Genomic DNA, 72089 nt, shown 5'->3' with positions numbered 1-72089 from the left:
TTAATTCATGAACATTTCAGATTTTGGGGGGGAACATTTTAAACATCTTTTGAAATAATGAAAAACTTTGTTTAGGGGATATTCGCTCGCGACCCATAAAAATGGACCCGCCACCCACAAATGGGTCCCGACAGTGTTTTATACCATTTGCCTTTTAAGCATTAAATAGCCTACTTCATATCATATGAATATATCACAGCCTATCATATTCCATATTAATATGGCAGTGCAATGTGTATGTTTGTAATTCTGTTGTTAAGAAACAACAACAAAACAACTCAGGACGCAGTTATTGACATATCGTTATCTGCCTATATAGTTGTGCCTTACACGTTGCTTGCTGATTGATTGATTGATTGATTGATTGATTGATTGATTGATTGATTGATTGATTGATTGATTGATTGATTGATTGATTGATTGATTGAATACTTTATTAACAGTTTGCCATAATAAAAAAAGCACAGAAAGTACAGTTCTATACAAGGTCTGCTAAAGGATGAGGTTTCATCCTTTTGGCAGTGCTTTCAAAGCACCATGGCTGGTTTCCATTTGGGGTCCATCCATGTGTATTCAATTCATCGAAACATTTAATGACAAACAGTGCTACATTATTGTGTTTTTTTTGTGTGTCTATTAGGAAGCTCAAGTCCCACTCCAGCGTGTCCTCTGAGGAAACACAAGAACAACAGAAAACCTCGCACCCCCTTCACTACCTCGCAGCTGCTGGCGCTGGAGCGCAAGTTCCGCCAGAAGCAGTACCTCTCCATCGCCGAGCGGGCCGAGTTCTCCAACTCCCTGAGCCTGACCGAGACCCAGGTGAAGATCTGGTTCCAGAACAGGCGGGCCAAGGCCAAGAGGCTGCAGGAGGCCGAGCTGGAGAAGTACAAAATGGCCTCGAAGCCCACGGTGCTCACCCCGTTCGGGCTGCCGTTCCCCCTCGGAGCGCACCTGGGGGGCTCCCACGCGTCCCTCTACGGACATCACTCCAGCGCCTTCCCCAGGCCCGGCCTGCCTGTACCCGGACTGTTCAGTGGACCTGTCACTTATGGAATGTACTATCTGTCTTAGGAAAAAATGCCTCCTCTCTTTGCCAGTGGTTGGAAAAAAGTACTCGCATTTTTTTTTACTTAGAGGAGTAGTTCACCCTAAACATTCTATCAATTATACACACCACATGCAAGCCTTGAATTAAATTCCTGGAGATTTTTTAGTTTTTGTCGCATTCCTAAGGCAATAATTTGATGACTGGCGTAGTCTCCAGTCTCCTATTGACCGACGACCCGGTCATAAAATTATTGGCTCATGAATGAGACAAAAACAAAAAATCTCTATGAATTCAAGGCTTCATGGGTGTAATTGATATAGAATATAAGACATTTTTTGGGTGAAATACTCCTTTAAGTAAAAGTATCAATACTGCAATGCAGAAATACTTACAAGTAGAAGTCCGGAATTCAAAATGTACTTGAGTAAAAGTACAAAAGTATTGGCATCAAAATGTACTTAAAGTAGGCTACCAAAAGTAAAAGTGCTCATTATGCAGAATGTCCCATTTCGCAAGTTTTCAAAAATATCCTTAGAAAATAACAGATCTACAAGCTCACAATGCATAGCCTCGTGATGCATTGTGAGCTTGTAGATCGGCTGTTTTCAAATGGCCGAAATATGGCTGAAGTATGTTTTGTAATAATGATCAAACTCTACAAAGTAGCCTAACTAGTAACTAAAGTTTTCAAATAATTGTAGTGGAGTAAAAAGAACAATATTTGCCTCTGAGATGTATAGTGGAGTAGAAGTGAAAGTATTTAAAATTGGAAATACTCAAGTAAAGTAAAAAATACCTCAAAACTGTACTTAAGGTACAGTACTTGAGTAAATGTACTTTACACCACTGCTCTTTGCCTTTAAAAAAACATGTTGAAGTCTATTTGTTCATGGTTGAAACAGGCAATACAGTACACTTAACCACTTAAACACTCTATTCTTATAGTAAAAGGCTACTCGGACCACTTTTCCCTTCTACACCAAATGTCTGCCAAAATTGTAAAAGCTCACAAAGTGATGTGCTGTGAGCTTGTAGATCTGCGATTTTAAGGTTCCCCCATGGAATTTGGATGCTGGGGTTCAAGTGGTTAACTCCTTGCATAAATGTAACCAAATGGACCCGTAGCCTAAAGAACAAAAAAACATTTGCTTACATTTTGTACAACACAGAGTTACAAATTGATTAATTTTACTGTGTGGTTGAAACAGGCCCACAGGTTTAGGATACAAATGAGGACGATGTTTTATTATCTAAGAAAAGAAGAAAAACAAAAACATTTCTATTTGGGATTGTTATGCCAGACATAATATTAGGATTATTAGGATGGGAGATATATCAAAATATATAACATTGAGTCAACATCAAGCTCTATCGAATTATGTGCTGTAATTTGAGACATATAGACTCAAGTTCAACCATAAATGTCATGTTTTCAAGCGATGTGCCTATATATCTAATAATTCCACCTAAAGTACCACATTGTGTGGGCCCAATGACCTAAATGTTCCTGCTCGTTTGGGGGAAAAGGGCATTTGAAATGGTCAAAGACATGAATGCAATAACCTAGTGCAGTGGTTCCCAAACAGTGGGTCGGGACCCATTTTTGGGTCGCGGGTCCATTTTTATGGATCGCGAGTAAATATCCCGTAAAAAAAAAATCTTTTCCTAGATTTAGTTTTTAAATAGCCTATTTAAGAATAAATTCAATTTCCCCGCCCCCAAAAAATCTAAAATTGTCATGAATTAAAAACAATTTCATTTTTTTCTCTAAATAATGTCATGAATAAATGCCAAAAATCTAAGAAATTCCATTAATGTTTAATAAGTAGTGGAAAATAACCAATCTACAAGATCACTGTGACATGCTGTGAGCTTGTAGATCTGCTATTTTGACTAGTTTGGGTCAGGGGGAGACATTAAATTGATCTTTTGGGTCTCGAGCTAAAACACGTTGAGAACCACTGACCTATATAGTGCATAGAAAGTTAGTTAAAAAGCAACATACAAGTACTTAAACGGCGCCAGTGCCTTAAGACCAATGTGTTCTCTAATCACTTGAATTGTTTCTTCACATTGAACGTTGACAGTTTATTTATCATTCCATTGTCCTTGGGTAAAATTGCAGTTTCCCAGAGCATTGCTGTTTGAATGTCTATTATTTCTTTGCAAAATGTATTTTTCTCATATTTCTATTCTGTAAAAAACATGTGGAGAGAAATTCTATTTTTTAGGAAACGCATGTCTTTAGATATTCTCTTTACTCACGCCGTGGCCTTTTTGAGTGTTATGATAAAGAAATAGATTATTTTCCAAGAAATGTTGCTGTAACAATAATGTAAATAAAATGTGTATTGTTTATAATATGCCCTGCAACACTGTTTGAAGAAAACGCAGGAAAATGGTATTTATTAAGTATTCTTGTTGTATCTGTACTGTGTACATACCTACACCTATCTAAAATATCAGTTATTGTAAAAAAGACTGAGTTCAGCAAATAAACAACATCAATTACAAGGGTCTCCTCATTGAAAAGCAGTTTAGTTCTTTTTAGGAAACGAATTGTTCATACGTTTTTTCACCAGTTAATTGATGATAATAATAAGCAGAATTCTGCCATATCTTTAATCTATATCAGTGTGTTCTACCGTTATACGCTGTATACGCCACAGTCCAGATTATTTTGGGGAAAAGCGTATACTAACCATTTCGTCCAAATGTTCTCTATATAAAGGCTCAACAAAGCCGTCATTACATAAAATGTACATGTAAATGTACTACATGTACATCAAATAGGCTATTGTAGAAATTCTACTGGTTCCCAAACTTTTTAGCTCGAGACCGAAAAGAGAAATTTGATGTCTCCCGTGACCCAAACTAGCGAAAATAGCAGATCTATAAGCTCACAACACGTCGCGATGCCACGTGTTGTGACTCGTGAGCTTGTAGATCTGATATTTTTACTTCCCTCTAATTAATGGATTTAAAAAAAATGGAATTCCTTTGAAAAACGTTTGAATTTGTTACAAAACTTACGGAAAATATTGGGGATTTTTTTGAAAATCTTTTGAAATAATAATAATTAAAAACTAAATGTAGGAAACAAAAAATAAAGGGCCATTTACTCACGACCCATAAAAACGTGGTCCGCGACCCACATATGGGTTCCGACCCACTGTTTGGGAACAGTGTTCTAAAACGTGTGATGCGCAATGCAGATCTTTACACTTCAAGACCAATCAGATTATTTTAGGCCTAAACTGAGGCACACGTTTTCATAGCCTATTAAATGATCAAATCAGTTAAACCTTACCTAATGTATCAGTGCTGCCTCCATTACAACAGCTTTTAGCTAGTGTACATGTGTGTACCACGGTAATTATGAGCGACCTAGTCATATAGTCAAATATATGAATGATGTACATTTAATTCAAGTTCAATTGTTGGCTACATTTCAACTGCAGCCTAATGGGCTGATAATAATTGTATAATTAACAATGGTGTATTTCGTTGAGTCAGTGGTTCCAGTCAAGGACCCCCGAATTGATACATATTAGGACCCCACGGACCCCTTTTAAAACAATTGTGTGCCAGGGACCACCTCAATAGACATTCTTTTGTTGTTAAATTAGATTTAGTATGATAACTAACAACTGTATTTGGGCAGATAACAGTGGAGAGACTCCAGAGAGTGAGTGAAAACCTATATTTGAATGGTCTTACCTCATTGGTGAAATAGAATAATGAAATTAAACTGGTGTGCCTCCACAAAGGACCCCTGGGTGTCCCCGGACCCCACTTTGAGAACCCCTGCGTTAAGAAGGTGGTTTGGCCTTATAAGACCTAACATCACTTCAGAATGATGCAGCCAAGAAAAACTAACGTTTATAATAACTTATCTTGAAGATTATAAACGTTAGTTTTTCTTGGCTGCTATTAGGAGCAGTGGTGTAAAGTAACTAAGTACATTTACTCAAGTACGTAGGCTAAGTAGCCTACAATCTTGAAGTAATTTTACTTTACTGGAGTATTTGCAATTTGCAATACATTTACTTACTCCACTACATCTCAGAGGCAAATATTGTACTTTTACTCAATTACAAATCTTTGAAAACCTTAGTCACTAGTTACTTTGCAAATATAGATGATTATATTATAAAACATACACATTAACCACTTTGGCCACAACCACAACACATCGCAATGCCACCCATTGTGAGCTTGTAGATCTGCTATTTTCAAACTTTTTAGTACTTTTACTTTTGGTACTTTAAGTATATTTTGATGCCAATACTTTGGTACTTTTACTCAAGTAACATTTTGAACAGAGGCCTTTTACTTGTAACAGAGTAGTTCTACATTGTGTTATTGCTACTTTTACTTAAGTAAACTATCTGAGTACTTCTTCCACCACTGAATATAGGAGCAATTGTAAGATTTCTGTTAAACCTTTAATAATCACACTTTTATGCTTTATTAGGCAGTAGTTCTCAACGTGAGGTCCAGGACTCCGGGGACCCCCAGGGGTCCTTACGGGGGTCTCTCCATGCAGAACAATTAGTTATTATAGCCACAATTTTAACAAGTTTAACCCTATACATGATATAGGCCTCATTGGCTATTTGTAAAAGTCGATCTACAAGCTCAACACATCTTAATGTGACTTGTTGTAAAGCTTGTAGATCTGCTTTTTTCAAAACATCCAGGGGAAAAATGGAGATACCTTGAATGTATTTGAAAGTATCAATACTGCTTTGTAGAAATACTCTTACAAGTAAAATTCCGGAATGAATTGTACTTGAGTAAAAGTACAAAAGTATTGGTATCAAAATGTACTTAAAGTACCCAAAGTAAAAGCACTCATTATTATGCAGAATGTCCCGTTTCACAAGGTATAAAATGTAGTACAATCTTTTGAAAATAGCAGTATAGATTAGCAACCAAAGTTTAAATAGGGCTGAAGAGGTTAATGTATATGTTTCGTTTCGTAATAATAATTCAAATCTACAAAGTAACTAGTGACTAAAGTTTTCAAATAATTGTAGTGGAATACGATATTTGTCTCTGAGATGTAGTGGAGTAAGTAAAAGTATTGAAAATTGGAAAGTAAAAATACTTCAAAATTGTACTGTACAGTACAGTACTTGAGTAAATGTAGCCTACTTGGTTACTTTACACCAATGCCAAATTGGGGGTCCTTGTTGTCCTTGACATGTAAACGTTTGAGAACCACTGAGTCATTAATACCCTCAGCAGTCAGCACTACCTAGCTAGCCAATAGCCATGGTTCACATGACGCTCGTCTGTCACAAGCGTCATGACGCTACTTGTTCTTGTTTTTTGAAAATGTTACATTTACAACCAGTACATCTACATAAACGTTCAAATTTCAAACATAAAGTTCTGACCTTACGGCCACAAATGTTAAAAGTTAAAGCGCCTGAGTCTAAGTACCCGTATCTTCCGTATTGTTCAATAAAAAGCATTTTAATCCGATCGGCGGCCATTTTCTTTCTTTCTTTCTTTCTTAAAAATAATAATAATAATGTATCAGAGTGCAATACACCTCCCAACCAATAGGGGCATGTAGTTGAAAGCATATGGAGAAAATAAGAAGAAAATGGCTGGTGATCAGATTAAAAATATTTGTATTTAACAATACGGAAGATACGGGTACTTAAATTTAAGCGCTTTAACTTGTAACATCCGTGGCCGTAGTGTCAGCACTTTATATTTGAAATGTAAACGTTCATGTAGATTTACTGGTTGTAAATGTAAAATGTTCTAAAAAACAGGAACAAGTAGCGCCATGACTGTCATGGTATGACACAGTCATGTTTCAGGGCTACACGTCTACCATACATACACCATACCACCAGAGGGCAGTAGCCGACTCGCTACGGGGTCTCTCAGCTCTGAAAAGCGGAGACGAAGCAGTCGAGCCCATCCTGTTCTGCGTGCGCATTCCCTGTCTGAAGGAGCAACTGAGAGGTGAGTGAGTCAAAAGAACAATTTGTTCACACTTATTTAACTTAATACACGCAGTTTAGAACATGACGGTGTATTGAGCAGACATTTACAACGTGTGCATCGCATGCAAAAGCAAACACGCTTTCCCTGCGGCCGTTTGATAGAGAGATACAAGCATGGCAATCTGACCTTGGTTGGAAACAACGTTAGCAAGAGGCCAACGTTAGCTAATCTGCTAGCCTGTCTTTAGCTGCGAGTTAAAAGAGAATGACCTGAGTCTAGTTGTAATGACATAAACACAGTGTTAAAGCTTCTATATCCGTGTTGTTCTTTTAATACAGGCCTTCATCTTGCCTGTTACATAATAAAGTAACTTTGACAGCTGACAGCAATCAATGTGACTCATGAATGTCACTCAGTTATGAATATACAGTGTTGATTAACTACACCCAGTGGTTCTCAAAGTTGGTTCTAGGGACTCTCTGGGTTTCTTTTTTAGGGGTTCTAAATGGATCCTTACAAGTCTAACTCTTGACAGCATACAAATGGAACCAAATGGACCCTTTGGTTCCATTTGTATGCTGTCAGAGTTAAGGGGAGACCTTGAAATGTAAAGGTTTGAGAACCACTGAACTACACCCTTTACTGTGTCATTATTTTGCTTGCAAACACGTTATGCACTATTTAGTCTTCCAGTGGTGGAAAAAGTACTACACTTTTTACTTAAGTAAAAATATCAATACTGCAATGTAGAAATACTCTGTTACAAGTAGAAGTCCAACATTCAAAATGTACTTGGGTAAAAGTATTGGTATCAAAATGTATTTAAAGTAGAAAGTACTCATTATGCATTATGTCCCATTTCACACGTTTTCAAATGTATAAAAATCTTGACATTTGCAGATCTATAAGCTCACATTGTGACCTTGTAGATCGGCTATTTTCAAATGGCCGAAATGTATATAGTGTTGAAGTGGTTACTGTATGTTTTGTAATAATAATCCAAATCTACTAAGTAACGACATTTTTCAATAATTATAGTGGTGTAAAAAGTACAATATTTGCCTCTGAGATGTACAAGTAAAAGTATTGAAGAAAGTAAAAATAACTCAAAATTGTTAACTTAATTACAGTACTTGAGTAAATGAAATTAGTTACTCTCGACCACTGATACACACCCTTTACTGTTAGTCAGGGGATATTAGCAGAAAGATTTCCAATCTTGGAATAAATTCCTTACCAAAAAAAATCTTCACCAATGTGTTTGTAAAGGTGTCTAGTAACACATCTCACAAAGACTGAAATTCAGTTTCCCTAGGAGAATTTTTGACAGCTGCTGAAAGTTGGGGTACCCACCATTTCCCTGCATTTCCATGCAGGGCAAAAACAATCCAATTTTAATTCTGTTTTAAGTTGCATGTGAGGGGTCAAACTAGGGTGTTTTTATGATTCTGAATCCATTGCAAGCATTTGGTTTTGCACCAAAACCACTCCTTGGGCTAAAAACGGCCATAGCCATCCTTGTCCAGGTATACTTTTTGTGTAAAAAGCCCATTGAGATTGGGCTGTTTTTAGCCCAATCTCAATGGGCTAAAACATACTGTCTTAATAGTCCTCACTTTAGTTTGAACTAAACAAAATAATTATTGTACAATGAATGAGTGTATATTTCCTGATCGTCTATCTATGTGTGACCATATTATGACCCATTTCTTCTTCCCCCGCTGCTTTTCTTTCAGATTACCATGGCAGCTCGCCGTTTTGCGATGAAGGCCGTTGACTGGGTGGCATTTGCAGAGAGGGTGCCACCCAACCAGAGGGGCATGTTCAATGCCTTGAAGACTCGCAGCGATGCCATCGGTGGAAAGTCAGTACTGCTCACATTAGACATAACAAAATAACTGACGAGTATACACACACCAACCTTATACTGCACAGTAGAATCAGAATCTTTTTTTTTTATTGTCACGTCATAGGTTAAGTGGGTGGAATTTGTTTTTGTGCGTGCTCCATCATTTACTTATTTGTATTAGCATTAATACAACCTTTTGAATCTGTATACTTCTACATACATTCATGTTCCTGTGCACTGTCCTGAAAATATTCTAAAGCAGAGTCTTGAGTAATCTGCCAGACCAAAGTACACCTATATTGTGTACTTGTATTCATAGTTAAGCTATCTTGTGGCAACGTATTGCCTTGTATATTAGTTTGTTTATTTAAAAGAATTTGAAAACCGTCACGATTTATTGCTTTGCATAAACTTATTCAGTTACCTCCTGTTTTACCCCAGTTTTATGAACAGGCATGACCACTTTCTCTCCTAAACACTTTCCTCATAGTGTAGAAGAGTCATACTATATAGGTCTCTCATTTACTAGATATGGTCATCTTACTGTAATTGTATTTTTCTGTACACAAGGCTAGCTCACCTTCCAGAGGCCCCTGTAGGGATTGACTGGACTCACTACCAAAAAGCTGTGGCCAGACCTGGGATGGTGGCTGAGTTTGAACAGAAGGTGAGATTTTGATCACATTTTTTACATTATTAACTGTGGCAAATGCCTTGTCAAAGCTATGGGAAAATAGTTCCTTGGGCCAATTAACCACATGAACCCAAGGGTCCCTATTCTGTGAATGTTGTAATAAAATGGCCGATCTGCAAGCTCACAGTGCCTCGCAAACACGTCAGTGTTGCAATGGTTAGTTTGTTTTTGTGGTGTGTCCTGGGCCATTGGCGTTAGTCAGCCAGTAGCCAGGATCCATTCCCCCGACTGAGCATGTTGAATCATTTAGGAGCGAGAGGTCACTGTTTGGCTGTTAATCTTGAGCAAATCAGACCTCGAAAAGAACTAAGCAGCGAGCTAACGACAGATGAATAGAGGGCACATGCAGCAATATTGATGTGAGAGAGTAATGTGGAAATGGGCCGTATTTTTATGGTGTGGTTCTGCAGGAAGCTAGCCATCGAGTGTGTGTGTGTGTGTGTGTCTGACTCTGGACCAAATGTCTAGTGCACTGCACACTGCCAGTAGGCCACAGAAGTACCTCCACTAAATGTGTCGTTTCTATTGACAGTTCTCCCAAAGTTATCTTGAGTGATATTTCTTTCTGTATATTGCCAAAGTGATTAATCCTAAAACCTGGAAACAAGTTTGCATTTTTGCATTTAACGATTCCCTTATCTGAAAGTCAATGGGTTGTTTGAATGCGTTTTTGGTTAGATGCCTGAAATCATGTCTGTAGTTTACACGGGTTTAGGAGATTTATCACAGCTGTATGGGATATCTAGCCTGGAAACCTGATGAATCTGCTATAGAGAATACTGCCCAGATAGTCTTGAAACTTGCTTACCTCAATACAATTATATAGTGTGCACATCAAAAAAGGAGATCAGAAAATGGATATGTCTTAAATATTTTTTTCCGAACTGATTATTTGATGATCATTATCACACAATCATTTGTTCACTCTCCTTGATTTCAGTGCATTCCATCAAACATCTGGGTCCAGTTTGCCTCCTAGTAGTGTCTATGGCAAATGCTATGGCATGGAACTCTGAGTGTCCTTTTACCATAGCCTCCTCTTCTTTGCTGCTCTGCTAATACTGTATATCCCATGATACAGACTACTGCCCCCCCCTCCTGGTATAGAGGGCACAGAAGTTGGCCATCAACTGGCTGTTAGCTCTAGTCTTTGGTGTGTTCGAGCTCAACATGTACTGGAGATGTAAAGGCGACACAAAGCGATCTGACTTGTCGCTCTTAGTTCTTGCAAGTTGACATGGGGTGTCGCAGCCTTTAGTTGGAGCTTAGAGGGTGGCTAGATTGTGACAACATGCTTTAGAAAGGAGGAAAAACCAACAACATCTATAGGTGGCACATTTGACATAATGTGTCGGTCTCAATGAAACCTTCATACAGGCCAAGACAATTTTCAGGCCTTGTGATAATCAACAAGATGTCAAATGCAGATTTAACCCATTAAGACCGGCTACGGGTACGCATCTGTGTCATTTTAAGATTTCTTTGGCTATTCAAAAATAGCAGATATACAAGCTCATAGCGCGGCACCGAGCTTGTAGATCAGCTATTTTAGAAAAATCGAATCTAAATTGAAAAATGTGTGCAAATCTTTGAATAATATATTTTTTAATGCGAACATTTGTAACTTACTTAAATCTTTGCTTTTGGGGGGGTCCCTGGAACAACATATTTTGAGATGGGGGTCCGCGGCCAAATATATCATTTTGGGTGGTCCTTGGCATGAGAAAAGTTTGAAGACCACTGATATTATAGCAACATAAGTTTTTTTTCAAAAAGCTGTTAGGATTTAGAAGACATTTGAACACAAATGTTCGCTTTAAAAATATATATATTCAAAGATTTGCACAAATATTCAAGATTTAAAAAATAAAAAGCAGATCTACAAGCTCATAGCGCGGCACTCTGTGCCACGCTGTGAGCTTGTAGATCTGCTGTTTTTGAATAGCCCAAAGAAATCTTAAAATGGCACAGAGGCGTTCCCGGTCTTAATGGGTTAAGATGGGATTTTGTTAGGATTTTGTTAAGCTTTTGTGACAATGACGGCTCACACAGATGTTCTTCCAACAGTTCTCAGCCATGACGATCCCAGAGCCTGTCGACACACAAACTGCATTGATCGACGCACAGGAGGCAGAGGCAGTAAGTGTCCCAACAAATAATATGCACATTTTTCAGTCCATCCTGCCTCAGGAATCTACAATGTTGTCTTGTTTATCATTTAAAATGTCATATCTCAGCTGTCGGGCAGAAACCAACTACTATGTCCAAAATATTAACTTCTCAGAAGAAAAAAAACCCACAAAAAATACATGTGTTTAAAACAACAACACTGCCTCATTTAAGTTGGTATGGTGACTTTATACATTGTCAGATACTTGAATGTGTCCTTATATTTTCATCACTTTACCCAGCTCCAGTGGAGTTCGGAGGTTTTTGACCATTATACTTATTTTTTCCCATCATTCATTAGAATGACGAAGACAGACGGGAAAGAACCCTGAGTTAGGTGGTTTGAACGACAGTTTGAGGATCCAATGGAGTTAGGAGGTTTAGTCAGAAGTGCTTCTTAACACTTCATTGTTTCAGTATTTGTGAAACCCACACATAGACATAAAGGGTGTTCAATAGCACAAATAGCACTTGATTTATTAAAGAAAATAAAAAAGATAGTTGGTTTCTGCCCAACAGCGACGATATGCTACTATATGTCCATGAATTAAGATTTCAGCACCGTAGTGCTGTTTGTGTGTTCTCTCATTTACATCAAGAGAGATAATGATTGTGTCCTTTCCAACAGAATAAAAGTGCTTTGACCTATGCCGAAGAGTCGAAGGCCCGTATTGTCGCGTATGAGGCAGAGGTGAGGCTGCGTAGTTCACTGATTGTCAATGGTTTGAAACTAAAGTCACAAAAGGGTGGTTACATAGTTACATACACAGTCAGATCCTGAGTATTAATGTTATTCTATGAGTGTACACACTCAGAGTTCCAGTTTCTTCTATTTTAATACTCAGGATTTTGCAGTGTAGATGACATGAAAATAAATGTAATATTCTTAGACACAGATGCGCTCACATGTTAAACAACATGTGAGGTAGATGAGCTATGATTTATATAAGTATAGATGTTTGTTGGTGTACACTCACCATTGTACTAACATTATACTTGATTACACTGAGCGTGACACAATGTAATCACTCAAGTACCAAATATGTAAATAAAGACTGATTAGAGGTATAGAATTGAAATAAACTGTACAATAATGACATATCCTTCTATTCATTATAAGTTTGCATCTTTTTTTTTATCATCTTGGCTAAAGTAATGCTTGAATTTCCTGCCTGAGATCACTCAAGTCTTATCTCTAGACTAATGTTTATCTGCCCTACTAGTGTCCACTACTATATATTCCACTATCAGTTCCATCTCTTAACCATGTCTTCCCCCACCCCCCTCTCTTGCTTTCATTTTGCAGCTTGCTAAATTCCAGAATATGATCCCCTTCGATCAGATGACGATTGAAGATCTGAATGACACTTTCCCCGAGACCAAATTGGACAAGGTCAAATACCCCTATTGGCCACACAAGCCTATTGCCGAGCTGTAAACTCCTCACTGGACACTTGCCCCACAATAAAGATTATGTACATTTAATGAGAACCATGTCATGGCTGGCTTCTTCAATAAAGAAAAATCCAAATGTTTCAAATATCTTGCAAAGCAGTCAATCCAGTTGAAGTAAAGTAGTGTGACCATTGGAAATGATGTGCGGATGAATTATGTACCACTAGATGGCACTGTGGGCACAGCTTTACTTAGGGGAAAAAGCTACATTACTGTATTTTAGTTGGAAAGTGTGGAATGAGGAACATCACTGATGACTGAAGTCTGCAGTTGGTGGTGGTTCAGTCAGTGGCCCTCAAACGTTCTCAATGCAAGGCTCCCAAAATTGATATGCATTTTAGATAATTATGAACAATATATTTTGATTTTTTTCTTTCATTTATTGCCCATCTACAAGCTCACGTGTCGCACTGTAACCCATTGTGAAGTTGTAGATCAGCTATTTTTTAAAAGCCAAAGTATAAAATGTGGTTAAAGGGATACTTCACTTTAGGGCCGGGGAAACATTTAAAAAATATATTAAAAATAAATGAAAAAAGTAATGGAAAATTCATGGTCCCCTCACGCATTAGAGTGTCCTACTAATGTGTGAGGGGGCCTTAATTTTGCCATAACTTCTTTCATTTTTTTTAATATATATTTTTAATGTTTATTTTATGTGAAAGTGAAGTATCCCTTTAAGTGGTAAAATGTTTCCCTCATTGTATTGGGGACCCCCTCAAGGACCCCTGTGGGTCCAAACAGGACCCTTGAGAACCACTGACTTAAATCAGTCATCTTGTTCCTGCTGATGGTGTACTTTGGAGGCTATATTAACAAATGTAATTACACTACTTCATTTTCTGTTTAATCTAATTTGGAATGACATAATAAAAATACATAAACTGCATATTATATCTATTGGTAGGGGTACCTGTCAATCATGGCTTTCACTAAGAGCTCCCCCTCGACGGTTATTGGCTACTGGATTAATATTTGCATAAAACTGGGAGGGCTCTGACCACAAGCTTTCACTTGTACATTTCCATTGGCTTTCGCTCTCGTGCTGTGATAGGTTAGAGTCAGTGTTGCCATGTCTGCTTATTATAAGCGACGTTGGGATTGTTTTTCTGTAAAGGTGCTTGTAAATATTGGAAGTTGCGGGTAGTGTTTTTTTGGGCTTGTTTCTAAAGTGTAATTATTTACACTTGCTTCCAATTTTGTATTATTGTTTAAACCAGTTCTCAAGCATTAGCATGTCAAGGACGCCCAAATTAATGTATTTATCTGCAGACCCTTATCTGAAAAAAACAACTTTCAAATATATTCCAAATATTTCACTTCTTATTTCAGATCTTTTTGAAAATAGCCGATCTACAAGCTCACAGCGTGTCGCGAATGTGATGCTTTGTGAGCTTGTAGATCGGCTATTTCCAAAATGTGTCTAGCAGTGGGCTTCTTTTGGACTTGTTTTCATAGACTTTGTTGCTTATCTCTCACAAAATCTGGCAACACTTGTCGGGATTCTTGTGGAATTAAAAAAAGGGGGCGGAGTTTGGTCGAACGTGATTTCCTGTTGTTTGACCGGATAGTTCCACAGATCAGGTAAGGTTATGTGGATTTACAACGCGCCATTTATCACCAAAACGTCGCAATACATGTGACACAGTTCTACCAGGGCCCTCGTTGGACCGCAGTGCGATTGTCACAGACGATCGCGACCAATTAAACTAGTATTACTATGGTAACGACAGGCGATCGGGTTTGTCAAACATGATTATATCTCTTGTTGGAGTAACGGTCGCCGGAGTCGAACTGATCAGGTAAGATATTATATATAATATGTATTCTAGGTGTGCGTTTATCTCTAATAAATCCAAAACAATGCCATATTACATGTGACATGTGTAAATGTTCTAGTAGTGTGACTGTCAGAGAGGTGATGATGCGTACAATGGCTGGAGGAGGGATTAAATCAAGTCCTGTGCGGAGGTCATAATGACAAGAGAGAAAAGCTTCATACATCCTTTATCCTTTGTAATGGAGTTGTATTTGTGTTTAGTAATTCACATCATAATCTATAACTGTCCCTCCTGCTGTTGTAAACAACCATTAGCATAACGTCATCTTTAACTACCGTTAGCCCAGCGTTGTTGGTAGAGCATCACCCTGTTCCTCCGGAACAGCTCATAACCATAACGTTCTTTTTTAGATGAAGAGATGAGCCTCTCTCTAGAACTGGAAGGGAATCGGGCATCGGGCTCTGTATTTGTTATGTTTTTAACCCACTATAACCCAACGCTAAAGCTTATTAACGATACTAATCGTATTCATCCTGGTGGTGGAAGATCTCTATTGAATGTAACCTAGTTTTGGCCTGTAGTCTAGTGTCTGTGCTGTAGGACTAACGTCTGCCCTGCTGCGTCAGACCAATGTGTTTGTGCAGATAATATGAACAGATTGGTGCTCTGTCTACTCTAGTGGTTCTCAACCTTTTCAGGCCGTGACCCCCCCCCCAAAATAATCCTATTTGAACTGGGGACCGGGAACCCCCCAACCCTGATAAGCACTTTGAATTGTAGGAGTTGAGGTATTCCGTTTAGTTTGACTCAGTTCCCACAGATACATTGTAGATCAGCTATTTTCACAATTTTTATTATTATCTTATATTTATAATATTTTATATTATTTGACAATTTGGCCAAAGTTTGACCAGTTTTTATTGTATAGTTTGTTGATTACTTTTGATGCAGTATTGGTTTTAGAAGTATTTAAGTCCTTAAATTGTCACTTGACTGTTATCTGTGGACCCCCACCAAAGTCCTGTGGTGACCTCCCTGGGGGTGCAAACCCGCAGGTTGAGAACCACTGGTCTACACACTAACATCATCAGTCTTTTAACTCTTGACAGTGTATACAATTGGAACAAAATGGAACCCTTTGGTTCCATTTGTAGACTGTCAGCTACATGGATAAAACAAAACACACACACTGACTGTCATTAGTATTGTGTCTTTTAGTGTCATTTCATTTGTAACTGATATGACCTCTCTTTGCTGTGTGAACTGTGATATAATTGGCACTGCATGTTTTGGCAGTGACTTTTCAGGGGCAAAGGTTATGGTTGGTCCGTCTTGTTCTTCTTCTCTGGTTTCGGCTCTGTCTCTCTGCATTTCTGCAAGCTTGTGTTGAGAGAGTATAGCGCACATGCAGCCAAGTGTCTTTCCTCTGTCACTGTCATACGAAACATTCCTCATCCAAACATTATAGGCTACAAAATGTTCCTTTGCACACTGCAAAGAGAATCAACACATGTGTGCTATAGTGCCATCACAAACACATGTGAACTTCAATCATACCATGATAAATCGATATACAAATCTGGCCTGACTCTGAGTATGGTTTCAACCTTTAAGACCAGGAAAGCATCTGTGTCATTTTAGATTTCTTTGGCTATTCAAAAATAGCCAAAGAAGGAAGCGGGTGGGGGGGTCCACGGTCAAATACTGTACATATCATTTTGGGGGGTCCTTGACATGAAAACGTTTGAGAACCACTCTGATATAGCAACATTTAGAAGATATTTGTAGAATCGGCCTCGGGTCTTAATGGGTTAAACCCATAAAACACAGGCCTATGCAGATATTTTTTACTGGTGTGAATCCCTTCGTCCTCGTGTGTGTTAATTGAAGACAGTCCTACAGTATTTTATGTTGGTACCGGTCCTGTGTGTCTCTCCTTAGTGAGTGGGTCTGTGCCTAGACAGGGGATGTCAACACTGGCTTCATTGTTTATAGAAGGACAATAGGAATACGGAGCCACTGCTGTGAGACCAGCCCAAGCTGGAGTTTGGCTAAAGTAGGCCTGGGCTTTTTGTTAGAGAAAACTGAGTTGACAAGCAAGAAGGGTAATATCCTTTTTTGTATGTTTTACATACACGCGATAATAACCAATCATACTGTAAGAATACAGAAGTGGCTCCGAAAATAAGTGATCACCGCGTGATACTGTGCTATTTATGTATCTATACTATACTGTCTCTGGTAAGCATAGGTCTCTGCTGAGTTGTGTTTACATCATTGTACAGAATGTTGTGTTCCCTTTCTAGGACAATGGTCACGGTACCGTAGCACTCATCAGCAAAGCACAGAGAAATGAGCGAGAGTATAGAAAGGGTTGAACCAGAGAATGTTTGATCTCTGAAATGGTAGGAGGGGGGAGAAGAATCTCAGTTAATGCGGGATTCGTCAAGCCTTCCATTTTGATCGACTGCTAGTGCTTGATCACAATTTCCCTCCAGGGATCAAATAAGGACTCTGCCATTTTTATCTTATCTTATCTTATGAGTGGTAAATAACTTGTGAGTGGTAAACGGTCATGACCCCAGACACACGGTGTGAACTTGCATGGCCTCGTTGCTTGTTTTTGTCTTTTAAAACATAAAAAATCAGCTCAATTGTGTTTTTGCCTTTTAACATGACTATAATGTATTTTAATTGATAATCAAACTTTATTGTTGTGGCGTTACAAAAATGCATTGGACACCAAGACCGATGTTTCATGCTATTGAACCTGATGTGTAAAGGGATGAGTCTAGTTATCTTACTTACTCGGTATCAGACAAGATGTATGGATGTATTTATTTGTTATGTCTTAGTGTGTATTTTCTTGAATGGTGAGCTTATAGACTGCGATGCTTTCCTCTCAAACGTAGGGAATGACCCCTTAGTTTCCATAGAATGGAAACTAATGGAAAGAGTGAAACTATACGTTTCACTCTTTTAACATTTTCAAAGTAGGCCTACATGAAATCCTTACAATTTGGATGCAACTGCTTTTTCTGAAATATGCATACTTGCATGGCTGTTTGATATAAGCTAATCTAATTTCTTTGCTAATAGTGAAATTAGCATACCGTATTTATACATGCTTAATTACAATGTATACTTTTCTTAGACCAGCCATCAATCGTTGGAGAAGTTTAAAGGTCTATTTCCCAACTTTTGAGAGGAGCCGCTACTTGATCCCAAAATAACTGTCCCTTTCTTTTTAAAGAGTTAAACACAACGAGATGGCTCCTTTTGAATACTTTTTTGTGTATCTTGTAACATTAATCTTTGTGGTTTGTTTGGTAACAGATACACTGAGAATGTAACATGACACTGCATTTCAGTCTCTCTCTCTCTTTTTTAAATGTATTCTGCAGCAGTATGTGCAGGCTGTGAGACTGATGTTAGATTATGGTAGAGTGACAAACAAACAAAGGGAGGAGGGCACACCAGTGTTGTGGAGGTGCTGACCACAGTGGATGAAATGAAAGTAAAAAATAAGTCGTACAACTCGTTGCCCAGATGCAAAAATATTTTAATTTGATGTGGTTGATACATAAGATAGCCTAGGCATAGTAGCTTAACCCATTCAATTCAATCCATCTACAAATGTCAGGTTTCTGAAAAATGTATGTTGCTATATCAGTGGTGCTCAAACCTTTTCATGTCAAGGACCCCCAAAATTATATGTATTTGGCCGTGGACCACCCCCATCTTGAAATATTTAGTTCCAAGGACCCCCAGAAGCAAAGATTTGAGTTACAAATCAAATGATGTCTTTAAAAAATATATATATATTCAAAGATTTGCGCGCCAAATATTTACGCGGCACTCTGTGCCGCGCTATGAACTTGTATATCTGCTATTTTTTAATAGCCAAAGTGTAAAATAATGGTTATAGCTCAAATCTAAAATGACACAGATGTGTTCCCGGATTGACTGGGTTAAAGGAGAATTTTGGACTAAAGTTTTCTTACCTTTTCTATGACGTTATGATATCTTAGGATGAATGGTACAGTAGAACATTTTCATAACTCCACCCCTGAGCCGCCACAGCTTAAAAGGTGCGCGGATAGGCCTTAGGTTAGATCACATATTTTAATAGCTTTTAAAAAAAAAAAAAATTTTAGATCTGACGTTCATAGTAACAGAACACTATGCAACAAAAAAAAAAAACAGAAGTCTCGCTAGACGAGATTGAAATCTCGAGATTTCAATCTCGTCTAGCGAGACTTCTGTTATTCTATTTTTTTTTTTTTTTGGGACAGTGTTCTGTCACTATGAACGTCAGATCTCACAAAAAAAAAAGAAAAAAAAAGCTATTAAAATATGTGATCTAACCTAAGTTGTTAAGTTGTTGTTGTCATATTGGTTTGAACTAATCTCTATCAGTATTATTACTATTTGCTTATAGCCTACATGGGGAGGGGGATAAGTCAGCAACCAGGTTATAGGCTATAACTATATTTCACATGCATTTCCCTTCTTGTGTTGATGATGATCTCTCTCTCACACAAAGTTTGAATTTCAAAAAACTGTAGAAAGTAAATGGTACAAAAATAAATATACCGTCATGCCACATTTCATCATCAGACATGGGCTAGTTGTTGGGTGGCTAAGTTGGTTAATTTTGCTCTCTTTAAGTACTGATATTGATGGCATATCCCCCCAAAAACTCCAATGTTTGGGTTTGTTAGAACACAAAAGGCCACAGTACTCCTGTATGGTTGACATGATCCTTTTGTGTGTTGGTCATAGTAGGCAATTTTCTGCCAGAGTACTGGCTGTGTGGTGCTTGTTGACTTGTTTATAGGCTACACACTAGTCAGTGAATAAGTCTACTTTGCATGTATATTGCCTGAGTTGCGTGCAGGTGTTGCACACCAAAAAGAGCAGGTGAGCTCTACAAGCTGAACAAAGCGTCACACTGTAAAGTAGTTGCAAGGAGTTGCATTGGTGTGGACTGGCCTTTTAGGGGTACCCAGGGGCCACGTTAGGGGGGCCCCCTGGGGGCTACAGGCACACCGTTTGTTCAACTCCCCAGTAAACGTGCCATGCACACTGTTCAGGGGTCTGCCATGACAATAGTCAACGCATTCTCACTCCCAAGACGTCAAAACGAGTGACTTCTTGGGACGGACATCCCAAGAAGTCAAAACGTTTGACTGGAAGGGAGGGCAAATACCAGTGGTATAAAGTAACTAAGTACATTTACTCAAGTACTGTACTTAAGTACAGTTTTGAGGTACTTTTACTTTACTGGAGTATTTCCAATTGTCTATACTTTTTCTTCTACTCCACTACATCTCAGAGGCAAATATTGTACTTTTACTCCGCTACAATTATTTGAAAACTTTACTTACTAGTTACTTTGCAGACAATCTGGGAACCCAGTGCCAAATGAAAAGGAAAAACAGCGCCCTCTGCTGTTTTTGACTATCTCAGTTGGCTCTGGGAGGAAGAAAACGTAGCACCTGTGCGCAAGGAAACCGGGGTTTTGGTCTGCCTTCAGCGCATCACTTCCGGTGGTGCGACTATGTTTTCATTCCCACTAACAATATTTCTACACGGAACACTAACACCACTTCTCCCAGAGAACATGGATCGTTTTGGTTATAAGCCCACTTGTTTCTATGATGAAAGAGCAAGGTAAAATGTGAATATCTTTCCATGGTTTTGTCTGCTCCGCGGAGTCGCGGACGCTATCGTTAAATTAGTTTCGGTTGGTTTCGAGAGGGGAAGGATCGACGGACACGTGAATCCCGCCCACTACATTTGATTGGGTAAAGCGCGGCCTGCTTCCTGATCTGAAGGCACGCCCACTTGTAGCCCAGTGCGCACACGTTATGACGAACCTCCCCGACAGATTCAAACGCAGAGCAGAATCTGTTCTTGAGAGATTACTTTGCAGATAATATATAAATGATTACATTATAAAACATACATTAACCACTTTAGCCCTGTTTTATACCTAGGCTATTTGAAAATAGCCTATCTACAAGCTCACAAAGCGTTGCGTGCGACGCGTTGTGAGCTTGTAGATCTGCTATTTTCCAAAAATGTTACTACTTTTACTTTTGGTAAATTAAGTACATTTTGGATACCAATACTTTTGTACTTTTACTTAAGTACATTTTGAATTCTGGACCGTTTACTTAAGAGAGTACTTCTACATCGCAGTATTGATACTTTTACTTAAGTAAACATTTGAGTACTTTTTACACCACTGGCAAATACGGCACATGTTGTCTAGGGGGGGATATGAGTTACGATTCTGTCCATGTCAGGACATTAGCTCGAATGGCGCTGAGTCAGCTTCGCAACACTTGGAACGCTTTAGATGGCGCGCCTCCGTCGTTTGAAGTGTTTTTTTGGCGGTCTCCCATTTTACGTCTTGGGTTTGAGAACTGCACTTCCGCATTCCTGGAGTGCAGAAGTGCCCGGGACGGCACCGTTAGGCCTGTCACAATTATTACATAATCGTCTTATCGCAATTATTTTATATAATCGCAATTATTTTTGCACTATTAATGTTTATTCTTAAGTATAAAGTAATTAAATATGTGTTATTTGTCATATGTGCCCTGTGCAACTTTTGTGGCTAAAAGCCAAACAGAAATGTAATATTTATTCATAATGTTCCATTGATTTTCAACGACAGAAACACAATTAAATTGTTAATCGAGTCAACTTCAATTTGTAATCGTGACAGCCTTAGGCACCGTTTGACGTTTGCTCCCAAGAAATCACAAAGTGCATTTTGGGGAGTGAGAGTTTGTTGCAATAGTCGCACCAGGAGCCACATCAGGGGCCCCGGGGGGCCACAGGCACACTGTTGCTTCAATCCGCACAAAGGAAAAAAAACGCATAAATAGGGCTGTCACGATTACGAATTTAAGTTGACGATTAATTATCACTCAAATAATTGTGATTAACGATTTAATTGTGTTTCTGTCATTGAAAATTAATGGAACGTTATGAATAAAAAATACATTTCTGTTTGGCTTTTAGCTTTCGTAAACAAAAGTTGCACAAGGCAGATATGACAAATAACACTTTATACACTTTATAATAATTACTTTATACTTCAAAATAAACATTAATAGTGGAAATAGCCGATGCAACGCGTTTTGAGCTTATAGATCGGCTATTTCCACTATTTTTGATTTTGTTTTTAACATGGAATTGATTTATGACGATTGTGCAAAAATTATTGCGATTATATAACGTTATTGTGATTAGACAATTATGTAATAAGTGTGACAGGCCTACACATAAAGCTTTCACATTTTCAAAAAATATCAGTTATAGTGAAAATACTATAGCTCTCAGCGCGTTGCCAAACTGTCATTTATGTGGCACGACAATGTGTTTCAGTTAAAATGAGTTTCACTCAAGCAATTCTGATTGGGAAATAAGAAGCAGCATAAACAGCTGATAAGAAGCAGCATAAACAGCTGATAAAGGCTGGTAAATATGTTTTTCACCTGGTTCAGTTTTTCAGCATATTGTGAATATAAGGAGTGTGTTTTAAATAAATCATATGCAGTGTACACAATGATACAGAACATGAAAATGCCAAATTCAGAGTAGGACTGCTGATCTGATATCTTATTGTTACTTAAAATGAGAGGTGAAACATGTCTCATCTGATGGCGGTGATTGCTTGATCCACTGCCCCCCAAAATGTCTCAAAAATATTCAGAATTTGTCGTCATGATGCCACTCATATTGAGGTTGTAGATCGGCTATTTTTTAAATAGCCTATGCATATAGGTTTAAAGTGGTTAAACTGATTTTTAAGCAATATGAACTCATTTTGCCAGGGGCCCCCTGGAACGCCTTCCAGGGCGTTGTGAGTTTGAAGATCGGCACAAATAAGCAAAAATCATGCATATCCTCACTCTTACAGTATCAGAGTAGGAAAGGGAAATGGGTGGACACCAGCAAGCCAAGTGATGCTAGTCGTGTTTGTTTGTCAGTGTGCACAGCACAGTAAATGACTGTTGTCTCATTGGCGTGCCTGTGTCAGCTGAATCGGTCTACAGTGGCAGAGACAGGCAGTGAGATGCTGTGCTGTGACTCTGGATGGAACTATGGAAGCCTGTGGTTGGACTGGACAGTTCCCAACAATGGATGTAGCCTACGTTATATGATGCTGTGAGCATGTGAAGGAGGAGGGTGGTGCTGAGGAGGAAAAGGTTGAATCCTTCCTTGGATAAATCAAGGCTGAAAATGAGCTCTGTCCATTTCTCCTGGATGTCTAGTGATGGATAGAAAGTAAATGGGGTTGGAAGGGGGGATTAGTTAGTTTGACATAGCTTGTTTAGTTGATCTACCTTTCTGTCCGTCTTGTTTCTGTATCACCCAGGAAATGAAAACAAAAGGAACAGAAAAAGGAGAGAGATGGGCTATTCAGACTCTGATAGTAAGGAGGAGTAGAGCCCAACCGATGCCAGATTTTTGGGTTCGATCACAAAGAGAGTCTGTTGACTGATATTTTGTCAAAGTTAAAAATGTTCTAATCAATTTGAAGAATGTGTATTTTATATAATGTTTAATAAACAAATATATATATTTTTTACCCTAGTGAGGAGGCCTGCGTTATTAGTTTGACATTTGTGCTACACAGTGCAAATGCAAGATTCTGAGTTGCATTAAGTGATTGAGCAATTCCCAAACGGCAAGATCCTGTAATTTAGTTTTGCAGACTGCTTACAGAGCAGAATACTGTACCTCGTTTAGGAACAAGTGCCCTTTTTTTGGTCAGTATTGTGCTGACCTCTCTTGTGCTAAATCCTCAGAGAAATAACCCAAATGATGCAGTAGGGTAAGAGGATAATCTCTTGGGAATAAGAATGGAGAGGGAGGATGATGGATGATGAAAAGAGGGCCATGAGTGGCCATCTGGGTACTGTATGCATAGCCTGAATCATGTGTATTTTCTCTGGCTTCTGGAGGGAGGGAAGGGGTGTTGAAACCACTTCATTCTTAATGCTTTTAATGCTTTAAGAGAATGGTTTGAATGTGGGTTTAAGCACGGCTTGGTAAACGGACCGTAAAGCCCTCTTCCTAAGGCAAGCGTAATTGTTAAGCTTTGGTGTGTCCTCTTACAGCACCATTGTATGAGCAAGTGACTTCAGCAGTTTAGCAGCGGCCTGGAGCCATTTCTATGAGTGCACGTGCATTAAGCCTAAATACTGCCGTGCGTTTGTCAAGTGGCATGTCACATGACACCCTTTCACTGAAGCATTACATTTGTCATCTGCGTCTGTCTGTGTTTGAACTACCTTGTGTTTTTTTTAACCCTTGCATACTTGATGACTACTTCCTTCCTGTTTGTTCCTAGTGGCCATTAATGGACCATCCCTATGAAGAGACGGAAATAGAATGGGACAGAGCACCTCGGAACAAGAGGTCCATGGAGACTCCCCTGAGGTTAGCAGACCTGCTTGATTAACTTCATTTAATTGTATGCCGATTAAACACAGAAGTCGAGCAAAACAACACAGAAGAGATACAACAAATAGCAAATACAGTTTAGAAGGTGAGAAAAAAATGAAAAACACATGGTTCCTATATAAACACACCTGCCAAGAAAAACCGGCATGTGTTTCAGCTTTTACAGATGCCCCCCCCCTCCCCCCCAGAACAAAGAGGGCATCATTTCTACCACTCAGCCCTGCCTCATACTGAGTTTGTGAACATGTCTAAGCCTGTGTGTAACATCAGAGTACCATCAATTTATACAAGAAACACTGAACACGCCCACATACTCGTCTAGACTCCCAGGCACTTTCTGTGTGTCTTCGACTGTGATATTTACATGCTAGTGACTATTCAGTTCACCCACTGCTATTCATCATTATATCCCCAGACTCCAGCTGGAGATATATTACACCTTCTTCTTTACCCCTCCCACCCTCCAATCAATAACCGCTGATAACAGCATACCAATCTATGATGGGCTCACAGCCAGAGTACTAAAAGCCTATTGACTTTGTACGAAGATGATACTGTATTCAGTTGCACCCCCACACACACACACACACACACACGCGTACGTGCATGCACATTGTTTTCCATTATTGCAGCAACACAATTGTCCTGATCTCAGAGTCTTGCATGAGTCATACGTCTTGCTTGATAAGGAAAGAAGATCACTGTGTTTTAGTGATAAAGGTCGTATTGATCAAGTGAGTCAAGCGTTGTACCTTTCTTACAAGCTCACAACGGGTTGCCAACTTGCCATGATGCGATGCGACACATTGTGAGTTTGTAGATCTGCAATTTTTGAGGAGCGACCTCGTCGTATGATGGAGTATGAATCGAGCATTAATGATAACGGGGGTCTTCAAGCTGTCGCTTCTCATTTATATTGGCTGCCTACATGATGGGCGTAAGGTCCTTACAATTGCACCTTAAACCCCCTTTGAAAGGAAAGTGCGATTGAAATGTATATTCAATTCAATTCAATTCAATTTTATTAAAGTGTGCAGCAGTATTTTATGTTCACATATTACATTTTTTGTAGGATTGTTTATGTTTGATTAATTGATTTAAATTGTTATTACAGATGTTTGCTTTTAACAAAAGTTCATAATAATTAAACAACATTATTTTTCTTCCTTTCTGTACCAAAATTGAACTAAACCATGACTTAAAAACCCAACATACAAACCCAACTGTGTTTTTGGTGTTACCGTCGTTAGCCCCCTGATATAGAGTTGCAGGGAGTTATATTGGCAGTGTAAGTGTGTATTTATAATTTATACTGGCAGCAAGTTTGCAAGATGGTGAAAGGGAACAGGATGGAAAGGGTGCATTTGAGGAATTGCATAAGTTAAGAGAGGAGAGGTCACATTCCCATGCCACTGTATGCCCCCCACCCCCACCTCGGACAGCTCTCACACAGAGCTGATTCAAGCAGTATTGCCATGTCTGCTTATTATAAGCAACTTTGGGCTCGTTTTTCTGTTAAGTCGCTTGTAAACATTGGTAGTTGCGGATTGCGTTTCTTTTTTGGGCTTGTTTCTAAAGTGTAGTTGCTTAAACATTTTCATGTCAAGGACCCCCAAATTAACAAGTATTTGGTGCCAAGGACCCGCATTACCCAAAACAAGAAACAAAAAAATCCATTATTATCATGAAAATAGCAGATCTACCAGCTCACAACGCAGTGATGTTTGTTTGGCCATGCCAGGCTATCATTTTTAGGCTTTGGCTTATATGGTTGACATAAAATAAATTGTAGTTGAATCTCAAATTGAAACTTTAATCAAATCTAAGTGTTTGTAATTGATTAGAGAATTTTGCATTGTTTTACAAAACATCTGTAACCGGTGGACTAGGCCCGCCAAAAATAAATCCGGCATCGGTTTGGCTCTAAACGACACTCCTCTTTCCCTCCTCTTCTTTGCCTTGCACCGACAGACAGCCAAACATTCCTGCTTCCAGGGCAAATCTCTTTAACACATTGACCGCCAGAGGTTAATCTCATAATGTACTCACCAGTGCCAACGTTTTATTGTTGTTTTTTGTTTTTTTCACGTCGCCATAGACGTCGTTAAAATCCTTAAGATTGATCTGTGCACTGTTTGTAAACATCGCGGACATCTCCCTGTGTCTACCAGTCCAAACCACGTGTCAAACGGGGCATCCATTGTTGAGTTAGAACGGTTTATGTTAAACAGTGATCAGCGAGGAGAAAAACTACAATCGAAGAAAATGGCGTTTCAGTGTAGACTTTAGAATGGGAGCCGGCGTGATCGTCAAAACCGGATCCCAAATAATTCTGTTTCCGGTGGTGTTACAATGAAATGTGCCGTACCGGAAAATTGAAAAAAAAAAAAAAATTCGAAAAAAAGGAAAAAGCACCACAGCCCGTAGGCTACGGGATCGGCGGTTAAGCGTTGGATTTAACGGCCCGTAGAACTACGGGCCCGGCGGTAAATGTGTTAATATTCCCACATTCTATTCCACTTCACTGACGCCATGGCCTTCCATGAAGAGGCTCACGCTCAACCTCTCTGGTGTAGATGATGTAGTAGCAGCAGTTCTTGTAGTTGTCTGGTCAGGTTAGTGATAGGGCTGTCGCGATTACAAATTTGTGTTGACGATTAATTGTCACTCAAATAATTGCGATTAACGATTTAATTGTGTGTTTGGCGTTGAACTTTTGGAACATATGAAGCCTTTTAGGTTTCTTAATAAAAAAAAATTGCACAGGGCGGATTTGACAAACAACTGAAATATGCAAAGAAATTATTGACATATTTGATCATTTTCATACATGTAAAAAAAAGCAGAATTAGCTGATCTACAAGCTTACAAAGCGTCACTTCGTGGCGCTTTGTAAGCTTGTAGATCTGCTATTTCTGCTTTTTTGATATATTTGAAACTGTGAAAATCTTTCAACATGGAAACGATAATGACGATTATGCAAAAACAATTGTGATTATCTCAAATAATTGTGATTAGCCGATTATGTAATAATTGTGACAGGCCTAGTTAGTGATGCGTTGCTGTGTGTTCTGTTACAGCAGCAGGGGTTCGATAACATCAAGTCATTCGTGGAGGAGGAGCTGCACACAAGCATGGTGAGTAGTACTGCCTGTGTCACTGTGACATGTGTCACCTCAAGAATCATGTTGGTTTGGTTTCACATCAAGAATGTTGATGTCAAGTGTGTTTAAAAATAATAATAATTATTGCTACATTCTGCTACTAATGATAACGGTAGTTACTGATTATAATACAGATTCGGGCCCAGAATGGGGATAGACATGGACACATATTGAGTTATTAGGCCTTATTGCCCATAGGTCTATACGTATTTGCATTCACAGGCTTGCACTGAAACCTGAATCTCTGTCCCCGTCTTATTTGCCTCTCTATTTTTAGATGATGGGAATGGTGATTGGCGCGGGCATCGCCATAGTCCTCATTGCCATCCTCATCTTTTTCATCCTGCGCAGGATCCAGCTTCGAAGTCAGTAAAATACTTCCTCATTATCTCCTGCACAGCTGATGCTGCAGGCAGAAAGATTAGTCGGTTCATTAGAGCCCTTTGTTCATAGTCTAATCTATCAGGATTATGCTAAACTGTAATTTAGATAGCATGTTATGTAGACATAGACATAGTATGTATAGTTTCAATACAGGCTGATGATAGGTTCTTGGTTTACGTATGTATTAGTTATTATTAGATTATTGGTTTACTTATGTATTACTGTATTAACTCTCTGGCTGCCAAGAACGAGTTATCACAATTTTTTTTTTTTTTAATGATTTTTTTATTTAATTTTTTTCTCCTGTGTACATTTTTTTTACTATGTATTTTTGGCTCAGACATGCTATTTTCAAAGGCAGACAATTAATGTCAACGAGGTCGCGATGACCTCGTTGACATTAATTAACATTTGTGAAACCACACAGTATAACCCTCAGTAATTAGCAATCATCAGGGGATCGATCATAATGGAGAAAATATTCTTACTTGGAAAAAGGTAAGAAAATCGAAAAATCGCTGGCACCACTGCCAGCGATTTTTCTGGTCGCAAACGCGACCAGAAATAAGTCTGGCAGTGTGAGAGTTAATAGATGACAATTTTTAATGCATTTGATGTATTATGATGCATTATCTTGTGTCTTGCTTACTGTAAATCGCTCTGGATTAAGAGCGTCTGCTAATTGCCTTAACTGTAAACTGTATCATTTCCGCTGGATTTCACAGACCTGGAGGCCCAGGAAGCACCGAAATACCGCTTTCGCAAGAGGGACAAAGTGATGTTCTACGGGCGGAAGATCATGCGCAAGGTGAGATACAGTAACTGAAGCTGTCCTTTGTGTGTTGGTGGACTCAGCAGTCTGGGATGTACAGTATGTCATTTTCTTATGATACAGTTTGCTTTGAGTATGACTGGTGGCTTTTGTCTCTTGCTGTCCTTTTCTTCCCCATCTTCCCATCGAGTCGACTTCTTGGTATATCAGGGTTCGATTAGTAAAAAAAAAATGGGGTGTGGGTTGTAGCTAGAACAGACGATCTACAAGCTCACAACGCGTCGCTATGTGACACGTTGTGAGCTTCTAGATCTGCTATTTGGGGGGACCAAAAAAAAGCGTGGCAAATCTTTCCAATTTTGTATTGGTTTAATGGGGTTTACATGTAATCTTTTATTACATCGTTAAACTGTGATATTATCAAACATATTTCTACAATTCCAAAAGCACAATGCATGTATTTAATTCAGTCTGACCAGAAGCAGGGATAGAACACAGAGGTTGAATATGAATGACCAGAGGGGGGGATATCAAAAACAGAGACATGGATTCCCCCCATCTCTCCAGCAAATTCAACCCTGGGTACAATCGGAAATGCCATAAAAATGTATCTTAAGTCCCATGTCGTTCTTGCATGTCATTATTCCTTGCAGGTGTCCCAGTCTACCTCCTCCCTGGTGGGAACGTCGTCCTCCTCTCGGCCACGCCTAAAGAAGAAGCAGAAGATGCTCAACATCGCCAAAAAGTAACGCACCAAGCTTGTGTCGAACATTTGATTATGAGCAATTATCATTCACAAAGTTCACAACTTTTCCTGATCATTTTTCCCTCTTTCCCTCGTTCTCTCACTCTGTCTCTCCTGCGCAGGTTCCTGCGCTTTAAGAAGGAGGTGCCCATACTGCAAGCCAAGGAGCCACCTCCTTCGGTGCTTGAGGCGGATTTAACAGAATTTGACGTGGCCAACTCCCATCTCCCTTCCGAAGTCCTGTACATGTTGAAGAATGTGCGGTACGTTCAGACTGGAACTCTGTCCTCACAAATTGACGATAATGCAGAGTTGTGTGTTCATATTTCGTGTTCATTTTTGTCTGAACTTGTACTTAGTTTTAGTTGGTTTATGTTGATTGTGTGTCTCCTGTGATTTGCCTTGTTGTGGCAAGGAGCACAACTTGTTGAGTAGGTGCCTCTTTGTGGTGTTATCCTGTTGAGGTCAAGGAGGACAGATCTATTCCCTGAACTCAAGTGTGGTATTATGGCTTAAGTAATTTATAAGGTTATTCTAATTCAATCAACACATTTGTCAAACAAGCCAACATCATGGGAGACACACAACCAAGTACAAGTTCAGACAAAACTGCATGTCAAATATGAACCTTTTAACACAATTATTGGAGATTGGTGAAAAATTTCAGCATGAACGAGCCCCCATATGTCATCACTCCACAAGACAAAAAGTGGAGATTTGCACAAAAATGCCAGCAAAACATAATTTATTTAAAACAAATCAGAATTAAAGATTATGAAAGTCAGTGGTATGTGATATGGTGCAGTGTTGGGGAAATGCCAAAGTCCAGACCAAAAAGGGGAGAGAGAGACTGATTATTCGGGATGATAAAGCCTATTGAATCACCAGGCCTAGGTGTTTCCAATTTAATTTATGCCTCCCTGTGGCACCCACCAGGTAAGACAGATGACAGACATACCCTGAGGGGCAGAGTGCGTGGGTGGGGTGTTGCGTAATTACATGATTATGTCCGCACCCATAGATGAACCTCATATAATTTCATACCTGGGTGTGTTTCTCATGGTCTCCATGCGGCCAAAATGGCTTTTGCTAGCTTTCATGGTTGACAAACGAAACCACAAAACATAGTCGACTGTTGCGGTAATGTGCATACACTGCACAGACTTTAAACCTTACAGAAAAGTGCTTGTCAGGGAAAGTTGCCTAACACAGACATAAGTCCTGCTTACTGTCCACAGCAATATCAACATTCTCCGGTCAAACAACCAAAAGAAGTATGTCATAATTTCACATACAGTTACATGCTGTGTGTGTTCTATAGTATGCTGTCCAAGGGAAATCTCACACATCCAAATAAAATTATAGTAGGTGGCGGTGCAGTAGCGGGTTGAACCGCGAGGCGGGCGGACGGGTTATAGATTACGAGGCAATTATTGTGGGCGGCCGAAGCCGGTCAACCCATGGAAGAAAAAACCCCACCAAAACACACTTCTCGTGCGCGCTCTCTCTCTCTCCCTCCCTCTGTCCCCCTCTCTCTCTGTAAAGCAATTGAATGGACTTGCTTGTGTGTTTTTTGTTTTTTTTGGGGGATTGCGGGACGGGCTGGGTCGTTGATTTATATTCATTTTTGCGGGACGGGTTGGGGCGGGTTGGGCTCCGGTGCAAGGTGGGCGGGGCGGGTTATGAAAAAACCTGACCCGCGCATCACTACGGTGCAGGATAAAGATACAGGGAAAACACTTGAATAAAGATAGGGTATCCACCACACACTGTTTTTTTGTGTTCTACAGTATACCAAACTCTCATGTGTATTGTCTCTCTTTGCTGCAGTGTACTGGGTCACTTTGAGAAGCCTCTGTTCCTGGAGCTGTGTAAACACATGGTGTTCGTCCAGTACCAGCAAGGAGAGTATGTTTTCAGACCGGGCCAGCCTGACAGCAGCATCTACGTCGTCCAGGACGGAAAACTAGAATTGTGCCTTACCGGAATGGTATGGGGACGTGTGTGTGTGTGTGTGTGTGTGTGTGTGTGTTTTGGGTGTGCGTCTGTACACGGTTACAGAATTTAAGGAATAATCGAAGGTGGAAAGTCCCGTGGTAATTAAAGGGAATATTTGGGAACTGGAATAACATTTGAAATACAGGAGTTATCAGAAAGCTGGAACTCAACTATTCACATTATGACAATTGTAGAGTGCTAGTGTAATTTCCTATACTGACTATTCCCATGCCCACGTATGTCTACTTATTTAGCTTAGCTTTGTAGTCATATTTAGCTATAGACTATTTGCTAGTTGCTGCAACTGAAATACACAACTTATAGTCACCCTCATATAATCACTTATCTGAAAATGTAGTCCTTTGGCTCAGGCAGTGCAGTAGTGTGGGCTCATTAGCACTGCATTAGAGTACAAGATGCTGTGAATCACCTGAAAATCCACTGAATTCCTATTCATTGGCATGTGATGCAGGAGTGCACTACACAAAGCAATGCCACAAGGCTTATTGATTTTCATGTGTACTTTCACTGAATATAAGTTCAATATTTTAAGCACAATTTTGCTATTGAAATTTGGCTCAATTTCCAAAACTCACACGCTTAACTTCCCATGGAAAATGTCCAGGAAGTTACTGTGTTAAACACTTAATGTCTGTTTTTGTTTTTGTCTTTTGAAGTGGATGTGTTGTCTTCTATGTATGTGAAAAATAAACACTAATATATTTACTAATTTGCAAACAAACTCTAATGAGGAACTTAACTGTCAGCCACCAGTTAGCTGGAAAAACAGGCTTTTAACAATTAATTAATTAGCACCTATTAGTGTTTAGCTAATTGGCTATAGATAATCTCATGAAAGATTTAGAAGAATATGGAGCAATTTAGAAGAATATGGAGCAATCAGCAAATGTTAACTTCTTCATTACAATTAAATATTGAGAGAGTTTCGAGGTCATCAAGGTAATCTTTTACAAATACATGTATGTCTGTTGAAATGTCCATTTTAAGTGTGTCAATCCAGGATCCTTTAGCCTTCCATTTAACCCATTAAGAACGGGAACACATCTGTGTGTCATTTTTAGATTTCTTTGGGCTATTCAAAAATAGCAGATATACAAGCTCATAGCGCGGCACTCGATGCTGCGCTATAAGCTTGTAGATCTGCTATTTTTGAAAAATCGTGAAAATGTGTGCAAATATTTTGAATATATATATTTTTAAAGTGAACATTTTTAACTCAAATCTTTGCCTCTGGGGATTTTACAAATGTCTTCCAAATACTAACATAACAGTTTTTTGAAAAAACCTATGTTGCTATAATCTCAGTGGTTCTGTCAAGGAACCCCAAAATGCCATGTATTTGGCTGCGGACCCCCATCTCAAAATATTTTGTTCCAGGGACCCCCCAGATTCAAAGATTTGAGTTAAAAATGTATATATATATTCAAAGATTTGCACACATTTTCACGATTCTTTTCCAAAAATAGCAGATCTACAAGCTCGTAGCGCCGAGCTTGTAGATCTGCTATTTTTGAATAGCCCAAAGAAGAAGGTCTAAATGGGTTAAGTTTGATGGGGAAAAGAGCAAAAGAAACGGTTCATGGAAGGTCAGTGCATTATAGATGAAGTGGAATAAAGTAAGTGCTATTGCATTAATGTATCCTATTTCCGCGGCAGGATGGCAAGGACAGTGTTGTGAAAGAGGTTTTTGCGGGAGACAGCGTCCACAGCCTTCTCAGCATCCTAGATGTCATTACGGTAAGCCCCGCCCACTTCCTGCTCCACATTCCCTCCTGTCTCATATATATATTAACTATAAACATGGAAAAGATGACCCGTGGTTCTAATTTAGTCACAAGCTCTTTTGTGAACCACGTTCACAAAAAAAGGGGGGGAAATAGCAGATCTACCAGCTCACAATGTGTCGCAATGTGACACGTTGTGAGCTTGTAGACCGGCTATGTTCACTACCTTTGTGTGACACTGTTGTACGGCGAAGAAGTGAATTCATTTACGGTAAAAAAAACATAAAATGTAGAAAAAGGAGAAACGAGGTTGCTCCCTGACTGCAATTATAATTAATCAATGATTTCCTGTGTGACTCGCTGAGCCTTCTACGCTGGCTTATTCACCCATTCTTTGTTGTGCGTTGCAGTTGAGCATGACTTGCATAAACTGGTTGAGAAATCACACTTCAAAGTGCCTCTTATGTAGTAATTAAAAAAGAATTGATTCATTTAGCTTTTCCTATTCCGTCCTACCCTATTTTTAGCAGACTACATGCACATTTCCTATGTAAACGCCCACAGTTGCCTAGTGTTAGAGTTCCTGCCAATGCAGCTAAGAGGGGATATGAGAAGCTGTGGTCAACAGAAAATAGAAAAGACCATAAAACTATAGTGTTTAGAAGGGTTGTCACGATCATGAAAGTATACTTGATCATTAATTGTCCTACAAATAATTCTACAAGCTCAAGTAAAGGCCTTTGCACACAGGGTGCGATTAGTCAATCAGTTTTTACCGCATGCGAAAAGACGCACAAATCGAACTGGGTTCGATTGAAAAAAAACGCATCGCCGCATCGCATCGCCGCACGGTAAATTCGGAGCCGGTGTGCATGAGGTCTTTGAGAACCATGTGTTCATTAAAAAAACGATATTGTCCGTTTTTTTCGTGCGGAAAATCGCACCCTGTATGCATAGCTCTTTCGGCATTAATTATGAAAAAATACAAACAATTAGAATATGGAGAGTTGGAGATGAGAGGTTTCTGCCCGAAAGAAACGATACGACAAATACCTTTAAATATACACAGAAGTGACCGGTATCAATAATCAAAATAATGTGTTCTATGGCCAAAACTGGTCATGCATTGAATCACTTTTATACTTAAAAAATGTTTCTAAAATAGCCGATCTACATGCAAAATAATTGTGATTATGTAAAATAATTGTGATCCGGCGATTTATGTAATAACAGGCCAAGTGTTTTGTTGGTTCCATGCTTCCAGGGTCACCAGAAGCCATACAGGACAGTGTCAGCACGGGCGGCTGAGGTGTCCACCGTTCTACGACTGCCCGTTGAAGCCTTCCTTTCCATATTTGAAAAGTACCCAGAGAGCCTGGTTCGGGTTGTACAGGTTAGTTGTGCATATGTGTGACTCTGCTGATCAGGGTTCGGGGTGGTCAAATGTTTTGCTAACCTTGCTTTTATTGTTTTGTGATTGCAATGTAAAGTGATTGGCATTCCTCCATGGTTGCAACAATCGATAATCTTCATGCAATTATTCTATATATTACTTTTTTTTATGAATTGAATAATCAAGAAGTTTTCTTTTTATATAAAATTGTATATTGATAATCTAACTTAAGTCCTAAATACATTTGTCTGATTAACCACTTATTCTCTTATATTTTGACATATATCTGTGTCGAGGAAAACAGCCGATCTACAAGCTCACAACGCTTCGCGACACAACACGTTTTGAACTTGTAGATCAGCCATTTGCGGTATTTTGGACAATTATTTTATCGATTAGTTGGATTAACTGTGACACTCCTACATTTCTACTGTCGTTTATGTGGATAGATCATCATGGTTCGTCTCCAAAGAGTTACAGTGCTGGCTTTGCATAACTATCTGGGGCTCACCAATGAGCTCTTCACTCATGTGAGTTGCACACACACACACACACACACACACACACACACACACACACACACACACACACACACACACACACACACACACACACACACACACACACACACACACACACACACACACACACACACACACACACACACACACACACACACACACACACACACACACACACACACACACACACACACATACAATACCAGACATTACCACACACGCTATACAATAAATAGCTCCATGCCAACATCTGAGGCCAGTTCAGTTTGTTCATTTATCAGGAATGCTGCTTCGTTAGTAGAGTCCACATGCTGATTTTATTATGGCTTAAGTCATTCATCACTTATGAAATGCCCTTAATCCTACCACACAAGCACACAAATGATGTGGTCACAACCCAGACTTGGGTTGTGACAGATATCAACTTGATCACGGAATTGTGTTTAGTGTATAGCAATATGATACAAATACATGACCCAAGTAATAGATACAAGTTAAATGTTCACATTTAAACATGACACCTGTTTATTGGTACCGTGTCTTCCATGCATTTGTTATTTTTAGATGCTTTAGAAGGCTTTGGTTTAACATTACAAAAACTTTTGTTTGCCTGAAGAAGGCCTCATTTTTGGTCAAAACATGTTGCTTGTTTGTCCTAAGTGCACTGAAAAAAGAAAAGAAAAATGTTATCCATTGGGATTTTTTTTCCTTCTCTTTTGAGTGCACAAATGCTTAAGCCATTTGCCAATCATTTCTGCATTTCTTTAGCTTTTAATTATTTATTAGAAACATGGCTTTCATCAGCAGTCAAACAATTAATTGTCAGATCATTATCAATAAATAAATACTACATTGGAAAACCAGAAAAGGTCTACACAGCGCTCAGAAGTCCAAATAAGTGTGATGAAGGTGTTGTTTGGTAGGGAATAAGTTAAACGAAGCAAAAAGATCCAAGGCACTCCTCTGGTAAAACGCCTCTAAGATGTCTATGTCATGGTGAAATCCCTAAAAATATGGACAATAAATGTGCATGTGTAAACGGAACTGGGTTACAACCCACGCATAGCTGCGCAAATGGTCTTTTTTCAGGGACCCTGACAACTTTTGTACACCCCCGGTATAGGAGATGCAGCCCCTTCGTCTGTTGCCCATGTCCCCCCACCCAACTCGTACCAGCCCTGTTCGCCACGGCAGGCGGTTTGGCAGCTTGACCGTTACGGAGGAGCAAAGAGAAGCCGCCCTAAAGGGAGAACCCTCAGGTCGGGAAAGAAAAAGGGAAAATTGTAGATTATTTAATAACGTCTGACTTGAGAGTCAGACGGTGTAGCAATTAAATTGTTTTTGTTTGTTCAAAAATCATCATACAGTAGCGTCAAATTTTCTGCATCCCTGACTTTTGTGCTTAGCTTGCTAAACACCGCACCCTGTGTTTTTAGGTACAGGCGGGGATCATGGCAAAGACTCTACAGCAGTGCCAACTCTTAGCAGGACCATCTCAATGCCAGTGGACATCGCTGGTCAGAGTCTTTCTCCTCTCATAGTTCAATCTCACCACTAGCTTTTTTATCATCACATATGTACCTGAATTACAGAGTATTTCTCTTTTTTATATTTAGTTAAAACCATGTACTGTATATTCTTTTGAAATTACACAATGCCCCATGCCCATTATGCCCATTAAAATAAAATAATACGTAATGTAAACTTTCACTACAAGCTAAAAACTTGAAAATCATGAAAGATGGCATTGTGAGGTTTTTGCCATAAAACATCCATGTGTTGGATGAGGTTCAATAAAAGGTTCTATACTGTACATGTGGTTTGGGTCCATGCAGGTATCCAGAAGGGTTTAAAGTCAGACTTTGACATGGCGTACGAGAGGGGCCGTATTTCTGTTTCTGCTGAGGATGGCAACACCCCACCCACATTCACACGGGTCAGTGCCCAGGCTGCAACACACAATTAACCCAGTATACTATAACCTGTAAACAAACGTACATATACAGTACATACATATAATACACGCAGGTATGCAACTCCATCTAGGTGTTTGTCACCTGCTCTATATGTGCTGATATTGAGTTATGCGCTTTTGTTGCACTAATACATGTTTCATTTTTTTGCATACAAGGCGCATTCAGTCTCTTGTATTTTGTATTATACTCTGGCCCACTTTGTAAGCCTGTTTTCTCACACTTTACTTGAGCATGATTGTCTTTTTTTTCTTTTTTCTTATTTTTGGGCGGTGAAACCGCCCCTATATGTGAGGTTTGGACATCGACCACCCATTGCACCCCCCCAACCCTGCGCTGTGATTGGCCACCAGTGTACCCCCTAACCCTGCACCGTGATTGGCCAATCACAGTCTATTCAGGACTGTGATTGGCTAGTGAAACATGACACATGTGCATAGCCCTGTAAATAGGAGTATGCACTTAAAAAAAACACATTTATGGGTTTTTTTAAGTTGGGGGTGTACAATGGTTGGTCCACAATATTACTTTTCTTTAAGTGAACTTCCATCACTGTGATGACCACTGTGACCACACCGCCCACTTCACACTGGGTGTGATTTTTTACTTTATTAAAGCTGCTGTAAGTGATAATAATCATTGTTGTAGCGTGTTCAGTAACGGGGGTCTCTCCGACATTTTCAGGTCGGGATGCCAATTTCATCCAATCAGGATAAACATGTGAAATTGGAAGTGATGGGAACGAAATTTCAAAAATAAAACGGAACATAGCACTGAAGCTGATAAATGCTCTTTGAGGGGTTCTCTCTCCTGTTTGGATGAAATTGGTATGCTGACCTGAAAATGTATTTTCTGTTGTATACAAAAAGAGCTGGAGAGACAGTGAGACCCCTGTTACTGGACTAACCATTTTTTTTTTACCCAACAATATCACTTCCCTTTAACGGCCTGGAGATGATGCAATGGATTGCATCATCTCAAACGTTACTGTCTTGAGTTTTACTTGCATATCAGCAGTGATTTGAACCCATTTAGACCCATTTAAGCCTATACGTTATACCTTTAAAACCGGGAAAGCATCTCTGTAATTTTAGATGTTCCCTTGTGTATAGCAACAGGAATAGTTTTAAATGTTTTGAATAAAAAATTTAAGATTTTCTGAAAACTTAACGGTAGGTCAGGATTTAGAAGGTCTCGGTCTAAATGGGTTAAAGGACTAGTAGAACATCTTTTACAATTGCAGGAAGTTATATTTTTTTAATGAACCTCGTGGCCTTTCCTCCCTGTGTCTCCATGCAGTCCACATCCCAGGACCAGCGGGAGAGGAGGGTGACGGTGGATGAGGTCCCCTCAGGGGTCTACCTGTACCCGGAGGAAGAGTCATTGGTTGACAGCATTTTTGGGCCCGTACCAAGCAGTCCCAACTCTGCGCTGTTCGAAGAGGCCCAGAAAGAGATCCTCAAACTCATGAGAATTGAGGTTAGTGTGGAAGATGAAGGATGACATGCCAAACAACTTGAATATCAAACCTCACAGAACATTACAAAAAAAAGGAAACTTCTTTCTCTGACCTCCAACTAAAAAACGTTATTTTAACCAGTCTCTATGGTAGAGTATGTTAACACATTAACCGCCAAGAACGTAGTCCTACGGTCCGTTAAATCCAACTGTTAAGCGCCGAGACCGTAGCCCTACGGTCCACGGTCTTTTCGCGCAAAAAAAATCCGGGTTCACTTTCGGATTTTTTTTATCCACTTCCGTTTCCGGTTTGATGACCGGAAACGGAATTATTTGGGATCCGGTTTTGACGATCACGTCCGCTCCCATTCTACAGACGAAACTGAAACTCAATTCTCTTCCTGTAGTTTTTTCTCCTCGCATTTCACTGTTTAACGTAATCCGCTCTAACTACAACATGGATACCCCGTTTGACACGTGATTTTCACTGGGAGATACGTTGAGATGTCGCGGATGTAAACAGACCGTGTACGGCTCAATCTTAAGGATTTTAACAAGATCTATGGCGACATGAAAAAAACAACAAAAACACCTTGGCACTGGTGAGTACATTATGAGATTAACCTCTGGCGGTCGATGTGTTAATATTATATCACTAATACTGCAGTGGATAACTAAAACATCTGCAGTGTTTGCAGGGGGCCCCCCGACTCTTCCATTGAGAAATCTGGTGTTGGGTAGACTATCTACTGGTTGACATGTTGTACTGCCTGAAGCTCATAAGCGCAATATCTCCATTGGCCAAGCTGAGATTGCCTCTCGTATGAGCGGTAGATGTTTGGTTGTCTCACGAGGGAGACGTGGGTTCAAATCCCACATAACGGATATGGATTAAAGCTTTAAGGCCAGTTGATTTCAAATAACTTAGTCTTTACATATCCTTGCTGTCTGGGGGAAACCGTGTATGTTCGTTTCTTTTTTATTATAATAAAAAAAAAATAGGGGGCATCGATGGCCTAGCGGTTAAGGCGCATACCACATATGGGCTCTAGCGCAGCCTGACAGCGAGTCGTAGGTTCGATTCCCGAGCCCTCTGACCTTTGCTGAGTGTCACTCCCCGTCTCTCTCTCCCGGTTTCCTGTCATTCTAAACTGTACTATCCAATAAAGGCAGAAAAGCCCCAAAAATAACTTAAACAAAGGTGAGAGAGAATTAATTCAGTGATGTTGATTGAATACTTTTTTGTCAGGCTAAAAGGATAACACAAAAAAGTCCTGGGGACTTGTTTCCATTGTGGTCCTGCAGTATGTATTCAATTCATCAACATGGCATAAAATCAGAGAGAATTAATTCAATGATACAAAAAACAAATCCCTAGCACCACCCCTGGCTCTCTGCTTACAGCTCACCACACAAACCATATATTTCACAGTAAAGGCCTTTGCAGACAGGGTGCGATTAGTCAATCAGTTTTTACCGCATGCGAAAAGACGCACAAATCGAACTGGGTTCGATTGGAAAAAAAACGCATCGCCGCACGGTAAATTCGGAGCCGGTGTGCATGAGGTCATTGAGAACCATGTGTTCATTTAAAAAATTATATTGTCCCTTTTTTCCGTGCGAAAAATCGCACCCTGTCTGCAAAGGCCTTAAGGCTGGGCCATATGGACAAAATCAGATATCACAATATTTTTGAGCAAATTCCTCTTATCGATATTGTGATAATATACAGTTTCTTTTAAAAAAATCCAAAATAGTGAAAATGGCAGATCTATAAGCATTGTGAGCTTAGTTTGACACTTTTTGAAAGTATACATTTTGCCTTAAAGGGATACTTCACTTTCACATAAAATAAACATTAAAAATATATATAAAAAAAATGAAAGAAGTTATGGCAAAATAAAGGCCCCCTCACACATTAGTAGGACACTCTAATGCGTGAGGGGGCCATGAATTTTCCATTACTTTTTTCATTTATTTTTAATATATTTTTTAAATGTTTCCCCCCGCCGAAAGTGAAGTATCCCTTTAAATGGTATCACGATATTTATATATTGCCCTGCTATATGCCTCACAGCTTCAATGTGTCAATGAGCCAATGTGTACTGACACATTGGCTGAAAAAATCAGAAAGGGTTCCAATGAGGTCACTGTTTATTTTTGAATGGGGAAAATTTCATTTATAATCCCTTGAACTGTTTTATGGCGTGAGGAAAACCAATCGGCACACTATTGGACCAACTATTACATTTATTTGCCTAATGAAAACAACAGTCATGCATTGTAATGATTAGTAAAATGGCTCAAAAGTCACATGACCTATTGTCTTATGTGGCGCTTTTTATTCTTTTACTCGTCTGCCAAGTATAATACTCCGTGAGGATTTTCAAGAAAGATATAAGTTTAAATAAATAAATAAATCCCCAGGGACTTCAAATCAAAACCATATCACCTCAAAACTAAACGGGGAAAACAAAGTATAAATTTAAAAACAAACAACAAATGACAAAACTTGACAAGGGAGCATTTGGATTGGAACAAATAAAATGCAAGGATGAAAAACATTACGTTCATGTTGCTTAACTGGTGCTTTTACATCACTTTAGATTACAACAACTGCCTGTTGTTAAATGTTGGCTGAATTTTGCAAGGTCCTGTGTTTTGTCATCATGCGCCATTGCCTCTCTGAAATTGTCTGACTTTCCATCTGACTTTCCTGTCCTTGTTGTGACTTTTCTCTAGGATCCTGCCTTGCTAAATGGGAGAGTGAGTCTGCACCATGCCAAAGCTGGAACTGTGTTGGCCAGACAGGGAGACCAGGTACTTTGATCAAGACCAAGTCCCTACTCAAATATGAATTGAGTTTTTAACATGGTGGTGCCGGACTGGGCATTGGGGAGACCAACGGTATATCCATCTTGACTATCCCTGTCAATGTATCCTTGGGTATAGGATATAAGGCTGCACTGCAACTATCAATTACATTCTTAGCGATTATTCTATTGATTACTTTTCAGATTAATCGAATAATTGAGAAGCATGTTTTTTTTATGTACTGTACATACCATATATATTTTTCATACATCAATGAAACAACGCTGAATAAAATAAAATAATATGGATCAACTTTATTTGATTAACTGTTGCAACCCTAGTAGGATGCTGTAAAACCCATATTCGTCTATATCCGATCAGTTGATTAAATTGTGATTATTGCACATGACAAATACTGTATATAACGCAATATTGACTTTCTAATTATCCTCTATACTTGTTTTTCTTCCTTGCCTCCCCACCCTTCCCCCAAGGACGCGAGTCTGCACTTTGTCCTGTCTGGCTGTCTGCATGTCTACCAGCGGATGATTGGCAAACAAGACGCAGTCTGTCTGTTTGTCACCCAGCCGGGGGAGATGGTGGGTCAGCTGGCGGTGCTCACCGGAGAGCCCCTCATTTTCACCATCAAGGCCAACCGCGACTGCTCCTACCTCAAGATCTCCAAGTCTGACTTCTACGAGTGAGTCGCCCGTTTCCGGAGTGATCTAAGCCACTGCTTCTCAAACATTTTCATGTCAAGGACCCACTCATTTGAACCAGGGAGTGGGACCCGCATAAGAGAAGATTTTTCTAAAATGTTTCCAAAATGGCAGATGTACAAGCTCACAGCGCGTCACATTGTGTGCTTGTAGATCTGCTATTTTTGAATAGACAAAAAAATGTAATAGGTTTAAGTGTGTAAAATATTCCCCCCTGGAACCCCCTCAAGGACCCCTGGGGTTCCCCGGACCACTGATCTAAGCATCCGGAACTAAATCCAAGTTGAAGGATCAGAGCAAGCCGTACACATAATTTAAACACCAGAAGTCATTAGTTATCCCACTATCCCATTAGAAATAACATCTGATGGCCCGGATGGTTGGCGTAACCATCTGGGCACCTAAGGCTGGTAATCCCGACGGCCTTTGCTGCATGTCACTCCCCATCTCTCTCCCCATTCTCCTGTCAGCCTACTGTCCTATCAATAAAGGCAAAAAGAAAAAAAGAAAAAAAACTAATATCTGATTATGATTGGATTTTTAACTCATGGGTTTTAACTCAACTGCTCATTTGTCCTGAATTGTGTCTCTTGTATGATTCCCTTTACTTCTTGTTTTGTGAGTCTGCACTGGATTACATAATAGGGTTGAGCCCCATATACTGTGTGTGTGTGTGTGTGTGTGTGTGTGTGTGTGTGTGTGTGTGTGTGTGTGTGTGTGTGTGTGTGTGTGTGTGTGTGTGTGTGTGTGTGTGTGTGTGTGTGTGTGTGTGTGTGTGTGTGTGTGTGTGTGTGTGTGTGTGCAGACTGCATCTCCTGTCCTACTGTACCTTTTGGACCATAACAGAGTCGTATACAAAAGCATCACAACAATGTTATTCATCAACAGTCTTTTGTTGGCAGTATAGCCAAATGTAAAGCCAGAAATGTGCTGTGAACAAAACAAAAACAAAGTCTTTTTTTCAACCTTTTTTTCACATTCATGCCCTACATTGTACAGGCCATAAATAATACATTTGAGGAAGGAAGCCGTGGGCCATATAAAAATCTGCCCCTCGTGCCGGTATCGGGCCCCGGGTGCAGACTTTGGACGTCTGACATAATAGAGGTACTGACTCACATGCCATTTATTATTGTACCTCTGCTGCCCCCTGCAGGATCATGAGGGAGCAGCCCAACGTGGTGCTGAGTGCAGCGCACACCGTGGCTGTCCGCATGTCTCCTTTCGTCAGGCAGATGGACTTCGCCATCGACTGGATGGCCGTGGAGGCCGGCAGAGCCCTCTACAGGTGCAGTAGTCTTACATCAGTGCTTCTCAACCAGTGGTCCGGGGACCGCCAGTGGTCTTTGAGGGGGGTTCCAGGTGGTCCCCAGCTAAATGATGGAGAGTTTGTAACCAAATGGATCCTTATAGACCATATTCACACGGTGGCCATATTGCTATTAAGTTAAAAAAAAGTTATAAAATTCCAAAATGGCCGCCGTGTGAATATGGTCTATAGATCTTTAAAGGTAGGGTAAGTGATATTTTTGGGTTAAAACAAAAAGTATTTTGTTAAAAGGTTAAAGCACTATATTCTGATAGTAATCATTGCTATAGAGTGTTTGTTCAGTAACAGGAGTCTCCCCGTCTCTCCAGCTCTTTAATAAACAGAAAATACATTTTCCGGTAGGTGTCAAAATCTCAGCCAATCAGGAGAAAGTACAAATTTTTAAGCTTAATTTTTATAGTGTTCCAGTTCCAATTTTGTCTGCTCATTTCTTAGTGTCATCACTTCCAATTTCACTTGTTTAATCTATATCCTGATTGAGTTCTCTATCCTGATTGGATAAAATTGGAAATGAAACTGAAACGAAAATGCATTTTCTGTTTTATAAAGAGCTGGAGAGACAAGGAGACTCCTTTTACAGAACACACTCTATAGCAATGAGTACTATCAGAATATAGAGCTATTTAACACTTATTTTAACCAAAGAAAATCACTTACCCTACCTTTAACTCATGAGAGCGTAAAATGAAACCAAATGGACCCTTACGGGTCCATTTGGTTTCATGTTACGCTCTCAAGAGTTAAATGATTGTTAAACATCTGCATTACCTTAATTTACAAGAAGTCTACACAATTAGAGAATGTAGAAGAATTGTTATTTTTGATCGTTTGCCTGTTATCTCTCCAATGGTACCAACATCAATACAGCATGGAATTTTGGACAAAATCTTATCAAACGACAACGAAATATTTTAAGTTTTGGGTCTGAGAGGCTAAATCTCATCAAAAGCTGAGTCCGTGGCTCAAATGCCGAATAAATAATGGACCTTGATATGTAAAAGGTTGAAAACCACTGGTCTACATCAGTGCTTCTCAAACTTGTTCTTGTCAAGGACCTCCAAATTGATATGTATTTGGCGGCAGACCCCCATTTGAAAAGATGTTGTGCCAGGGACCCCCATACGAGATTTGTGGTGTTAAAACGTTTCAAAATATACAAATAGTTTTTCACAATTTGTGAAGAAAAAATAGCTGATGTACATTATATAAAGTTAAAGTGGTTAAACTGAGTTTGATGCCATATTAACTAATTTAGCTGGGGACCCCCTGGAACCCCCTCAAGGACTCCTAGGGGTCCCCGGACCCCACTTTGAGAACCACTGCTCTACATGCTGTTGAAACATGGAAACATACTGTAGTTAGTTCACTTTTTTGTTTGTCGTTGAGACTTGTCATTTTACTATCGTATTTATTACTCACTTATTGCATATGTACCGGTAGATAGGAACATTCGTTTTTTTTAAAGTAAATCATATTTCTTTATAGAATATCACAAAGACTGCCTGTTATAACGTACTTATTATTTCAGCTTAACCACATGAACAGCAGATGTACTGTGAGCTTGTAGATCGCCTATATTTAAGAGATGTGGAAAGAAGGAGCGGACCTAAAACAGAGCCCTGGGGGGACCCCAGTCTACTGTATTGGGTTTAAAGTCTTAAATATCAACTCCTGATTACAGGAAAGCATACATAATTTATGTCATCCATAAGAGTTCCAACAACCTATAATAACCACTTGCTCCTTCCACCACCACATGTAGGCAGGACGACCAGTCAGACTGCACCTACATCGTTCTGAATGGCCGTCTGCGTTCGGTTATCCGCAAAGCCAACGGCAAGAAGGAGCTGGTGGGGGAGTACGGCAGAGGAGACCTCATTGGCGTGGTGAGTCACTGCTCTGCCTTTTTTTAACCCATTAAGACCTGAGGCTGATTCTTACTAATGTCTTCTAAATCCTAACAGTATTCCGAAAAAACGTATGTTATCAGAGGTGCTCAAACTTTTTCATGTCAATTATATCCATTTGGCCGCCGACCCCCATCTCAAAATATTTAGTTCCAGGGACCTCCAGAAGAAAAGATTTGAGTTAAAAATGTTCGCTTTAAAACGATATATATTCAAAGATTTGCACACATTTTCACTATTTTTCAAAAATAGCAGATATACAAGCTCATAGCGCGGCACTGAGTGCCAAAGTGTAAAATAATGCTTTTTAGCTCAAATCAAGAAGTGACACAGAACGCGTTCCAGGTCTTAATGGGTGTATGTGTTTGAGAAGGTGTGGTGTGGTCCAATGCTTCAAAATGAAACGTACTGCTGTCAAGGTTTACGATGCAAAGGTGCATTCATGAGGCCTCCTAGTGGCTCAGCAGGTGACTATCTGCTGTATTTGAATCATATCGATGAATCACATCCATGTGTAGTCAGTCATATATCTTGATGAATTGAATACACAGGACCACAATGGGAACACGTTTTTGTGTTATCCTTTTAGCGTCATTGTATAATCGTACCACTGTACTATTTGCAAACTGTTAATGACGTATTCAGTCAAGCAATCAATCAATATTGAAGAGTCACATCCAGCCCACTGTGTAGGTATATTAACCACCCTTCTCAGTTCTGTTCAGACTGAATAAGCTTCATCAACATGAATTCAATACGGAGTAGTAAATAATATGGCTAATAATAGAGTACAGAAGTCCTGATGTCACTCGTTCATCCCCTGGTTCGTAAAGTAATTTCTCTATGGAGAATAACATTGGGTCATCTTAGAATCGTCTCATATAAGAATTGTGGTCCAAAAATAAACAAACTGTCTCTGCGATATTGTCACGGAGGTGGCTCTGTATTGTTTATGATAGTCAGTCACTTATATTTGATACAGTCTGTTTCTGGTGAAAATTTAACTAATTCGGCGGAAGTAACATTAGCGTTTTCTCACCGTCAGTTGATGCTTCATATCCATAAGAGTCCGGGATCATTTGTTTATTTTTGGAACACAGTTCTTATTTGACGCGATATTAAAGACGTCTATGGGAATTCAGAATGGGGGTGGAAAACCGCTACTTTTGAATGACCGTACGCTTGAATCAGAATGTGAAACCTCACATCCAGGCTTATCTGTCTGTAGAACAAGCCTGGTCAGTTTTATTGCCTAATAATCTTGTTAACCCCGCAAACACATTTGTGCTATGTTCAGTTTAATATTAAATAATGCTCGCCTTGCAGTGAGGCTGGAGCCAGCCCGGAAGTACTCTGTAGTTGGTTATTGGTAGCAGACAAGCCATAGTGTATTAGTTGGGGATAGAAAGAGTTTTAACAGCACTCTGTCCTGTTTACAGTTTTTTGTGTGTGTGTGTGTGCGCGCGTGTCCTAAATAAATTAAAGCCTTATTCAATCAAATGCTATATCTGTAAGCTAGTTTTTGTCATAATGCCTGGCTGAGCGCTGCCTCGTTTTCCTGAAAGTGGCCTTTGTCTGAGGAGAATTGATTAATGTTGATGCATAATGAATAACTATGGATTATTTCTTGGGCTATTTCTGGGGATGTAATAGTCCTCCTAATAAGAAAATAATAGCATTCAAAGCATTTTAATATTGATTATTGCAACAAACAAGCGCTTTGATGCATTTAGGGCAGCCATATTGAGTTTCTGGTGTATCTATTGGTGTCTTTAGGTGGAAGCCTTGGCCAGACAACCAAGAGCCACGACTGTCCATGCGGTCAGAGACACAGAGCTGGTCAAACTGCCCGAGGGAACACTCAACAACATCAAGAGACGATACCCCCAGGTCAGTACTTTCACCTTGTTAAGGAAAGACCTAACCAGACATTTTATATGGTAGACCACTGTTTCCCAAACAGTGGGTCCCATGTTTGGGTTGCGGACCAATTTTTACGACAAGCGACACGTTGTGAGTTATTTTCACAAATTTGGGTCCCAGGCAAACATCTAATCTCTCTTTTGGGTCTCGAGCTAAAACGTTTGAGAACCACTGTGGTAGACCATTGGTTCGAGATTATTTTTGTGCTCAGTGTTGAGGCGCTAGAGTTTGAATGATACTGATCTCGTTCTTCTTCAGGTGGTGACGAGGTTGATCCACTTGCTGGGCCAGAAGATCCTGGGGAACCTGCAACAGGGCCGTGTGTCAGGTGAGATGGTTTTGTCATGATTGTAGATCAATCCTTCCACCCTCCTTCACTCACTAGTACTATATAATCATGACCTTTTGCCGGTAAACTAGTGCACTATGCCAATAACTACCCAGTGCAGTGTTTTCACGGAATGCTAATGTTCCTGATGCAGGCGTGTCAGCAATATTCTGCTGACGACATACAAGTTTGATTAGTGACAGCTGGTATGTAACCAGCAAACAAATATGACGCCCCCCTCTTCCCCTTCTATTTGGAGAGCTATGGATAGGACTGCAACTCTATAGGACACAGTACACAAAGCTCACCAGTACGCAATAAATGCTAGAGTTCTTGTGGTGGGTTGTCCTTTTTCATTAGCCCCAGTTCAGTTGTACTGACTCTGCTCTCTGAACCCATCAATTGCACTGTTACCTCCACCATCTTATCCCACCTGCTGCTAAAAAGTGATTGAGTTCTAATGGCTAAATAGTGGTATTTAAACTTAATTAAATAGTGGTATTTAAACTTAATTAAATAGTGGTATTTAAACATAATTTAATAGTGGTATTTGAACTTAATTCATTAGTGGTATTTTAACTTAATAGGGAGATCACGCTAAGACCCACATACACACCTCTTTCTCTGTTGACGCATGTACATTCACACACCCCATCTCCTGTCGTCCAGCTTCCACCCTGGGTCTGTCCACGATGTCCAGCCCCGATGTCACCAACCCTGCCAGTAACCTGTCCACCGTGGCTGTCCTGCCTGTCTGTGATGACGTGCCTATCAACGCTTTCAATCTGGAGCTCAGCCATGCCCTCAGTGCCATTGGTAAGTCGGTTTGGCTATAGCAATCACACCCAGCAGCAGGACAATGTGTTTGCTTGCTTACTGTATGTCTAGAAGCCCTCCCAGTATTAACATGGTAAATGGTGCATTTATTTATTTGGGTGCATTACATTCACCCATTCACACACCAACGGCGGAGGGAACCATGCAAGGCACTAAGGCTGTCAACAAATATTCCTTAACCCATTGAGACCTGAAGCCGATTCTACATGTCTCCTAAATCTCAACAGTATTCTGAAAAACGTATATTTCTATATCAGTGGTGCTCAATCTTTTTCATGTCAAGGACCCCCAAAATTATATGTATTTAGCCGCGGACCCCCATCAAAACATTTTGTTCCAGGGACCCCCAGAAGCAAAGATTTGAGTTAAAAATGTTCGCTTTAAAAATATATTATGTTCAAAGATTTGCACACATTTTCATGATTTTTCAAAAATAGCAGATATACAAGCTCGTAGCGCGGCACTCGGTGCCGCGCTATGAGCTTGTATATCTGCTATTTTTGAATAGCCTAAAGTGTAAAATGCTTTTTAGCTCAAATCTAAAAATGACACAGTTCCAGGTAATGGGTTAAAAAATAAAAGAATGTTCAACTATAAAAAATTAAGGTTAGAATTAAAATGAAATTAAAAAATGATGTAACCTTAAACGGCAGATGGTCTCAAGAGATCACAGAGCCTTGTAGTCTGAGAGGCAGGAGGGTTCCAAATCCAAGTCTCCCCTAAAGGCTTTACTTCATCGTATGGCGGTGTCACACGTGAACGCGTGAACCGATCTACAAGTCCACAATGCATCGCTGATGCACCGCGTTGTGGCACGCGCCACCGTCATACGATGGAGGACAAATCGGCTGCCTCGCTGTAAACACAGTCACAGACTTCACATGGCAGACACACACACACACACAGCTCGCTGCTCGGTAGTCGGTATTAGAAAGGCAAGCACACACGTTTAATCATCACACAACGTCACTTTAATTGATTCAAAATGATAACGGGTCAAGCTGAAACTGGGTGATTCATTTGGTAGTAATGAGAATTTTGATTTTGATTTTTTTTGCCTGTTATCTCTCCTATGGTAGCAACAGCAATATAGCATGGAATTGTGGACAAAATTCTTATCCAACGATAACAAAATATTCTAAGTCTGAGAGGCTAAATCTCATCAAATGGTGGTCAGTGGCTCAAATGCCGAATAAATAATGGACCTTGATATGAAAAGGGTTGAAAACCACTGGTTTAGTTGATGATGAGCAACTGCCGCCCCCTGTTTGTAGTAAAATAATTGGTACTGTTGTCTACTGCATTACAAAGTCCTAGAAGATGCGACGCACACCTGTAGTGGTGATGCGCTAGCCAATGAAAATAGGCAATAACAAATAGAAAAGCCACGCATACCCGTAACTTCCGATGTAATATAATTTATTTATTTGTTTTGCCCGGTGATTGATGTTTCTTTGTCTGTTCAAACTTCAAGGGCCAACGTTGCTGCTAACGAGTGAAATAATCAGAGAGCGACTGGGTGCGTCGGCGTTGGACAGGTCAGTCAGACGACATAAGCCAAACACATACTCAGCCCTGTCAAACCACAGCCAGCTTCATATGATGCAACCTTTCTCCCTCATCACTGTCTGTGTTTCTCTGCATTTCATCACCGACCCCATCTTTTGAATTATTCACTCTCCCTCCTCCGTCTCTCTCCATCCGCTAGTATCCATGAATACCGGCTGTCTGGCTGGCTGGCCCAGCAGGAGGACATCAACAGGATCGTCCTCTACCAGACAGACAACACCATGACGCCCTGGACCCAGCGCTGCATCAGACAGGCAGATTGTATCCTGATTGTGGGCCTGGGGGACCAGGAGCCTGCCCTGGGACAGGTGAGGGCCATTTCTAGTGGTGGTGGTGGTGACGGGCAGTGTTGCCAGATTCTGTGAGAGAAACAAGCAACCAGGTCTAGGAAAACCAGCCCAAAAGAAGCGACTATGGGCCACATGAGCACTTTAACATATACATCAGCTATTTGAAAATAGCAGATCTACAAGCTCACAACGCGTCGCATCTTGTAGATCGGCTATTTTCAAATAAAATCTTGCAGGGAAATTATAATAAGCAGATCTGGCAACCCTGGTGACGGGTTAACCTGACTCCGTCAGATGGAAGACGCTTGCGTCACATTTGTTTCACAGGCTACTTCCATCTGGGACCTCGGTAGCACAATCGATGAAGGGGCGGTCCCTTTTTTTTCAAGCTACTTGGCAGGTGATTGGATGGAACCGTCTCTATATCACCGTCTATCAACCAATCATAATTGGCGTGTCTACATGACGTACAGTAGCTGCGCGAGCAGTAGTTTTTTTGCATACTATTCAACCATGATGAATCGTGAAAGAACTGCAACGCAATAAGCGCTTCTCGACGGCGTCGCATCCGGTCTCGCCAAGATCCCGCCCCTAGCAGCCGCTGATTGGTTCGCACGCGCAGCGGTGCAGAGTAGCCCTACTCGAGGGCTGAGCGAGCCCAGTCAGATGGAGGCTGGATTGTGAACATGTGAAACTCAATACCGCCCCCATCTGGCGGAGTCAGGTTAGTGACGGTATATTACAGATAACATGTTTATGAAAACGAATCATAAACAAATATTTAAATAACACATCCCCAGAGCTATAAAAAAAAAGGTGTAATATAAGTATCGCTTTTCCCAAAGAAAACTATGATTGTGAAATAATCATTTAAATAATTTTGTTGGCCAACAAAACTCATGTGTGCTTCTGTTTTCATTTCATTTCTTTCCCTAAATAATTGAGTGGAGGCGCCATAGCATTACTTACATGATACGAATCTGGGAAATAATGAACCTCATGCAACAGAGGTGTTGTAAGTGGTTGAATGTGGTCTATTGCACCGTTAACCACTACATTTTTTTGGGGTCATTATAGGCGAAAATCTTCAATCTTGGAAATGGCTCACAACATATTGCGATGCAACACATTGTGAGCTTGTCGATCAGCTATTTGCACCACGCGACATCGTCTTTCGACAAATTATAAAGTGCAGCTTAACTCATTCAGTGCTATTGACGCCACCGACGTCACGTTTTTATAAGCCCAGAGTGCCAATGACGTCGCCGACGTCATGAAAAAAAATAAATAATAATATATATATATATTTTATTTATTTAAAAAAAAAAAAGTTCAGACCCCAAGATATGATGATTTGAAGATTTGCTGCTCCATTCACTTCTTGTTTAACTTCTTACTGAAAAAAGCTGTATCTCGGCTCCTAAGCACTTTTTTTTTACAATGTATTTTTGGCCTTGGCACAGGGGTGATATAGCCAGAAATATTTTTGGCACTGAATGAGTTAAGTGGTTAAAAAGTTAAAATACTTACCATCTTCAAAAATGAAAACAAACGCAAAATGAGTCAAAAACAATTTCAGCATTTTGAAACGCAACTTGACTCGTTCTCTCACCTCCCTTTCTCTCTCTCTCTCTGTGTTCTTCCACCTGTTCTCCTTGCTGCGCCTCCTCTTCCATTCTGTCTATAGCTGGAACAGATGCTGGAGAACACGGCGGTCCGGGCTCTGAAGCAGCTGGTGCTGCTGCACAGAGAGGACGGCCCTGGGCCCTCCAGGACGGTGGAGTGGCTCAACATGCGCAGCTGGTGCTCCGGACACCTGCACCTCAGGTGTCCCCGCAGGGTCTTCTCCAGACGCGGCCCCAGCAAGCTGGTAGGACCCAGGGCTCAAACACCCACCAAAGTAGTGATGGGGTCGGTCATGATCGATTCGTTCATAAGAACTAGTTCTTTGCCGTGAACGAAACATGTTCACTTCCTGAAACTGTAACGTTCACTCATTTCGTTCATGCCCCCCCTCCCCCCTCCCCCGCACACAGGACGGGCAGGCTGTTCCTCCCGCGACAGACAGCGAGACAGACAGCTGTGCGGTACAGTTTACATGCATCATGTGTATTGCTAATTTGAATTGAAATAATCGCCTACCGTTGTTCCTGGACAAAAGACGGATAGCGTTAGCACCACATTTAACTCATTCAGTGCCATGCTTATTTATGGCAGTTTGGTTCTGAGTGCCACAGCCAAAATTCATTGTAAAAAAAAAAGTGCTTAGGAGCCGAGATACAGCCTTTTTCAGTAAGAAGTTAAACAAGAAGTGATTGAAGCATCATATCTTGGGTTCTGAACATTTTTTTCAAGGAAAAAAAAAATATATATATTTTTTTCATGATGTCTTAGACGTCACGTGGCGCTCAGGGCGCTCAGGCCATGACGTCTTAGACGTCATGTGGCACTGAATGAGTTAAGTATCAAAATAATAAATATGCATGGTTCTCTAGACAAAGGACAGATGATATGAATATATAGAAGATGCAAATAAATAGTGTGCTGCAGTTTTAAGTTAAAAACATGGTTGGAAACCGATAGGCGTGTGAGTGTGCTGACTTAGGCTGCTTTGTATAAAATATTGCATTTGTGGAAAATAACTATCTACTAATACAAATAACGTTACATTATATTATAGTTATGTATTACTTCTACACATTATTATATTACAAAGAAGGTGCTGTGTTTCTGTGCAGACATGTCAGTGGGATCAGATGCACACAGTTGCATGCATATAGTAGCCCATGCGCTCCGCCGAGACCGGAAGCGCTACCGAACGAGAACGAATCATTCGAACGGATCATTGCCGTGAACGTGAACGAAATCGTTCGTTCGCTGATATGAACGTTGTTTCCCACCACTACTACCAAGCACTAATCTGTCATGCACTGCTTTCCGTGTTTGGATAGGAATGTTTGAGCTAATTCTAATGTTACACTCTCTCTCTTTCTATGAAATGGGGATTTAATTACAGATCGTTTTCACGGTTTGCTCTAGCCCTAGTAGGTCCTAGGTGGTTAGGTTTGAGTCATTACCCTATTATGGGTGCCAGGTGGTTAGGTTTAAGCCCTGACCGGACGACATTAGTATTAAGGGGCATCTCACTTCCATTTCCACTGTCGACACAACCCACATTAAGGACAAGTGTTGCCTCCTAGAGTCTTGTGGTTAGGCAGTGCCAAAATACCAAAAAGTAAAACTAGGCACTAAGGAGATCACCATGATTTAAGTTTGGGGAGAGATGCATTTCAGCACATTTCAACAGTCACTTTAGTTTTGGGAGGAAATGTATGAGCTAGTTTGCAAGATTAGACTGCGCAAAGTATTTCTAATTACTGACGATCATTAGAACATCATTAGAACTGACAAGGGATCCAGAAGTTTAATGGAAAACAGTATCTTATTTGCCCAATAACTATTACTCCTGTAATAATCACAAGTTATTACATTGATCAACATCAGTCAAATCACCAAAGTACACGGGTGAAAATAACCAGACCTCCCCAATTAATACTAATCCCGTCCAGATAGGCTTTAGACACATTTAGCAGACTGCAAGACGGTATTTGGTAACATTTTTGATTTGATTTACCTTCATTTGATACTCCAGGTAAGATCACTACGCATTACTTGAAAATCTTGGGAGTTGTTTGTAATGAAACATGACTTAATATGACTTTCTTTTTCTCACGTCTTGTGTGTGTGTGCAGAGGGAGGTGTATGAGAAGGTGTTTGAAAAGACAGCAGACCGACACAGTGATTTCTCTCGGCTGGCCCGGGTGTTAACAGGAAACAGCATTGCCCTGGTGCTGGGCGGAGGGGGAGCGAGGTGAGTGGGGCCTACAGTACCTAAGATGGCACTTCTGTAATGGAGAAGACAGATGGCCCTGGCAAGCCGTTTAAATGGACATTAATATACTTTTGGGATTTAAAAAAAATATATATGTTTGTATATCAACAACAAAGTCTTTCCATGTCGCCTCAGTTCCATTCGGCAGTGACATAAACTGACTTCCACAATACATTTAATTCTAATTGGAATATCCCAACCCACACAATCACACGAATAAATAAGAAAGGGTCTAATCACGGCATGGTTTCCCTGTGCAGTCAGTATTTGGAAGCCAGTCTGAAGCCGTGTGGGCGTGTGGCCAGTCATATTTGTGCAAAATTTCCAGGGACATACACTGTACAGACAAACGCTGTTATAGACAGCTGACCTGGCTGCCATAGCTGAGTGGTTAGTCAGCCCGCCTGGGAAGCCAGAGGCCCTGGTTGTCCCAGGTACGATTCCAGGCCAGGCCAGGCCAGCAATGTGTCCATGTGTGTCCCTGAGCAAGACTCTTATCCCCAAGCGCCGGCTCCCAGAGCGAATGGCACTGCTCCTAGTTGTTATAGGATGGGTAAAATGCAGGGGACACATTTCATGTATGCATTTCATCCTCTAAGAGCTGTCGCTATTGTGTTCCCCAATAGTGTTGAGTAGGTCTTAGAGGGCAAAGCCTTTACAAACGTTTTACGTGGTTCTTCTTCTAATCCCTGCAGAGGATGCTCCCATGTGGGTGTTATAAAGGCCATGGAGGAGGCAGGGATCCCCATAGACATTGTGGGCGGCACCTCTATTGGCTCGTTCATTGGAGCGCTGTACGCTGAGGAGAGGAGCGCCGTGCGAACCAAACAGAGAGCCAGAGAGTGGTCCAAGGTGCTCCATTCAGTCCCTCAATAATATGTCTAAGATTGTAATATTGCACTGCTAAAATGGAAAGTATTTTATTTTTGGCTGTGTAAAAGAAACCAGTGGCAGATGAAACCTTTTTTTGAGTCCATAGAAATGCAAACAATTATACATTTTCCTTATTTTTTCCAGACTTAACTTTGTTATTCTTTCATAGTCGATGAACTCTGTGTTCAAAACAGTACTGGACCTGACCTATCCCATCACCTCTATGTTCACTGGCACTGCCTTTAACACCAGCATCTACAAAGTGTTCCAGGACAAGCAAGCTGAGGTGAGTGGTCACATTACAATGGCACACCATTACAGGCTGCCTGAATGGATAGATCTGAAGCCCCATTCACACTGAGCAGTGTGACGCAAAAGACTAGCTTCAAGTTTCAATGCAAAGTCTATGGAGACGAGCGTTTCACGCTTTTCCAGATAGTGTCATGCTTTTTTTTGCTCTAATGTGAACACATCTTTATAGAAATAAAAATGATTATGCAACCAAAGGTGACAGTTTTTTCTAGTGTACGTACTTAACTAGAAAGTACTTTCTAGACTAGACATAGCCTAGAAACAATACCTATAGCAAACAAAACTGGGGGGTGGGGGCATCTTTTGTGTGTGTTTACAGGACCTGTGGCTGCCGTACTTCAATGTGACCACTGACATCACTGCCTCCTCCATGCGTGTTCATCAGGATGGTGAGTGACAGCTGAGTTGATCACTCTGGCTCTCTGCCCTATGACTATCTTCTGTTAGTTAGACCTTATTTTTATCCATTTATGTATTTTATCTAATTTTATTTTAAAGGTTAGGATAGATATAGGCTAATGTCAGGTCAGTCCAAAGCTGTTAGAATCGTATACACAGGGACCATAGGACTTTCAATGTGTAGGCCATTATTTAAGTTGAATGCGTTTAAGTTCAATGGTTAAGCTACTTAACCTGTCCAGAATGACGGCGAACTAATGTGTGAAAATGGCATGGGCATTACCTTTTGTTCCAAAAATAAGAAAACTCCATGTAAATGCATTTAGCACAGAGTAACAGTAAAATGACACGTGACTAAATTTGACCTTTTATGTGCGTTAATGTTTGCATGCTGATGAAGTCAGTTAGCACAGATGAGATATAATACAACAAAGCTAATGGAGGAGAATCTTAAATAGTGTATAGTACATGTGAAATATGTTAATGCAGTTGGCTTACTATGGCCACTAGAGGCCTCCTTTAAACAGGCTACAGTATGCATAATACAGAGTGTCTGGACTGTATGCTCTCAAGTTTAGGTTATGAAGCTAAGTCAAATAGGAAAGTACTGTAGAAAGTTCAGAGTAAAATACTTAACCTTACCATGCTAGTATGCTGATTAATTGTCACCAATATGTTTCTGGAATGTGTATGTTTTACTGATAGAATAAAATGCACTGTTCCCAACTTTAGCTAAAAAATTGCTATATACTGGGATGACTCTGATCAACTAATAATTGATTGAAGGCCATTCACCCCCAAATTCAATGCACACTGCGCAGTATGTTCTCAGAGAAATTTGAGAAATCCACCGACTTGCCAAAAACCCAGCGGTGCTGAATTTGACTTCTACTATTCGTGTAGATGCAATTGCTGCATTGTAAACTACAATTCTTTCATACTTTCATATCAGTTGCTGGATTTGGGGGGTTATGGATTTACTGGCCTGGGTCTTTCCAAGAAATGCTTGTGATTGCATCTTGGCATGTGTCTACTAACTGCTGGAGCAAAGCCCTGTCTTTCTCCCCCTTAATTAATTCTTCCTATCCATCATGTCTTCCTAAAAAAAAAAAAACTAGTCTTTCTTTCTTCTTATTCTTTCTGTCTTTCATTCATTCCTTCATTCCATCTAATTTAAGTAACATGATAAACCTGTAGCCTATTCACTGTCATTCTCCATAATCATATACCATCCATTTTATGTCAACATGTCTAAGAACTTCCCCCGAACACGATCTAGTTGCTGTCCTAATGTCGGTTCCCCATGTGCATATATCTGCAAAGATGTACGTCTGTCTATAGGCTACGTTGTAGGCCACATAACTGGTTTAGATACAGATTCCGTAGACCTCGCCTGGCAAATGTCCATGTCAACATTTAGGATCCAGAACACTTCCCCCCCTGGCTTTTTTCTCCTTGCTCCTCCTTAATGCCCCCCTGCCCCTCCCCGTTCACCCCTTTCCCCCACTTCCTTTGCTTCTTGTACTGTAGCTTTTCTGACATGCTCTCTTCATGCAATTCTAGAATGACACTGATCCATGTGTTATTTTGACTTCAGTCACTTTTAACTAAGTTGTCTTTAGTCACTTGTTTTCTTGGGTGTAATGATGCATCCACACATGCGTTTGTTTTCACTCTATAGATTTCTCTATTAGTTATATAGTAATAGTGAACCACATAAACCCTAGCATCCCTTTTCTGGGCATGTCACGGGTGAACATTGCGAAACAACTTATCACAATGTGGCGACACCCTATTGTTAATTTAATTATTATTCCAACATTTTTCGCAGTTCAGGCATAACCGGTCGCTTTTTATGAAACTTTGTTGAATGGTAGAGGGTCGTGACAAAAGGGAAAGGAACAAATCTTACTCTGGTTGGCCGGGGGGGTGGGGGGGTGGGGGATTAAAATCATAAATTTTGAACAGGCATATGTCATGCCCCATTTGACCTACAGTTATGACCTCTTTTACACATGCCTCCCCTCATGAGGAAAACATTCTATGCTTTTCAGCACACATAGGCCATTACTGGACCATGAACACCAAATGCGGCACTAGAGAGAACACTTAAATACATACTCCTTCTAAGATCTTTGAGCAATTTCCCCAAAACATACACACAGAATGTATGCAATAATATCAAAAATCCCAGCTAAGGAAAAGGTTTCCATGAGCCAATGAATATTGTAGAGGGCATGGGTTTTTATTACACAAAAAGGCGAATAGCTCACAAATGCCACAAAACTTTGTATGCTTATCAGCAGACATACGCAGAGGCTGATCCTCCATTATCGGACCATGAAAACTAATTGGGGGCGCTAGAGGGCTCTATCGGTTTATGCCGATTTTTCAGAAACTTCTTAGTGTGGTAGAAGGGCACCCCTAATGACCACTGGAGGAATAAGAAGCCTTTTGAACACATGCTTTCGCTATGGCATGTTGCGCTCACTGCTTGGCCCCCAGTATTTCTACTTGAAGATATATTTATTTTAGTTTTTTTTTGCAGTACTCAAGGCTGCTACATAAGGCAATCGGGCATCTACAAAGCTTAAGAACTCTTGATTTATGCAGCAACACAATCTTGCTCTTAGATCCCCTATTTTTACCTTTTTCTCTGGAGACATTTGCGGGTCAATATAATATAAAAATGAAGGTGTCTCACTCTCTTTCTCTCTCTCTCTATCCCTACCTCTTTGGCTTGTTGGAGACTACCATTAACAATGCAAATTCTAATTCCCTAACACTTAATATGAAATATCAGACAGACTTTACATACAGTAGCTGCGCTCATCTGAGACACAGGTTATTATAGTCTACATCATTTTTGTTTTTATTGTATTTATTTTTATTTTTATCCAAGGTCAATATGTGAATGGTATTCAAATAATTATTCAAATGATTTATATTGATATCTTGAAATTAGGCAAAATCTAGTGACATTTTTGTCTTTTGTTTCACAATAACTGTACTAAACCTATGCAGCCAATAAGGCTGCTAGGTGGAATGTATGACGACAAGAGTTTTATTTGTCACATTTGGGTTGTGTTCTTGCTCAGCCACTGTTACCATCCCTTGTCCTGCTCTTTGCAGTGTTGCTCACTTTCTCTATTTTGCCAGCCTTCCCTTGCTGTCTTTCTCCTTCTTGCTCTTTCTTTGCCTTCTCTCTCTCTCTCTCGCTCTCTCTCTCGCGTTCTCTCACGCCCTCTGTCTCTCTGTCTTTCTCTCTCTCTCTCTCCCTCTCTCTCTCTCTCTCTCTCTCTCTCTCTCTCCCCGTCTGTGACGTGAGCTCCACCACGTGTTTGATGTGTTCCTCCTTCTCCATCTTCATTTCCCGACAGGCTGCGTCTGGCGCTATGTTAGAGCCAGCGCCTCCTACACCCCCTATTTACCCCCCCTCTGCGACCCCAAGGATGGCCACTTGCTTGTGGATGGTTGCTATGTTAACAATGTCCCAGGTCAGACTTCAAGTCCCACCCACCAAAACTCTTCCTTTTCTCTAAAACACCAATCGACCACTCGGGCTACCCTCCTCGTCCTCTCCATGAGTAGGGCTGGGCAATATAGCCATATTAAATCAACATAGTGATATGAGACTAAATTTTGGATATTGTAACGGCGTGATATAGTATAAGTGTTGTCTCGTATTGCATTACAGGTGATGTAATGTTCTGAACTTACCTGAACAACGTTCTACTATTTGCCTTTACCTATTCTAGCTGTTGCATTTGCATCACTAAGATTTTATCAAAGCACCAATAGCCATCCCCACGATATCACAATATCAGTATTTGGTAAATCTTTGGGATTTTTGCCCATTATCGCCCAGCCTTACCTGTGAGTTCCCCACTCACTCCTTAACCCGACCCACCCTGACCAGTTGGACATTGGGGACCCATGGTTTGGAAGGAAAAAAACAATTGAAAAGTATTGAGTGTTGCAATGATCAGTAGGGATATTGTTACACTCCCCGATTGGCTTTACTGCACCACACACATTATCAGGTCTTAACCACATGAACCCTAGCGTCCCTATTCTGGGCATTTCGTAAATAGGCGGACATTCTGCAAACATCCGGCGAAAATGGCAGATCTACAAGCTCACGATGCATTGTGAGCTCGTAGATCAGCTGTTTTCGGCTAAGAGATCAGTGTGGAGGGGAAAAAAAGGAGGGGGCCAAGGACAGACCGCCTGGCGGACCCTGGTCAACAAAGTATATATAGGGTGTAAATGGTGAATTATGGCTTCCCCCTGCCCCCTTCAATGTGACTTCAGCCCCCCCGCACCCACCGATTGGCTTGGGAGGTTTTGCGTCATACGGTATCCATGGGTCAGAGAGAGAGAGAGAGGTGCATTGTAGTCCTCCTTGTGACTGTTGTGTTTTGCTGCCATTCTCCTCAAGCCCGATTTGCGCTTCTTCGTACGATGGTGTCGGTGTGCCGCAAATAGCCGACCTACAAGATCACAACGCGTGGCGCACGCAGTGGTGGAAAAAGTACTCAAATGTTTTACTTAAGTAAAAGTATCAATACTGCAATGTGGAAATAATCTGTTACAAGTAAAAGTCCGGAATTCAAAATTTACTTGAGTAAAAGTACAAAGGTATTGGTATCAAAATGTACTTAAAGTACCAAAAGTAAAAGTACTAAAATGTTTGAAAATAGCAGATCTACAAGCTCACAATGCGTCGCAACGCGAGCTTGTAGATCGGCTATTTTCAAATGGCCTAGGTATAAAATATGGCTAAAGTGGATAATGTATGTTTTATAATGTAATAATTTATATCTGCAAAGTAACTAAAGTTTTCAAATAATTGTAGTGGAGTAAAAATACAATATTTGCCTCTGAGATGTAGTGGAGTAGAAGTAAAATCGGAACCACTTAAGCCCTCGGAAATTGGAAATACTCAAGTAAAGTACAAATACAGTACCTCAAAATTGTACTTAACTCTATAAACGCCATTGACTCGAAAACGCGTCAATTGCTACTTAATCCACCCACGCCGTCGACGCGTTAGACGCGTTGGACGCGCGTTCATTGTTTAATCTCTGATTGCGCTATGCTGCTTAATATTCAATCTTATTTTCGAGTTCCACTTACTTCACCCACATCTGCATCCGGTTTCATGACCTGGGTTCCGTTTCCGGTTTTTGATTTTTTTTCCCCGGTCATTTTCGTCCAGAATAGGTAAACACACGGTTTTTCACACGGTATAACAAACGAACGGACAGGTTCTCTTCTATAATCTATGGTCTGGGTGACGATCAGTCATCGCCGTCGTGTATCACATCGTAATTTTGGCCGATCGGACAATCTGAGACCACGTCACATCCGTTTTCATGTATTTCACTGTTTGACTGTGTGTGTGGGGTGCGAGCTGTCATGACAGCTGATCAAGCTGTCATGTGCTGCTCTCTAGTGGCGGATTTGTGCTCTGTCTTTAAAAAAACACTGATAATTTATTTTCATGAAAAATTACAAAATATAAAAATAAAAAACACGAAAATTGCTGGCACTGGGGGAGTACTTTATGAAAATACTCTGGCAGTCAAAGAGTTAACTACAGTACTTAAGTAAATGTACTTAGTTACTTTCCACCACTGGGCGCATGCGACGCGTTGTGAGCTCGTAGGTTTGGCTGTTTTCCGCACGAGACGGCGTCATGCAGCGGAGCATAAATCAGGCATCATGCTGTTTTCCTCTGCAATGTTCTGCACTTGGCTGGTGGCTGGTAAGCACTTCTCTACGTTCTCTACGTGCCACGTCACCCTCGTTTCAGCAAGCTTTCACAAAGCTTTGAAGTTCCTTCCCCACACTTTTTTTGCATCTCCCTTTGAATCCCAGGCATCCAGCGTTCCCAGAATGTTTCTAAAGCAGTATTGGAAAAATTGGTATTACCCCAGCTTAGCCTGCCAGAAATCAATGAACAAGTCGTCTCGCAGATGAATGTCTTTGTCAGTCGTTTAGTTCAGAAAAGGTACAGCCATTTATGTGCCTCAGTGGGGTGTATTAGACAAGGTCATCATCACTGCATGCATTTGTTTCTATTGTTGGATCATAAAAGGTGGCTTTGATGTGGATTCAGCGATGGCTTGTTCCTCCTGTCCTTGCCTCTGAGGAGGTCTGGTCATGCGTCGCATCAAACCTTTGCTCCTACAGTGTGAATACCACCTGTCCTTTCCCCTGGCTTTGCTTGCCTTTTATGTGCATGTCAATACTGCAATATGTGCCCATTCATATACTGTATTTCTATCCTAAATACTGTATTGATGGCGTGTTGTAATGTTCCTCGTTTTCTTTATTTTTTACTTTGGGAATAAGTGTTCTGGAACTTACTGTTGACACACCCCCCCCACACACCATCGATTTAATTCCTCTATACGCCTTGTTGGCTCTGAAATACAAGGTCCCCTTTGACAAAGGTCAGTCCTTTGTGGACAAAATTCAGATCTGTTGGCAGTTCAGTGATTCCTGCAAAAGCCTCCTCCATTACCCGGCCCGCAAGAGGGATTCCGCTTCAGCGTTCACATTTCTCCGCCTGCACTTCTCAAAAGTCCACGCACAGTCTGTGGTGCTCCTTTTTATCCTTCCAACCCATGCGGTCTGCTCCTGTCCCCCGCCGACAGTGAGCTGTACGGCAGGACAGGACAGCCCAGGTTCACCCCCTGATGTTCACTGTGAGCGATGTCCAGACGGTGTCACAACATCTCAATTCTGCTCCTTCTCTACTTTGAGTTTGTAAAGGTTACTGTAGGTCAACTGCTCTATCTGATCACCTCTTTGATACACAGTTCAGTAGGCAATGAGTAGATAACAATAAGATGGGCATTGTTAAATTCTACCTGGCCCACGGAGCAGAACCCCTGATGTTGGGACATAGTTTGGAAATCAAAAGAACCTTTGGTGCTCTGCGATGGTCGCCCATATCCTGTTCGTTAAACCTCGCACGCAGCTCCATTGTCGTCACTCTGGGTCTCGGTGCGAGGTAGTGAGGTTTTGAGCGACACACCGCAGAGCCCGGAGGAGAGCAGAACCACAATCCCAGCCTCCACAAGGTTAGGCTACTGGTACCTCCCGGTGCTCTAATGGCGCTGCGTGGAGCTGGTATCCGTGGTCTGCGCGGGCACTAACCATGACACGTTTGGGCAACGTAATTGAGATATTATCCCTCCTCCTCCTCCTCCCCTCCCTTCCTGGTGTGTCAGGCTCTTTGTGGCGCTATGTACGGGCGAGCATGACCCTCTCGGGTTACCTGCCGCCACTCTGTGACCCCAAAGATGGCAACTTGCTAATGGATGGTGGATACATCAACAACCTGCCAGGCAAGTAGAGGTGGTAACCCTCCCCCATCCCACCCCCCCTCCTCCACACACACACAGAGCCCCTCCCCGCACCACCAAGCCTTAACCCCCCTCCACAAAGAAGAGGAGGGGTAAAGGGGCGAGGGAGTGGGATGCTCTTTAGAAGTGGTTCCATAAAAGTGTGTGATGTTTAGAGGCTGGGTAAGTATAGCATATGTATTTAAGTCTAGCAGTGGGCTTGTGGTGAAGGGTAGTCACTGAGTGGTGTGTTGCCTTTTCCCCATCTCAACACTTGATTTGTCAGATCATTTGGGAACAAGATATGGGTCTGGCTAAATATAGAACCAAATTCAATCTGAAAAAGTGTTAGTATATTGTACCATAGACCCTTCAATTTCCTGTTTTGATAGATGGGGAAAGGTCAGCATTTGTTGAGTGTTGTATTTGTGGTGGCTTCATATAAAACCCGCATATCGCATTAATCGCATTCACACAGCGGCCATTTTGCTTTTACTTCATCCTTGGGAGTCTGAAGTAAGAGCAAATTGGCCACCATGTGAATATGGTCAATTGTCTACCAGTTTTCAAAACAGAATTGAGGTATGTGGTGTTTCTGTCCATCGGTCCATCAAAGCAGCCTAGTGTCTGACTGGTTCAGTATTAAAATGGGGGAGGAACTCTCATTGGAACTTATGTGAGCTTCTGTGAAAGCTTGATTAAAAGTGTGAATTTGTTTTTGATGTAATTTTGACCTGCAAGACACTGGTCTGATTTGAAGATGTCTTCCCATTTGGTTGAAATGGGATAAGTGTACTGTTTATCATGCTGTGGTTTGTGGTATAACCAACACAAAAAAAAGCAGTATTCTTTTCTCCATTGCAATCAGGGGAAGGATGACTGCATTTGGATGGGGGCATTTCTCCTCTGCTGACCATTAAATGCATCTTGATACTTCCCAAAGGCATTTGGAAAAAGCATCAGACCAAAATGTAGGCCTTCATGTTCCAGTAATGTTTGTGATACAAGAAATGTATCGTACCTGGCTTTCATGATGGTTTGCAGATGAAAACATCCCCTGAATCTATCACTGTTTGATATGAACTAGTCTAGTAGACTTGTGTATATTGTGAAACCAACCCTGCATTTCACAAAGCCCTGACTGAGTGTCACGAATACCCATTTGATTTTGTTGACATCAATACTGATAACCAGTCTCTTGAGTTTTGTGAAATACAGTGGTTTCAGGCCCTAAATTGATCCAATAGAAAGGAGCCAAGGCAAATCAATTTGTAGTTTCCGAGTTCCACTGTTATTACCACTATGCTTTTTCCTCAAATAGGTTGTGATCTATCAAGGTCTATTGGCCTCAGATCAAAGCCTTGGGCTAGTGGGATGTCTTCTTGTGTCAGAGGTGAATGGGTTCAGACCCAAACCACGAAACAGCCAGCACACCAAGTGCCATTTTAACCACTTTAACCCTGGTCCCCCTATTTTGGGCATGTCATTATGGACAAGCATTTCCAAATAATTGTACATAGGGCTTGAGTGGTTGACATCAACAAGTTGAACACAAAGTTTGTGGCCACCTGCTCTCACTGTTGGCTAGAAACTGCTATGTTTACAAATTAGGCTAGATACCGTATAAGTAATTGGCCACAAAGTCCCAACAGTGAGGCAAAAAAAAAAAAAAACACGAAAAGAGACGGAGGCTGTTTCTGTGGTGCGAGTCTATCTCAGTATTTTGGGATTTTTCCCTCACACAACTATAATAATACATGATTGGTTTTCTCACTATTCCTGTTGTGGCGTTTTGCGTGCATGCATTCTTGTTGAACGTCTACAGCGGACATAGCCAGAAACATGGGTGCCAAAACGGTCATCGCCATTGATGTGGGCAGCCAGGATGAGACAGACCTCTGCAACTATGGCGACTCCCTGTCCGGTTGGTGGTTGTTGTGGAAACGCATCAACCCTTGGGCCGAGAAAGTGAAGGTACAGTATGTCTAGACAGCACAATGTGCCAGTGTGTATGTATGTATGACTTTCGTGAAAGTGAAAGACTCACTCCCCCAAAAAGCATGTTCTTTATTCATGTCTTTTTTAACCTAATTCGTTTTTCGTGCTCTGCATATCTCCTACGTGTTTTACAACTAAATCTGGTCTTTAGACAACACTCACTGGATGCAGGATTGCCGCAGGGCATGCAGCTTGGACGGGCTGTGAGGTCACAGGCCAAACGGCAAATAAGAGCCTCACTAAATGCAATCCTCAGTCATTGAGGAACTATGCAGGGACGTTGAGTGATAAAATGCGAGCGCTTCCTCGTCCCTGACACGACAAGTGGGTCCAATCAATGAGGACGTGACTGGCATGTTATCTTTTCGCTGCGGTGCGTTTGGTGTTTCTGTTCAGATGTTCTCTGTTGGATTACCCATATTCTGGAGGGTCAAAGGTATTGATATTCATAGATCCTAGGATACAAAATGAGAGAATAGATTGAGCAAAGATAAGTGGTACTTGTAAAGCTCCTCTAGGGATGTGTTTTTATTGAACAGAGATGTTTTTTCTCCGGAATTAAATCACCTTTAAAACAAAGCGTAGTATAGATGTTGGTGTATAGTGTGTATCTCACAGGGATTTTGAGATATTGAAGTTGGGATTTCTACACACTGACTAATGCATACTTTCTGTGACATGACCAGGTACCAGACATGGCAGAGATCCAGTCTCGGTTGGCCTATGTGTCGTGTGTGCGTCAGCTGGAGGTGGTGAAGAAGAGTGCGTATTGTGAGTACATCAGACCGCCCATTGATCGCTTCAAGACCATGGACTTCGGCAAGTTTGACGAGATCTATGTGAGTTTTATCTCAATGTTGATGGCATGTCTTTGGCCTGCTATCGTTTGTTGTTTGTTTGGTTGTTCTACTATATTAGTATCAGATGCATTCTTGGAATAAGCTTTAGATTTCAATACTGGCGTACACAAGATGGTCTGTCAGTTTGAGTAACATCATTGTGTATTCTACGTAATGACGTCATCACACACAGACACAGGCTTAGCCTCTTTCAGAGCAAGACCGTAAAGAATTACTGCATACTAGTACAGTACATGAGGCTTGGTCTCATAAGACAAAAAGACACAGAGAAAGGACCGATTGACTGACTCTTAGACATTATCCTAATATCCTGCTTTAGCTTGAACACAACTTACGTACACGTACTTAACAAACTACATGAGGAAGTGGGGCACTTGCCTCTCCCTACTCATAATGTGTGCCTCGTTTAAAGACGCCAGAGAATCCTCCAGGTCACATGAGGAGTGAAGAAAGACAATTGAGTTTCCAATCGAGTGTAAAAAGTTTATTGATCCCAGAGCATCTGCCCACTGGAAAATGCTGTTTTTTAAAGAGAGAGCCAACTCCACAAGCCAATATTTCAGTAGTCTCACATAGGAGAGATACAAAAAAAATATCAGCATTTTAAAAAACACATTATTTGTTGATAGTTTGATTAAACCTTTTGTCTATCAGGATGTGGGTTTCCAGCATGGTAAGCTGCTGTTTACTGGCTGGGCCCGAGGTGACATCATCGACAACATGCTGAAAGATCACCGCTCAGCTGACTATAATGACAGCAAGAGGAATGATGTGAGTTCAACACACACACACACACACACACACACACACACACACACACACACACACACACACACACACACACACACACACACACACACACACACACACACACACACACATACACACATACACACACACACACACACACACACACACAGTAAATAGCAATTGAAGTTTGTGATCTAGGCTGTACGCAGATTCCCAAAAGAAACGTTTTTTTTCTTTTTCAAGCTCCAATTTCTTTGCTTGTCTTTCAGTCCTGTACATGTCCAAGTGCTGACTTCACTGACCTGGCTGAAATAGTGTCCAGGATAGAGCCAGTCACAACCTTTGTAACTGCAGAAGGTGAGGCACAAGAACACCGTTCATTTCTCTAGGGCACACTTTCCTTCATGTTCGATGCAAACCCTAAAGCTCAATGTACGTATACAACATCCTGCATGAAACAATAAATCCTTTAACCCTAGTGTTAACCCTATTGTGGGCATGTCATAATAGCCCAAGGAACATTCTGCGATAATAGGCGAACATTCGGCAAAAATAGTAGATCCGTAAGCTTATACATTGGCTATTATTGGCGAAGGGATTTGGTAGAGGGGAAAATTGGTTGAGGGGAAAAGGATGGGGCCAAGTATTGACCCTCGGAGACCCAGGCCAACGAAATATATAATGTAGGGTTTACGTGGTTAACCCATTAAAACCGGGTAATCATCTGTGTCATTGTAGGTTTTAACCACTTAAACCATATTTTATACTTTTGGCTATTCAAAAATAGCAGATCTACAAGCTCATAGCATGAGCTTGTAGATCTGGGGAAAATGGGGGAAATGTGTGCATTTTTTTGAATATTATCTTATCTCTTTTTTTAAAGCGATTTTTTTTACACAAATCTTTGCTTCTGGGGGTCCCTGGAACAAAATTGAGAAATTGAGATGGGTGTTAGCGGCCAAATACATATAATTGTGGGGGTCCATGACATGAAAAAGTTTGAGCACCACTGATATAGCAACATACGTTTTTCAGAAAACTGATTTTAGAAGACATTTATAGAATCGGCCTCGGGTCTTAATGGGTTAAACGTCTCTGCTCTCCATGCAGCCGAGGAGTCCGACTGTCTGACGGAGTATGAGGAGGACGGGATGGACACGGTGAGGGAGGAGGACGGTGAGGAAGAGGAGGACGATGGAGAAGACCCCGAGGGCGAGGACCACTCTCCTGTAGAATGGGGCCACAATGGCGTTTTCCAGACGGTGAGCACGAAACACAAATGACTAACGTACTAATTAGGGGCTGCGGAAATAAGTAACGATGCAGCAGTTGAATCGGATGTATTGATTTTGAATTCCAACGATACAACTGCATCGATATGTAAACGGCAACGTATCGTATCGTTTGATTTGTATCGATCGGAAAATTGGTTTGTAATGCAAGAGATCGATTGTATCGATGCTAAGAAGAAAGGTGGTTGAGGATTAATACGGTGTGTGATTCCTGTAGGATGAAGAGAAGTCTGTGCGTCAACGGAGAAGAACCACGGGTGAAAGCTGCTCTGAGGTCTCTGACTGCTGACAGAGGGAGACGGAGGAGGAGGAGTAAGACGGAAAAAGGTTTGGCACCTCTGCAGCCGAACTCCGGAAAGCCTCTTCGTCTCCAAGGAATCAACCCGTGATCCTTCCGATGATGAACACGAAAAAGCTTTACCTTTTTTTGAAGCTTTACCTTTTTTGAGCGCACATCGAGCTGGCTTCCTCCTGACTAATACAGTACATTGACTTTTACCCTCAGCCATCTGACTTCCATAGTCAAAACAATGAGGTGTGTTACCTGAGACGCCTGATTTGTACTTGGTTTGCACGCCGGTTGTCGTGCACCGAAAATAGCCGATCTACTAGCTCACAACGCGTCGTAACTGCGAGTCATTGCGAGCTTGTAGATCGGCTATTTTTGGTGAGCGGCGCGCCACGTAACCACGTGTGTTTTTGGAGGCTGGCTATTACTCCTCCTGCTCTCATGACTTCTACACGAGACTACCCCCCATAGCCAATAAACTCTGCCTGAGCCGTGTACAAAAAATGAAAGGGAATCTTTTAAGAAATCAACGCAAAACAAATGTAAGATGGATATTTTGGTTCAAGACTCGGAGTCGGTTGGTAATCTGTTATTTCCCCCAATGAACACAGAAGACAGCTTGCATGTCCTGATCTGTCTGTCTGTTTGAATGTATGTATGGCTCTAGGTTGTGTCTAATGTCTGTGTTGAACTGTTGTTAATGAAAGGTTTTACATGGTCCATGTGTTTGGTGCGTGAGCGACTGTGTGTGTGTGTGTGCGCGTGGCAAGAGATGGAGGTAGCGGACGTATATTTAGCATTCACGAGAACTAGAAATTGTTTAGATGGCATGGAGTGAGCTTGTAGAGCTGCCATTAAAAAAAAGAAAAAAGAAGGGGTTTAGAAATTGTGGCAGGCAGGCAAAGACCATGCTTATGAGTTGGGTTTGAACTGAAGTAGGCAGTTTTGTAGGGAAAGATATGTGGATTTGAGTAGATTTAGCAGTATGATTGAATCCAACGGGATGAGAGTAGGCTGCGATTTGGACTGGAACTCGAAAAGAGAATAGATGAGGGTTGGCTTGGGTGTAGAGGAAATGGCAAGAGGTTGAAAGGCAGAATGAAAACTGAAGGGAAAAAAGATGGGAAATGTGACGGCTATTTTTGATTGGATTTCTAAATCCACGTACTGTAGAGTGACTTAGATGTGGGGTAGATACGTTTTGAACAGACAAAGGAAGGTGAGCTTAGGTAAAGAACAGTAGGGAAGAGCTACAGATGACGTAGATGGAATATTTGATGATTGACTGAGTGTCGGCTTGTGAAAGTTTGTGAACGTCTTGTTTCAACTTTTTATTTTTATTATTATTTTCTGCTTGAGATCCAAGCAGATGAAAGATGATGCCTTTTCAACCTGAGTTTGAGCCACACACGTTAACCCATTCAATCTGGGAACGCATCTGTCATTTTAGATTCCTTTGGCTATTAAAAGATAGCAGATATACAAGCTCATAGTGCTCACCAAGTGCCGCGCTATGAGCTTGTATGTCTGCTATTTTTAAAAAATTACGATTTTTTTTCAAATCTTTGAATATATAATATAAATAACTATATACATATATATTCAAAGATTTGCACATATTTTCAGGATTTTTCTAAAATATTTTTTGAAAAATCGTGAATATCCAAAGAAATCTTAAAATGACACGGATGTGTTCCCGGATTGAATGGGTTAAACAATGAGTCATCACCGGATTGGACCAATGCAGAAACACCATTGGATTGGACCTATTATGGTCACCACTCCTTTGGGCTGCTTTTTTTTTTTTTTTTTACTGTGTTATCACAGTAATATCTCAATCTAATACAGTACATCGTCACATCGTCGGTCAGAAACCTCTTATCTCCATATTCTAACTTTTTGTGTTTTTTTTTCTCGAAAATGAATGCCCTACTTGATCATCCTACAGCGTCACACGCATCTGCAAGCTCCTCGCACCGCGTTTCGAGCTTGTAGAGCTGCAACTTTTGCTATTTTTGAATGTGAATCCTGAAGAGACGATTATCGTCGCTGTCGGGTGGAAACCTCACATGTCCGGAACTGTTACTTTTGCTCGTCACTCTTGTACGACAAGTGACGATATTATTCTTGCATGGAGGCACAATGTAGGCTACTCTGGGTACTTACACTGGTCTGGAATAACGGGAAAAGTATACACAGAATTACTTACAAATTCCAGGTTTTGAAATGGATGGATATTGCAAAATGTCAGATTTTCTACATCCACAAATACTGCACACTTCCTGTAGTATCATGCCCATTGTAATTTCACACTCTGTGGTTGGTCCAATTATCTTCAGTTAGGTAATAATTACCTCGTTGATAGTCATTGTGTCCAGCCGCCATCAGCGTTCTGTAAACTTTCCCAAACTGGTTAATAAATTAAGGAAAAGTTATCACATTTTGAACAATATGAAGGAACCTTGTGTACGTGACTTCAAGTGGGCACAGTTATTTTCATGGAACCTTCTATTGATAATGTCTTGGTCGGGCGGAAAAACCTTGTATGTTCAAAACAGTCACTTTTTCAGGAAATGGAAAATCAACCTTGGCTCGACCCCATTCTTAAACAGAGAGCAGTCACAGCCAGACATCAAATTCCTTGATGTCTGAATGTGATTGTAAAGCCTTGTAAACTTGTATATCGGCTATTTTCTTCGCTACATTTGTGCGAGCACAGTCACACAACAAAGTAAGAAAAAACATAAGAAGATAGGGTTAGCGGGTTATATATATTGCGATACAAGGTTTCTTCCTGACGGTGGTGACATAGAACTTGTGTAGAATTCTTAACATAACTACAGTATCATAACACAATGTTAATACTAGCATATGTAGATTTGTTGATTTGTTGAGTTATTTGTTGATTATTTGCTGCACATCAAGGGAACCTACAGTTGTGTTCCCTCCTAAAGTCCATTCACCTGGTTTGGATGGTTGCCAGTTTTACTTTTTGTTTTTTTATTTATTGATGTAACTACTGCCTTTTTTTAAAGATGGCTACTTTTTTTTAACACTGGGGGGGAAAGATCCAAGTGACAATTTGAATATAAGTAACGAACTGGAATCATTCTTCTATTAATTAGCCTTGCTTTAGCTATTTTGCACTGAAAAGAGTATTTAAAATAATTCCTTGCTTGAATAATGGGATGTTTTTGGTTTATTTAGTGTCCGCCTTGCGATGCCAATGATGACACAAGATGTAATGTTCAACTTCAGACTTCAGAAAACTAGCAATTTAACATGCATACTGAATAATAAATATAAATTATAATGTGTGTCATGATTTTTTTTCTTCTGACAAATACAGAGATCTCCATATATGGGCATAAAAGGGACAAGGACTAACAGATACAGAAATCTCCAATTCTCCATATATGGGCATATCAGTCAGATCGGCGCTGCGACGTGGTGAGAGGGCTGCGTAGAGGCCCGAACCTCTAGTTGTTTAAAGTCTCCCAGAACGGACAATGTTTGCAGTAACTAAAATTATATTGTCATGGTCTTCTCCACTTGCACTGTTTTGTCAACTTTACAATACTTACAATGTAAAGCAAAGGTCACCTTTTGCCATTTTATTTTATATTTTAAAAGTCGATTTTATAATGCTCGTTACTAAGAATAACACAAAATTATTTCTAACATTATGACTTATTGTATGCAAGGGATAGGCTAGCAGTACTTTGGCAAATAGGAACGGAA

General features: G+C 40.6%; 3 protein-coding genes across 9 annotated transcripts in view; all 3 read left to right on the top strand.

Moving 5' to 3' along the window:
- The window catches only part of LOC308101417 (homeobox protein MSH-C-like), a gene marked incomplete at both ends in the record, with an annotated part of 2098 nt that extends 1027 nt beyond the window's left edge, over nucleotides 1–1071 (top strand). Inside the window, one exon of the mRNA XM_080450837.1 lies at nucleotides 641–1071. Coding sequence (XP_080306963.1) covers nucleotides 641–1071 — 431 coding nt within the window. The remainder of the gene's footprint in view (nucleotides 1–640) is intronic.
- A 5914-nt stretch (nucleotides 1072–6985) lies between these two features.
- On the top strand, nucleotides 6986–13270 carry LOC308105250 (ATP synthase subunit d, mitochondrial-like). The gene is made up of 6 exons (XM_080455890.1): nucleotides 6986–7036; nucleotides 8755–8882; nucleotides 9438–9534; nucleotides 11629–11700; nucleotides 12359–12421; nucleotides 13037–13270. The coding sequence occupies exons 2-6, from the start codon at nucleotides 8761–8763 to the stop codon at nucleotides 13166–13168; spliced, it is 486 nt and encodes a 161-aa protein (XP_080312016.1). The 5' UTR covers nucleotides 6986–7036; nucleotides 8755–8760; the 3' UTR covers nucleotides 13169–13270.
- Nucleotides 13271–14741: 1471 nt separating this feature from the next.
- pnpla6 (patatin-like phospholipase domain containing 6) lies at nucleotides 14742–69839 on the top strand. Of its 7 annotated transcripts, none has more exons than XM_080418956.1 (36): nucleotides 14742–14987; nucleotides 24343–24431; nucleotides 27539–27592; nucleotides 27897–27984; nucleotides 28729–28811; nucleotides 29429–29520; nucleotides 29643–29783; nucleotides 31351–31510; nucleotides 33196–33276; nucleotides 34528–34656; nucleotides 35106–35186; nucleotides 36301–36436; nucleotides 36620–36694; nucleotides 37013–37113; nucleotides 38450–38629; nucleotides 41351–41428; nucleotides 41917–42122; nucleotides 43298–43429; nucleotides 45234–45357; nucleotides 47155–47268; nucleotides 47560–47629; nucleotides 48299–48445; nucleotides 49941–50004; nucleotides 50175–50343; nucleotides 52013–52195; nucleotides 54078–54196; nucleotides 54913–55069; nucleotides 55260–55376; nucleotides 55722–55791; nucleotides 63046–63162; nucleotides 64985–65133; nucleotides 65844–65996; nucleotides 66672–66788; nucleotides 67037–67124; nucleotides 67878–68029; nucleotides 68277–69839. In XM_080418956.1, exons 2-36 carry the CDS (start codon nucleotides 24384–24386, stop codon nucleotides 68346–68348), a joined length of 4047 nt encoding a protein of 1348 aa, XP_080275082.1. In that variant the 5' UTR covers nucleotides 14742–14987; nucleotides 24343–24383; the 3' UTR covers nucleotides 68349–69839. The 7 variants fall into 7 exon arrangements, with proteins under 7 accessions (XP_080275082.1, XP_080275083.1, XP_080275079.1 ...); XM_080418957.1 differs by lacking the exon at nucleotides 63046–63162 and adding an exon at nucleotides 59182–59298; XM_080418953.1 differs by having other exon boundaries at nucleotides 36614–36694.
- Nucleotides 69840–72089: the final 2250 nt, after the last annotated feature.

This window comes from Gymnoscopelus braueri (genome assembly GCF_963280865.1).
Source record: "Gymnoscopelus braueri genome assembly, chromosome: 2".
NCBI classification, from domain to species: domain Eukaryota; kingdom Metazoa; phylum Chordata; class Actinopteri; order Myctophiformes; family Myctophidae; genus Gymnoscopelus; species Gymnoscopelus braueri.
This window is presented reverse-complemented; position numbering and strand designations above follow the sequence as displayed.

Excerpts from the sequence above, each read along its gene's own strand:
- LOC308105250 (XM_080455890.1), top strand. The coding sequence starts at position 8,761 with ATGGCAGCTCGCCGTTTTGCGATGAAGGCCGTTGACTGGGTGGCATTT. Across the intron at positions 8,883-9,437 it reads AGCGATGCCATCGGTGGAAA|GCTAGCTCACCTTCCAGAGG; the intron begins GTCAGTACTGCT and ends TCTGTACACAAG. Across the intron at positions 11,701-12,358 it reads ACGCACAGGAGGCAGAGGCA|AATAAAAGTGCTTTGACCTA; the intron begins GTAAGTGTCCCA and ends CCTTTCCAACAG.
- pnpla6 (XM_080418951.1), top strand. The coding sequence starts at position 24,384 with ATGGGACAGAGCACCTCGGAACAAGAGGTCCATGGAGACTCCCCTGAG. Across the intron at positions 33,277-34,527 it reads GCATCCTAGATGTCATTACG|GGTCACCAGAAGCCATACAG; the intron begins GTAAGCCCCGCC and ends CCATGCTTCCAG. Across the intron at positions 50,005-50,174 it reads GGTGCGTCGGCGTTGGACAG|TATCCATGAATACCGGCTGT; the intron begins GTCAGTCAGACG and ends TCCATCCGCTAG.